Genomic DNA, 63,739 nt, shown 5'->3' with positions numbered 1-63,739 from the left:
CTTAATAACAAAAGTATATAAGAGTTCCTATTAGTTGACTACGGAACCATAAAAACAATCTAGCTGTAACTCGATAAAATGGAATGAAATGGCAATAAAATTCAACACACGAAAAGAAACAGATTGACATAAATTGTAATACTTACAGTGACAAGCCAGAATGCAGTTTCCTTTCTTGTCCCTGCAGTAGCCATTCTTACATTTGCACGCCGGTTTGCAATTTACTATAGTGCCGATACTGTATGGTGGACATTTCGTTTGGTTGATGTAGTCGCTACAATTCTCCCCTGTGCAGTTTGATGAGCAAGCTACGGACATTTGGTTTTTACCGCATTTAAACGGTTCTGACAAAATACAATTAAATATGTTTTTTTTTAAATACAATTAAATATGTTATATTTTTTTTTAAACAAATAAATATTAGCTTAGTAGCTTGAACTTTTAAATTATTGAACGTAAGGTTAAAGGAAGGGATCATGAATTTGGCAGAGATATATCCCATTTTCCGCTGTCCCAACGCTACTACAGTTACCATCCACAATCCACCTCAATAAAAAATAGTTACCATAACATTTCATTGTCAATGAAAGACTGAAGGTTTGCTATATTTCAGCACAGTTTGTCAATTGGTTCAACTGGTTCAAACCTTGATTACAATTTTGCTTGTTAGATAGATTCAGTTCAAAAATATTACTCGCATAGTTTTTCTTGTTAATACTTACGACAGTCAGGTATTAGTATACAAGAGCCGTTCTCGGCTCTTTTCCTGTTGTAGCCGCACACGCATCGTGATGGATCGCACACTAATCCGATCGGACAACTTTGCGGCGAGTCTGTATATAGTTTTGGCACAGTGGTCCCCTGTGCATGGGACGGTGGGGCACGGTTCCCAAACTTCCCCATAGGGCCAATCAGGCGGGGCTAAAATACAACATAAAGTAAATGGTAAAAAATGCAGAAAAATTGTATTGCTGGTTTGGGCGGTATTTAGATACCTATTTAGTTTTACTCGAGAATAAGTAGCCGAATATCGTCAGCTTAGCTAAGAGCTATCATGGTGCATTTTGCACACACTCGCTTTTTTTGTTTGCACACGGAAGGTCCCCGGTTCGATCCCCAGTGATTGTATGCAGGGACGTAACTTTTTGTATTTTTTTACACTATAATTTCGTATTGATTTTTTTGTTTTTTCTCAGCCTATTTGTGTGTCCCACTGCTGGGCAAAGGCCTCTCCCCTGGTTCTCCATGACTCCCGATTTAGCGCTTCCTCCGGCCTGGGCCTGACACGCCCACCAAACGAATTAAAAATTTCGTATTGTTGATTGATCAAACCGCTTTGTGGCCTGCCATCGTGCATGGTCCCAATAAGCTATGCTCGCGAGGTCTACATCTAGTTATCATATCTTGTGGCTCTATTATTCCTTCCGATTTCCTGGCTTTACGCCCCTTTTAATTCAGGATTTGAACTGCTTGGGTAATGTCAGTGTTATTTACAGTCTCGTTAAACAATACCAGTAGGTACTTACTTAATAGGTGTGTATTTCTCAATAATAAGGTACACTTAAATAAATATTTTTTTTTTATCACTGAAACAACATGTACGAGTCATTGTTATGTTTGCGACACTTACTGAATTTAATTTTCCAGTCATATAATTATGTACGTACGTACGATTTCTTTTGTTTGTTGAAACACGTGTGTAATTAATTATCATTGCTTCACTCGAAAAATCCGCGATGAGATAGTTTATTAGATATATCCACAGATCACAAATTCAAATTCAGAACTAGGATACCTATTCCTTATTTTGCTACAACATTAATTTGTCGAGATGTCAAAGATGAGAACACCCTCCGTTCTCATACGGTGTACAGTCTATATTATTATAGGTAAGTAGTTATATAAGAAAAATATTTCTCATTTCAAAAAATTGTTACAAATAAATACTAAAAATTTTGTGATACCGATAATTTCAAAGTTAATTATAAAATTAACAGATCAAGTCAAGTTTATCAAAAACAAAACATGCATTAATATAACTAGTAGGCCACAGAAATAAAGCCTCCGAAATATCCGCTCCTTGTCCAGATTTTGATGCGACTTCGACGATCACCCCGGTACGGTGATTGCACCAATCAGTGTAAGCAATCTTAGTCGTATCAAAATAAGATCACTGTAATATATTTTAAAATCAGAATCGTGCTCCTGCTGGTTAAACAAATTAGTAGAGAAAGTGTTCCCTGAGCAGTGCAGCAGTGGGACACTATAACATGCTATTTAATAGAACAAACGCAGTTGACCCTTTATAAGGAATAAGAGTATGCAAAATTGAACTCTATCAATTTGAAATAAAGTTCAAAATCAGGTGGCAAATATTTTTTCTCTGCCTTATAAAGGCTTATTACCCTTCTCCTATCTAAGGCTTATTACTCGCCTATTCGAACGAAAACTGATCGCGTTACCCACAATAATTATCATTAATAATTAGCAGAAAGGGCGCTTCGCTCTTTTATAACATTTATGCACTTGTTTCAATATGAAGTGATAACCTTTGTTTGCAGTTAATTCATTTAACCTTTTAACCGCCATAGAATTTTTCATCGACCGTGCTCGTGTCGCCGGCGGTACGAAGTTACACGAAGTCTTATTGATCAGACCGCGGCTAAATGAGCCCGATTTTGTATGTCTTATATATCAGACTACGGCGGTTAAAAGGTTAAATGAATTAACTGCAAACAAAGGTTATCACTTCATATTGAAACAAGTGCATAAATGTTATAAAAGAGCGAAGCGCCCTTTCTGCTACTGCAGTTGTTGTGACATCATGTGGAAAGCACTTATTCTGGCCTGCGTGGCTAGCTGCGTGCTAGCGATCGTTGGTAAGTACCTGACTAAGTTCTGGATTCGATATAAATTAAGAGGAAAGGGGACTGGCTCTCCAATTTGTCTCATTCTAGTTACTCGCATGGCGTAGAGTTTAGAATATTAGTCTTACATAGGAGTCGCATTAAGTTTAGAACTTCAAGGTCCTACCTTGAACGGTTTACAGCTGTGTGTTATCTGTCACTATCTGTATACCTACTTAACGGAACTATTATAGTTCCAGTAGTAAACAAAACAATCGTTAAACTGAGCTGAGTCGTTGTAAAACAGTCGTCTGAAAACACAAGTGAATGCTGAATTAAAATCTAGTGTGGACACTCGTTCAGAAACTGTTTTTTTTCCAAATGTGTAATTATGTATCTTCTTTGTACAGACTACCCCCCAAAATGCCCTAAAGACGAAGTATATTATAACTGCAGCAGTTGCGTTGTGACACGATGTTGTGAAGTGGGTTTTCCATTAAACTGTGATAATTGCAAGCCAGGATGCATTTGCAAGGACGGCCTGTTACGAGCTGATGATTGCACCTGTATCCCAACAAATGATTGTCCATGTAAGTACCCAGAAATATAAGGGTCAAAGATTCTTCTTCATTCTTTCAATATAAAAAATACGAAACGGGGTGGCTTAGAAGGTCCATGTCGTTAGCCGCGATAGCTGAAGATGCCGCTTCGAATCCGGCCTCCGCCTCTACAGAACTACTGGGAAATAAATTACTAGCAGTAAAAAAATCTGTCAAGTACCTACCTATCTATCAAAATCTTAGAGCATTATTTAATAACTGGAGTCGCCTTTAAGAGTTTACCCCTCTGCCGAAAAACTTGCACAATTGTGCAAACTTTTGTATGGACTGACATATGGCTATTACGTTACGTACAAATCATGTATATATTAGCAATACGTCCCCTCCCCCGCAAAAATCGGCAGACTCCTTCGTACAGAAAATGACAGCCATGACATCTCCAGTTACTAAATGCTCTAAGATCAAAATGGAGTATAAAATAATTACATTCGATAACGACACCAGTTGCAAAAATATACCAGAAATAAACTTAAAGTCAATAATATAAACATAAAATAAGGGTGTTATAAATGGAATCGCTGCCGCTGGGAAGTGTGCCCAGAAGGCTTGGCGGCATTGCCCCGTTGAAAGGCAATGCTTGTAGAGTCTGTGCGGAAAGAGAAGAGTCGTGGAATGTATTGGGCCCCATACATTCCACGACTCTTCTCTTTCCGCACAGACTCTATAAGTAATTTCAGCGAAATACTGGCCAGCCTCGCGGGTCACCTGTGGTTTCTATAAGGCGCGTCACTAAAATCTTGTAGAGCTATACAAGAGTTTATATACCTAGAGCACTTATGTATCGAATTTAACACTTATATGTATATAACATATTTTTTTATTTGTTTTATAATAATACACCATGAATGTTTTCATCTAAACATTAATTTACTGCAATGTATTAGATTTAAATAAATAAATAATCGGTTTAAAATTTAGGTAACATTCACCCAACGTGTCAACCATCATCGTCCATACTATTCGCCACATTAATACATTTTTCTTTCCAGCTAAATTTTCAGCCGAATTCTTTTTTTTTCCTTCTTGTTTACCCCTTATACGGAAGGCAGACAGTTAATACTGTGTTTTAAATAAGTTTAGTGTTTTTGGTAAAAAATTTAAAAAATTAAAATTTATACAGGTTGTGACCGCAAACTCTTTTTTTTTTTTTAAAGTTGATAAAAAGTTTTTAAATTATACGTGTTCTGCAAATTATATTGTTTTACTGCAAATTGGCAATTTTAATTTATTGTCTTTCCCATCACGGAACAATGGTGTTCCGGACCTTTGGGAGGCGTGCGCGGAGCCGAAGCCAACACGTAGAGGCCCTTTTGACACTTTAATGAAATGTAAGGGGTACGCCGAGCGGATCGATGCTGCCCTTACCCGTGTCATGGGACGCACGCAGAGGCAGCACCCGCCTGAGTGTAAGGGGCTATTGAGAGTTGATGGTATCTAAAATGAACTAGGTTATTGGGTGAAAGCGATGGACTAAGTACTGAGCGATGGGGTAAAAAACCGGACGCCTGCCTAATAAAACGGTATGCAATTTTATTTCCGGCAGACGGTGACTCGCCCTCACAAGATGGGCCCCCACAAAAAGCGACATCTAGGATGGCTCAAGGGCAACACCGGTGTGAGCGGCTCAGGGGTGTCGAGAGGTGTGCGCCGCTTTCTACCCAGTGGCTGTTAACAGCCACTGTGCCAACTCGCGTCTTATGCATATTTCACTTCCACCCCTGGAGCTTATAGCTCTAACGACTCCACTCTGGCCGGCCGGCTAAGGCAAGCCAGAGGCAGAGAATCCTGTCCCACCCACCCTCCTTGCGGGTAACAGAACTCCCCAGGAGCACTCGGGTACGTGAGGTCGCTAATCCCCAACAGCTCGCCACAAGCTGCCCTGCGTTGACTGATTGCACTGGTAAAACCAGCGGGCGATGGGGTCGTCACATCCCTACGCCTATTACTGTTATTATTATTCATTTTTTATTTTAGCTCCATGAATTATATTTTACCCAACAGCCTGTGGCGGCGATGATAACGCCCAACAAGGATGCAGCAACTATTGCGGTAGAACCTGCTCAGACATCGGTAAAGCACCACATCTCTGTCCACTGTTCTGCATGTTCAATGGCTGCGACTGCAGGCCTGGATATTACTATGACTCTAATACAAAGAAATGCGTTAAACCCAAAGACTGCAGTAAGTATATCATTTTCATAATTATTTTTTGTTAATCCTTTATTATTAGAATACTTGAATTAAAAGTATACCCAGTCAATAAAATAAAACTTGACAATTATTAAATTTACACAAAAAACTCCTAAATTCAGAGCTTTAACTAATATTGAGGTTTAACTCACGTATTTTTATTCACTGTTGCGACACGTTTTAAAAAGTCATGGTGATGTCCGGATGGCAACTGCAGCTGCATTACTGTTGCAACGTTGAAGTGGGCGCTGTCAGGTGTTTAAAAAAAACATACAACCGAATTGATAACCTCCTCCTTTTGAGATTTGGAAGTCGGTTAAAATACGTTTGTAACCGCATTACCTATTGCCGTGATTAGATCATTTTATCGAGGAGATTGACAGTGACAGTGTCCGCGTCTCTAGCAGTAAAGTCGTAACAGTAATGCAGCTGCAGTTTCCATCTGAATGTCATTTTCAAAGAGTGCGCGATAGTTGATTTTAGTATGACTCACGACAGTCTAAATTCTATTATGGGTGAAGGTTAAAAAAACAACTGTTACAAAAATATTTATCGAAATTTAATGCTCTTGTTATTTGTTTATTTTAGCACCCACATGCCCAGCCAACGAAGAATATAGCACTTGCACCAATGGCGGCTGCGATGCACGAAACTGCAGTCAACTTGGCAAGCCGGTGCCCTGCATAAAAATTGACCCTAAATATTGCATCAAGGGATGCGTTTGCGTAAAGGGCTACTTGAGGGCCAAAAACGGAACTTGTGTGCCAGAGGATCAATGCAATAGTAAGTTACATTTTCTCTTGTTTATAGATAAAATTAATGAGGTGTATGTTTTTAGGTAAGGTAAGGTGGGGTAAGACTAACATAGTTTATTTTGCTCGGGGCAAGACTAACAATATGAGGATTCCATACAAGTGATAGTCTTACCCCGGTGATAGTCTTATCCCACCTTACCTTAAGTAAATACGAATAGTACATGCAGATTGTTCTCAATTCTAGAGCTTTAATATAATGTTGGTTTACTGGGTGATTTTTGATGATATGATGATTTGATTCGCTTTTTAATACCAGCCCGGCCAACCAAAGACTATTTATATCTGGTTGAATCATTATATAAAACTCGCATTAGCTGATGTTTTACAAAATCAACATTCGTTTGGAATTGTTTACTTTTCATATTTGTATCACAAATAACTATTATCCACAGACAACCCCCCAAAATGTCCTAAAAACGAAGAATACTCGAACTGCAGCACTTGTATGGTGACACGGTGCTCTGAATTGGGTTTCCCATTGAACTGTGATAAGTGCAAGCCAGGATGCATCTGCAAAGGCGGTCTATTACGAGCTGATGATGGCACTTGCATCCTATCAGAAGAGTGTCCATGTAAGTGCCTAGAAATATAACCGAAGAAAAGTTCGCTGGCTCTTTCTTTGAGACCTTTAGCATACGTTGCTCATTTTTCTGACATTCTTCTTAAGATCTTATTATGTCCCCTAAACGAGGCAGAGTGTGTCCATAGTGTGCCGCCATCTAGATCGGCCTTAAGCTTTGTACTTGAGTTCGCTCCAAGCCTTCTCAATAGCCTTCGCCTCTGCAATAAATAATATTCAGTCGCCCGGTCTGCTTTAGGTTTTCGCTTTTCTTGGGGATTCCAGCATTGTCTGACATTGGGCATTTTTTTTGTTAGCCTAGTTTATTGTCCCACTGCTGGGCAAAGGTCTCCCCTCCTTTCCTTAACCCTATCGTTTGTACTTTCCCGCCAATCCAGATAAAATGCGACCAAGTCGTCCCGCCATCTCCTTTTCGGTCTGCCTGAACCGCGGCCTGCGCCCTCGATGGTGTTCCGTGGGTCCAACTAGGTAACCATTTTGGCCCACCTTTCAGGGTGCATGCGGCTTACATGTCCAGCCCAGACATGTCCAAACATTAGGCATGCCGATCTAAATTGAGTTTTATAATTATACTGTTTACTTTATATGTAATCCCATTGTCATAATTGTTGTTTAGTCTCATTGTTCTAAGATCCTGAAGAAATCGACAAAATCCTACAAATATTATAGGCACATACTTATATTTATTTTTAATTTTACAGCTTGTGGTGGTGATGGCAACGCCGTACAAGGCTGCGGCAGCTACTGCAACCAAAAGTGTTCTGACGTTGGTAAACCACCAATAACACCTTGCCCCATTGGCTGCATATACAATGGCTGCAAATGCAAGGATGGTTACTTTTATGATTCTAACATCAAAAGATGTGTCAAGCCAAAAGACTGCAGTAAGTATTGATTATGTTATTTTAAAAAATCCGAAAGTTCTTAGAGTAAATCTCCGCTACCCAAAGGTTGTCTGGAAGAGAACGCTTTTTAGCGATAAGACCGCCTGTTGTTTACCTCTGCTTGTATTTCTGTTTTCTTTTGTATTGTCTTCTTTTATTGAGGTGTGCAATAAAGAGTATTTATCTTTATCTTTTACTTTCGCATAATCGAGTCATAGGTACTGCAATATTTTTTAAGGGACGAAAATGAAAAGACTACTAGTTGTCAACTTCTTGCTTTTATTATTCTAAATATGACACAATTTTATGTGTAGGTATGTTGTTAGTAGTAAATTATTTATTGTAAAGAAACACATAATAGAAGTAGCTTACATTAGGGAAGAATATATACCTACAATACAAATACTGAATAACAATACATACAATACACATACTCTTACATGCAGAGAATACTTATAGGTACTCAAGTAGAGAAGTCGGTCTTATTCCTAAGAAGCGATCTCTTCCAGACAATGTTAAGCTTAACATATTCATTCGATGTATTTTTCCTCCACCTAACTTTCCTCCAGGTTTTGCAAATATTTAGGTTTTGGAGGTTTTGCATCTTTTTACTGAGGTGTGCCAATAAAGAGTATTATCTATATTTATCATCATCGCTGTTTTATACAGATATACATACATGTATAAAATTAATTTTGCATAAAGATTTTTTGCTATAATTATAATAATAAATATGATATGAGTGTGTTGTTTATTAGTTGTCGAACTGTTTGAACAGTTGTTACTTATGTGTATTAGCATTATTTATTCAGGCATTAGCGTCACGTTTTTGATGAAGGTATTTAACTAGTGATGCAATTAGTTTGTTTTAAATTGTGAAAAACAACATACAATAAGGATGATGCGCAATAATGTGTCAACCGACATTAATTTATCAATAAAATGTCGACTTTAAGCGTAATTTTTTGAGTGGACATCTTATTGCAAAATGAATGTAGGTTGACACATTATTGCGTATCAGCATCCTTATTCGGGGTCATCCATTAATTACGTCACACGAATTTCTAGGTTTTTTTACCCCTCCCCCCCTCCTTGTCACACTTGGTCACATTTGGCAAACCCCTCCCCCCTGGTCTGACGTCACATTTCTTCAACGAAATCGGCAAATATTTATTTAATATTTAATCAAAATATTTTTGACAAAAGAAATATTAGTAATTTTATAACCCAAAACTGATTAAGAAATAAACTTAAACGAATAAAAACGATTATCGTTTCAAAAACTTGTTATTTAACTGTATAGCGTATAAAAATAATTTAAATACATTTTCGGTTACTGTTGAAGTTAAAGTGACGTCACAGAGTTTATGACTCCCCCCTCCCCCTTTTGTCACAACATGACATTTTCTTGACCCCCTCCCTCCCCCTAAACGTGTGATGTAATTAATGGATGACCCCTTCTACCTGTTGCTAGGTAACAACATACCTGAGTATTATTTTTTATATAAAACATAAAAGCTATACAGTGCTATCACGGTTACTGGAACATTTGCACTTTTTTCAACATTACAAATTTTTTAGAGATCCAAAAAAAGAAAGGCACTCTAAATGTCAAGCTCATACTTTCAGATAGATTTCACGCATCTTAGGGATGAGCAATATGAGCATGTTTAATTTTTAAAGGGAAAAGTCTAATGGCCCTATTCAAACTATAAGATAGGTCAGTTAATAGATCTCGAAACGATATGGATTAGATTTTTCAGTGTCAAATGTGACGTTTCTTCAAACAAAAACGTCACTTTTGACACTGACACATCTAATCCATAGTCTAATAAAACATGGTCTTCCATTCCCAGAGTGACACGGGCCTACGTCACAACAACATGGCCGCTATATATAGCGCTATCGCATATTATCATATAGCGCTGTCGCATGATGACGTAGGCCCGTGTCAGTTAGGTGACCTAGAAAAGACGGGAATGGAGTACCAGGCGGAGTATATTATTATACCATGATCTAATCCATATCGTTTCTAAATCTATTAATTGACGTATCTTAAAGTTGAAATCCGGCAATAAGTACCGAATACGTGCCAATAGCCGTTGCACGCTGACAATTTTATTGTCACCTGACATTGACAATTCACCATACATTGCTGACTGGTCCAAAAAAGTGTAAATATTGACGCTATATACCATCGTTACTTACCTACCCAACAATATACAGGAAACAATCAGAGTCACTAAGTCAAAGTCAAAGTCAAATATACTTTATTCATTTAGGCCTTATGAACGTTTTACATACTTACATATTATCTTAAGCTAATTATCAGAGCAATTTATTGATGTTCATATTTATTCCAATAGCAGTATTGGATTATTATACAGATCAAATTCAATACTAAGAATTTCACAAAAAGATTGTCAAACATAAAAAAATGTATAAAAAATACTAGTCTAGAATGTTTCTAGAATAAAATCTAAATATCAATAACAAACCGCTGGCCCAATATTACAGGGTTCTATGTTTCACTTTTATCGAATTGAAATTGGAACATTGTCATAGTGACAATAAGTCGAATTTCAACTATCTTGAAAATGTAACATAGAACCCTGTAATATTGGACCAGCGAAATGTCAATAAACCATAACTATTTCTAGTTAGTGGCAAAAAGCGCCTCACGCGAAATAAATAAAACCTCATCACACTTTTTATCTTTTAGCGCCCACTTGTGGACTTAACGAAGTACTGAGCTCTTGCATCAACGGATACTGCGGCCATAGAAAATGCAGCCAACTCGGAGGACCAATATTATGTGTGGATCCATCTCCCAACGGCTGTATCAAGGGCTGCGTCTGCGCCGATGGATATCTGCGAGCGGATAACGGAACTTGTATCCCTGAAGACCAGTGTGGTTAGTGTTTCGTTACAAAAAAATCTTTAGTCTATTCTAGTATTAACCACATGGATCAGTCATTTGGCATAAATCCATAGATACAAAATTACCAATACATTGTTTTTTTGTTTACCTTTGAATATTATATGGCAATGAAATGATATAAATACCTACGCAAATTTTTTTCAAGGTTGATAGATGAAGGTATAATTTTAACGAATTCCCGACCAAGTCCACGCAAGCAAATGCGGGCAGAAATAATGAATTTCCTCTAATTTCCCCCGTATCCGTGTTAACCATTCGAGTTTTTATTTTTGTTTAATTCTCTAGGTATTGTCTTTCAGAAAATTTTATGATATCACGATGGGATCAGATAACAGTCAGTTGTAACTTTTTAAGTACATTTTTAGCAAAATGCGGACTAAACGAAGTATACGACGTATGTCCCGCCCCCTGCCCGCCCAAGAAATGCAACGTCAACGGAGCGGTCATCAGATGCAAGGCGCCGCCTAAGCCGGGCGACCCCGAGTGCAAACCCGGATGCCGGTGTGCTGACAACTATTACAGGAACGCTACAGGAACCTGTGTGCTGAAGAAGCATTGCGAGAAACGTAATTTTATTGTTTAATTATTTTTAATTGACAGAGTGAAGCAAAGGTCTCCTTTTTAGCTTGAGCAAAAATGCTTTTATGGGCAAAGATTATGTACATGTCGCATTTTTCAATTAATACTCGTGAAATTTTGTGAGCAGGTTCAATAATTAAATACAATTTGGGGAACTTGGACAGAAAATTCTTAAGCTTTGTCAGCACAGATTTGGAAATGACAAAGTGTGGTTAACCGTCATATTTGCAATGCTTTTTACGTTTACGGTGACTCTTGTGACACATTTTGTCACTTTTAGCTGACCACTTACTTTCTAGTTCATTAATTAAAGGAATTCCTCATGTCTGAGGATCGTGACTATGATGTTCTTGGGAGATCTTTGCAAACTTTGAGAAACTATATTAAAAGTGTCAATCACAAATTAAACGTTAGCTTCATTTCTGTCAAGTAATCACGTTTATTTTCTTTTGTGTTTCGACTTGTTATGGCCTTTATGTCATCATGACATCTCACCAGCAGATTGATGGCGCTTTATTGCCGTCCATTCCCCACCGCAAAGTCGAGTTCAGTTTTATGATGGGGCCGCGGCCGTGTCGTACAGCTGCGTTCGTGACCCACAAATGGTCTCGCCGGAAGATCAGCGCTGACTCTTGGGTTAGCATCATGCCGAGGCGGGACCATTTCGTGGTAAACTATTTATTTCATGTTAAAATTTCTTTGTTGTTTTATACTTTCGTATGTTATAGTTTATCACAAATATGCCATGATTCTGATCCTGATTTAGTAGAACATAACTACATTATTGTTATTTGTTTAATTTACAGCTTTGCCTTGCCCCGACAACGAGCAGTATGATCCTTGTCCTATGATCTGCCCTCCTCAAAAATGTGGCGTTGACGTAACTGTGATTCTATGCATGCGAAACCCAGAATATGGAGATCCAAGATGTAAACCAAGCTGTGTGTGCAAGGACGGAGAGCTACGGAACGATGCCGGGCAATGTGTCCCCAAAGATAAATGCCGTAAGCATACAAACCCTACTTACGTTACCCCTTTTTCCTGCAGGAACCTGTAAGTAAGACTTGCAAGTCTCGTTGGGGCTCCGGGTCATTTTGATGTCCTATGCCAAAAAGTTACAAAACTCTTCTTATACTAATCCGTTTTGGTATACTAAAATTTATTAATAAAATCGTACTTGGAACCTAAAATGCTCTAGTGCAGAAACGTATCATTTTCTGCACCCCTTTTAGAACAACAATGACCCTCTTTCAGAGCATGAGAAATGAAAAATATTTATTCTTTTCAAGTGGAGTAACAGGCTGTCAGGTGATAAAATATAAAAATAGTACGCAAATCGCCGGATGAGTACGCGAGTACGCAAGACCATAAAATAGTACGCAATGCATACTATTGCGTACCCATCTGGCAACTCTGGTCCAGAGTGGGGACGGAGTGAGGGAGTAATAGATAGAGAAAGAGTGAGAGAGGACGCATTGTTAAAGTTAAAAAAGACGCCAAGAAAATTATAGCTATCTCACGAGCGAACTCCCAGAAAAACCTATACGGACAGTTAGTTACCAAAGAACGTCAGTTAACTGACGTGAAAACAGCTCGATTAGTATATTTTAGTTACTTCCATAGCATTATGGCATATGGTATTTTACTGTGGGGCGGTGCTTCAGAGATAAATACCATTTTTGTTCTGCAAAAGCGGGCTATTCGAGCAATATACAAAATGAACCATAGAGACTCACTTAGAGATAAATTTAAGGAAATTGACATAATGACAGTGCACTGTCAATACATTTATGAGAATATTCTGTATGTACGTAAAAATATTGTAAATTTTAGGAAAAATTGTGAAATTCATAATATTAATACTAGAAATAAACATAAGCTCGCAGTGCCCTTCACTCGGCTCCATAAAATTAAAAAATCATTCATGGGTAATTGTGTAAGATTTTATAATAAACTTCCAAACCATATTACTGAATTATCTATTAATAAATTTAAGAATTATGTAAAGCGTAAACTTATTTCTAAAGCTTATTATACCACACAAGACTACATGAATGATATTACAACGTGGGATTAATTGTTATTCGAAATGATTATTTATTTATTAGGTATATTTGATTTTTGATGAGGAAATGGATATTCCGATAGTATTACACTATCTACTTCTTTTGTTACTTATGCTTTTTTTTTGACATTTAGATTTTATTCTAGAAATTCTAGACTAGTATTTTTTTATACAATCTTTTTAATGTTTGACGATCCTTTTGTGAAATTCTTAGTGTTAAATTTGATATGTATAATAATCCATTTTTATTATGGAATAATATTAACATCAATAAATTGCTCTGATAATTAGATTAAGATTAATTACGATTCATAAGAGCTTGTTGCTAGGCCTACATGAATAAAGTATATTTTTGATTGATTTGATTTTTGATTGAAGGTCAAAAGAATATTTACAAACTTGCGAAGCAGCGTTCTCAGAGCGCAAAGGATCCTACCAGGTGTATAACCATTAAGGGCTCAAATGGAGAATTGTTGTATCGTGATAGAGATGTTGTAATAGCCTGGCATCAATATTACGAACAACTGCTAAATCCAACATTAGCAGCTATATCGCTTCCAGAAATGGAAACCAATATAGGCCTTATACCTCCAATACTTCCTGGTGAGATTAAGAAAGCTTTAAATAAGATGTCCAACATTAAAGCCATTGGCCCTGACGGTATCCCGGTAGAAGCTTGGAAATGCCTTCGCGAACAAGGAGTCATGCTGCTTACCAATCTCTTCAACCGTGTTCTGCTCTCCTCCATAAATGCCAGAGGCATGGAGATTGAGTACCATTGTTCCGATCTATAAGGGAAAAGGAAGCAAGTATGACTGCAATAACTATCGCGGTATCAAGCTTCTAAGCCATACTATGAAGCTGTACGAACGAGTGATAGATAGTCGACTAAGAGCAGAATGTTCCCTGTCTAAGCATCACTATGGCTTTGTGCCTGGCTTATCTACTACCGACCCTATGTTCGCTCTGAGCACGATTGCTGAGGAGTACCGCGCCAAAAAACAGCCATTGTACATTGCATTCTTGGACATGGAAAAGGCATTTGATCGAGTCCCAAGGGACACGATCTGGTGGAGCCTTCGCAAGAAGAACGTCCCGGAACAGTATGTCCATATCATAACCGATGTTGGCTTAGGTTCATGGTAAGGACGGTAGTGGGTGAAACAAAATCTATAGCGGTTACGGCAGGCGTTCATCAAGGCTCAGTTCTGAGCCCCTTCCTGTTTTGCTTGGTTTTGGACTCACTCACCGAGGCAGCGCAAAACTCAGCGAAGTGGACTTTTGTTTACGCTGACGATGTGGCTATTTGTACCGAGAGCCGTGTTGAGTTACAGGAAGCACTCCTGTCATGGAAGCATCAGTTACAGGCCGGTGGCCTAGTGTTGAGTGTTGCAAAGACCCAATTTATGTCCCTGAACGAGCCAGATCTAAGCGACAATAGCCCAATTTCCATCGATGGGCAACTAGTCACCATGTGCGATCGGTACAAGTATCTGGGTAGTATGATGCACCATTCTGGGTATGTGGAATGCAACATTCAACACCGAATAGCCGCTGCTTGGCTAAAATGGCGAGAAGTGACTGGTGTTACGTGTGACAGGAGAATGCCGGTCAAACTCAAGGGTCTGGTATACAAAAGTATAATAAGGCCGGTTCTTATGTATGGCAGCGAAACGTGGGCAACGACTCAAAGACACGTGCATACCATCCAAGTTGCCGAGATGAAAATGCTGAGGTGGATGTGCGGCGTTACCAGGCTCGATAGAATCCGTAACGAGTACGTACGAGGAAGCCTGGGCGTGCGCGACATTGCCGATAAAATGCAGGAGAGCAGGCTGCGATGGTATGGTCACGTAAAAAGAAGGCCTTCTGACTACGTAGGAAATTTGGCGCTACAACTTTCCATCCCAGGTCGAAAATCTAGGGGCAGACCCAGAACAAGATGGAAGGATGTAGTGCTAAAGGACATGAGTGAGTGCAAGCTATCCGAGGACGATGTCGTGGACAGGGCGAAGTGGAGAAGGTTAAGCAGGAAAGCTGACCCCGCCACCATGTGGGATGGATAGCTAGGAAGAGAGAGTAACTGCACGCATTCAATTTTATCGATGAATTTTTGATACTTCGGCTTGTGGAAATCGTCAGATTATATATTGGATTATTATACAGATCAAATAAAATTTAATACTAAGAAGTTCGCAAAAAGATCGTCAAACATAAAAAATTGTATACAAAATACTAGTCTAGAATGTTTCTAGAATAAAATGTAAATATCAATAACAAAATTAATGTCAATAAAACATAACTATTTCTAGTTAGTGACAAAAGGCGCCTCACGCGAAATAAATAAAACCTCATCACACTTTTCATCTTTTAGCGCCCACTTGTGGACTTAACGAAGTACTGAGCTCTTGCATCAACGGATACTGCGGCCATAGAAATTGCAGCGAACTCGGAGGACCAATATTATGTGTGGATCCACCTCCCAACGGGTGTATCAAGGGCTGCGTCTGCGCCGATGGATATCTGCGAGCGGATAACGGAACTTGTGTCCCTGAAGACCAGTGTGGTTAGTGTTTAGTTAAAAAAAATCTTTCGTCTATTCTAGTATTAACCACATGGATCAGTCATTTAGCATAAATCCATAGATACAAAATTACCAACACATGCTTTTGTTTACTTTTGAATTAGAGATGCGTAAAACGCTTCACTGAGTTGAGAAGATTGATTCATATATTTCGCTCGCGGTGATATGTATCACTCATTTCGCTCATTTCGTTCATTTCGCTCAATGGATCTGTAAGCTCTATTGTTCACGAGTGAGTAGAGAGAGAAGTCAATCAATCAGATACACACAGCCATAAGTGCGACCAAGATGGAGAATCACGCGATACGATCCCGCCATGTTTGCCCGACACCCTCCGAATTCTTCCGAACCACTCCGAAACCTATTGGCATCGTCTCACTCGCTCACCCGCTCGTCACGCTCGGCCGGCTCATTCGAACCATTAGTGGGACAGAGCGAGCAAGGAACACTGAGATAGATGAGTTACTGAGCGAAATGAGTGAGTTGAATTTGCACTGAGTTGAAGAGTGATGAGTTCAGTCAAATGATACAGTTCATTTAAACGACACATGTCATGTCTATTTTGAATATTATAATATATGGCAATGAAATGGTATATGCATTTTTTTTTCAAGGTTGATAAATGAAGGTATAATTTTAACGAATGACTGACTTGGACGTGGACCACGCAAGCAAAGGCGGGCAGAAATAATTAATTTCTTACATATCGAGTACAAATAATGATGCTAATTTTGGATACAGGTTGTCGCGGCGATCCAAATGCAGAGAAAGGATGTGGTTACCACTGTGGCAATACTTGTACCACCTACAAGGGCAAACATCCGATCTGTCCCCGTATACCTTGTGAACCTGACGGCTGCGAGTGCAAAAAGGGATTCGTGTTTGACACTAATCTACAGCAATGCGTCTTACCAGAGGATTGTAGTGAGTAGAACTATAACATTTTTTCCTAATTTTAGAGATTTAAGAAACTAAGTTGAACAAACTAATTTTAGTTGAAGCATGATCAACGTCATTATATCCGTATTGTTTAAAGATAATATCTTATCATATTATGCTAGTTTAGCCTCTAATGTCCTAAACTTTTGAAAATCTTTATTAAATCAAATCTTGTTTGTCTATAATCTAATCTAATATTCCCACGAATTCCTTTTATGTCTTCTGCTCGGGACTTCGTCTGCGTGGAATGATGATGACAATGTTTGATAAATACTATCCTGTTTCTTTTGCCGAGCCTCAAACTATCGCCATACCAGTTTTTAAGGTTCCGTACAAAAATGGAACCCTTATAGGATCACTCGTGCGTCTGTCTGTCTGACCATTACCCCCCCTTATTTCCAAAACTACAAGGTCTAAAATTTTGAAAAAAATACACAAAATAGTTCATTACCTATAGATGACAGGGAAACCTATTAGACGGTCAAGCAAATCTTGTCAGTAAAAAAAAGGCGCGAAATTCAAATTTTCTATGGGACGATATCCCTTCGCGCCTACATTTTTCAAATTTGCCGCCTTTTTCTACTGACAAGATCTACTTGACCAAGTATATTAGAAATGTGCAGTCAAGCGTGAGTCGGACTTATGTACGGAACCCTTGGAACGCGAGTCCGACTCGCACTTGACCGATTTTTTTATCTAAATCACTTCACTTCTTCGTAAATAGGTAACACAGACAGATAGAGTTGGTACTATTGCATTTTTATATTATTGGGGATGATAATCGAGGGGTGTGTAATGTTTAATATAATTTTAAAAAACTATCATACATTTGTTATAACGCCATTTGATATATTATTGTATGTTATAATGTAATTTTTATTATACGTTTCCTTTATTATATAGTGATTTCATCTAAACTTTCATTGATATAATGCCTAATGTCATATAATTTTCAAATAGTATATAGACATGTTTTATAATGACATTTGTTATATTATATTTTTGTATAACGTAATACTTCATACAATTTTATCAAGTATAAATACATATATCGTACAACATTTTTTGTCATATTTCATTTACTGATAAGTGATAACGTAAAGTTTTACATACTTTTCATAACTAGTACGCAGGTCTACTGCTTTTGCTAGCTATTTTATTCTAGGGAGGTCGCAGTTCTAACCTAACAACCTAACCTAAACCACTTTTTTGATAGAATATTTTATTCTACGCAGGGTCAATAAACCACTTTTTTGATAGAATATTTTATTCTACGGAGGGTCAAAGTTCTAACCTAACCTAACCCTCCTTTTGTTAGGTAGTTATTCGTTTGTGCGGAGTCGCAGTTCCAACCTAACCTAACCCATTTATGTCATGCAACTATTATGCTACATAAATAATTATGTGATGTCACTTGTTATAACAAATAATATGCTTTAGAGTATGTAATAAATATGGCAATGTATATTAGACGAAGAGTAAATATACCTTATGACCATTATACCAATAATAACATTATGTATACCGTTAAGTAGGTATTACGGTAGTATGCCATTTATTACGTTATTCAAAATAACGATATATCAAACTATAATATATGAAAAGTAATTATAACAAATGTAATATATGCACCCTAATCGAGCGGTGGTAGCCGAGTGGATATGACGTCCGACTTTCAATCCGGAGGTCGCGGGTTCAAATCCTGGCTCGTACCAATGAGTTTTTCGGAACTTATGTACGAAATATCATTTGATATTTACCACTAGCTTTTCGGTGAAGGAAAACATCGTGAGGAAACCTGCATACATCTGCGAAGAAATTTAAAGGTGTATGTGAAGTCCCCAATCCGCATTGGGCTAGCGTGGGGACTATAGCCCAAGCCCTCTCGCGCATGATAGGAGGCCTGTGCCCAGCAGTGGGACGTATATAGGCTGAAATGATGATGATGAATGATGGGGATGATAATAATATTTCATTGATTCCATTGTCTTAATTTTAGCACTTATTTGCGGTCTTCACGAACAATTCAGCTCTTGCACCAACGGAGGATGTGGTCACAGGAACTGCAGTCAGATTGTACAGCCAGTACTGTGTATAGACCCGATCCCAAGCGCTTGCATTAAGGGGTGCATCTGTGTTGAAGGTTATCTGCGAGATGACAAAGGAAAATGCGTTCCTGAGAAAGAATGCCCTTGTGAGTCATTTAAATAGTTTATATAAATTTTACGGTTTCATTCATGAATTAAATTCACTGCTCGTGCTCGTGACGTGTTATCGATGTTTTTTTCGCTCAGATAATAGCAAAAATGACTCAGTACAGCTTTAAATACACTTACCTATTCAAATATTTTTAGATCCATTTGGCATTTGAGTATCCCTAACATATTAAGTCCTCTAATTTCCCCCGTATCCTTGTTAACCATTCGAGTTTTCATTTTTGTTTTTTTTTGAAAGTAGGTATTGCCTTTCAGAAAATTTAGTGATATCACGATGGGATCAAATAACAGACAGTTTGTAACTTTTTAAGTACATTTTTAGCAAAATGCGGACTAAACGAAATATACGACGTATGTCCCGCCCCCTGCCCGCCCAAGAAGTGCAACGTCAACGAAGCGGTCATCAGATGCAAGGCGCCGCCCAAGCCGGGTGACCCTGAGTGCAAACCCGGATGCCGGTGTGCTGACAACTATTACAGGAATGCTACAGGAACCTGTGTGCTGAAGAAGCATTGCGAAAAACGTAATTTTATTGTTTAATTAATTTTAATTGACAGAGTGAAGCGAAGGTCTCCTTTTTAGCTTGGGCAAAAATGCTTTTATGGGCAAAGATGATGTACATGTCGCATTTTTCAATTGATACTCATGAAATTTTGTGAGCACGTTCAATAATTAAATATAATTTGGGGAACTTGGACAGAAAATGATTAAGCTTTGTCAGCACCGACTTGGAAATGACAAAGTGTGGTTAAACGTGATATTTGCAAAGATTTTTACGTTTATGGTGACACTTGTGACACTTTTTGGCGCTTGACAAGTTTATGCTGACCACTTACTTTCTAGTCCGTTCCTCATGTCTGAGGATCGTGACTATGATGTTCTTTGGAGATCTTTGCAAACTTTGAGAAACTATATTAAAAGTGTCAATCACAAATTAAAGGTTAGCTTCATTTCTGTCAAGTAATCACGTTTATTTTCTTTTGTGTTTCGACTTGTTATTTATCAGCACGTGTTGTACGACATGGCCTTTATGTCATCATGACATCTCACCAGCAGATAGATGGCGCTTTATCGCCACAAAGTCGCGTTCAGTTTTATGATGGGGCCGCGCGCGGCCGTGTCGTACCTACAGCTGCGTTCGTGACCCACAAATGGTCTCGCCGGAAGATCAGCGCTGACTTTTGGGTTAGCATTATGCTGAGGCGGGCCCATTTCGTGGTAAACTATTATTTATTTCATTTTTAAATTTCTTTGTTGTTCTATACTTGGGCATATTATAGTTCATCACGAATAAATGCGATGATTCTGATTCTGATTTAGTAGAACATAACTACATTATTGTTATTTGTTTAATTTACAGCATTGCCTTGCCCAGACAACGAGCAGTATGATCCTTGTCCTATGATCTGCCCTCCTCAAGAATGTGGCGTTGACCCAGCCGTGATTCTATGCATGCGAAACCCAGAATATGGTGATCCTAGATGTAAACCAAGCTGTGTGTGCAAGGACGGAGAACTACGGAACGATGCCGGGCAATGCGTTCCCAAAGATAAATGCCGTAAGCCCTACTTATGTTACCCCCTTTTCCTGCAAGTCTCGTTGGAGCTCCGGGTCAGTTTGATGTCCTATGCCAAAAAGTTACAAAACTCCTTATACTGATCTGTTTTCGGATACTAAAATTTATCGGGTTAAGTGTTGTTGTTCAGTAACTAGACTTACAAGAACGGTCTGAACTTTGGGGGCTTGGTTGTTCAGCAGTAACTAGCTCGACCAAGGACGTTTTACCCGTTAGGCATCCTACACAACCCGATCCTCTCCCATTAGACAGATAAAATACTATTTAGTGAACTATTTGTGGATGTGCGTGTAATAAAAATTCCTTCTTTCATAACAGCAATATATTTCCTGATCACAATATTCCGTTACAGTTCAATCTCCAATCACCTCACTTCACAATCGTCCTCCCTTCACCTCTGCCCGTAACCGAATGCCCGTTAACCGCCATGCCAGTCGTCTTTTATTCTTTCTTCCAACTACCTTCTATTTACAAAGGTCAACTATCAATCACGTTACTTTTAAATTTATTAAATTATAGATTACCAATGATTATTCAACTCTTTATTTCCTTAAATCTGTTTCTAATAATTAGTAATTTTAATGAATCTTACACTCGCCCATCCTGACATTGTGCATGTCCTCATGCACAGTCATACTAATCGCGTCTGTCATCTAATCTTACACTCGGCATGTCAAATCATCGGGCATTCAGTAAGAAAATTATTAATCCTTCATTACCCATTGAATACAATTTCTTTGTCTGTCTATATACATTTTTCTTATTATTAATTGAATTAATCTATATCTTCACATAATTATTTCAAATCCAATAAATCCATCTAAATATATAAGTTTCTATTCAATAATTATACAACAATATACAATAATTTTTATGCATCAATACATATAAAGTACATATTCGATTGCTATGTTTTTTTTCTTACTCATTATTTCTCGTGTTTTTTTTTGTTTGATTCCGTTTGTTTTTTTTTTTTTTTTAATCACTCTCATGACACAAACGTGTCTCACAACATACCATTTTTTAATCAAATTTTACGTGTAGCACATTATTTCTCTTGTTTTTTGATTCTATTTTTATTTTTTTAATGTGCTACTTACTGAATCACTCTCATGACACAAACGGTGTCTCATCACAACATAATATTCTCTATTTCCGTCTTCGTTTCATCCAATAATCCAATAATCCAATAATCCAATAATCCACTAATCCAATAATCCAATAATCCAATAATCGAATAATCCAATAATCCAATAATCCAATAATCCAATAATCCACTAATCCAATAATCCAATAATCCAATAATCGAATAATCCAATAATCCAATAATCCAATAATCCAATAATCCAATAATCCAATAATCCAATAATCCAATAATCCAATAATCCAATAATCCAATAATCCAATAATCCAATAATCCAATAATCCAATAATCCAATAATCCAATAATCCAATAATCCAATAATCCAATAATCCAATAATCCAATAATCCAATAATCCAATAATCCAATAATCCAATAATCCAATAATCCAATAATCCAATAATCCAATAATCCAATAATCCAATAATCCAATAATCCAATAATCCAATAATCCAATAATCCAATAATCCAATAATCCAATAATCCAATAATCCAATAATCCAATAATCCAATAATCCAATAATCCAATAATCCAATAATCCAATAATCCAATAATCCAATAATCCAATAACTCAATAATCCAATAAGTCAATAATCCAAAACTCAATAATCCAATAACTCAACTCAATAATCCAATAACTCAACTCAATAATCCAATAACTCAACTCAATAATCCAATAACTCAACTCAATAATCCAATAACTCAACTCAATAATCCAATAACTCAACTCAATAATCCAATAACTCAACTCAATAATCCAATAACTCAACTCAATAATCCAATAACTCAACTCAATAATCCAGTAACTCAACTCAATAATCCAATAACCCAACTCAATAATCCAATAACTCAACTCAATAATCCAATAAACTCATCTCAATAATCCAGTAACTCAACTCAATAATCCAATAACTCATCTCAGTAATCCAATAACTCAACTCAATAATCCAATAACTCAACTCAATAATCCAATAACTCTACTCAATAATCCAATAACTCTACTCAATAATCCAATAACTCTACTCAATAATCCAATAACTCAACTCAATAATCTAATAAACTCAACTCAATAATCCAATAACTCTATAATCCAATAACTCGATAATCCAATAACTCGATAATCCAATAACTCGATAATCCAATAACTCGATAATCCAATAACTCGATAATCCAATAACTCGATAATCCAATAACTCCATAATCCGGTAACTCGATAATCCAATAACTCGATAATCCGATAACTCGATAATCCGATAACTCGATAATCCGATAACTCGATAATCCGATAACTCGATAATCCGATAACTCGATAATCCGATAACTCGATAATCCGATAATCCGATAACTCTATAATCCAATAACTCTATAATCCAATAACTCTATAATCCAATCACTCTATAATCCAATCACTCTATAATCCAATAACTCTATAATTCAATAACTCTATAATCCAATAACTCTTTAATCCAATAACTCTTTAATCCAATAACTCTTTAATCCAATAACTCTTTAATCCAATAACTCTTTAATCCAATAACTCTATAATCGAATAACTCTATAACTCTATAATCCAATAACTCTATAATCCAATAACTCTATAATCCAATAACTCTATAATCCAATAACTCTATAATCCAATAACTCTATAATCCAATAACTCTATAAACCAATAACTCTATAAACCAATAACTCTATAATCCAATAACTCAATAATTCATTAACTGTTTAATCCAGTAATCCAGTACCTGATCAATCCAGTAACTGATCAATCCAGTAACTGATCAATCCAGTAACTGATCAATCCAGTAACTGATCAATCCAGGAACTGATCAATCCAGTAACTGATCAATCCAGTAACTGATCAATCCAGTAACTCATTAATCCAGTAACTCACTAATCCAGTGACTCACTAATCCAGTAACTTATTAATCCGTAACTCATTAATCCGTAACTCATTAATCCGTAACTCATCAATCCGTAACTCATTAATTCGTAACTCATTAATACATAACTCATTAATACGTAACTCATTAATACGTAACTCATTAATACGTAACTCATTAATACGTAACTCATTAATACGTAACTCATTAATACGTAACTCATTCATCCGTAACTCATCAATGCGTAACTCATTAATCCGTAACTCATGAATCCGTAACTCATGAATCCGTAACTCATCAATGCGTAACTCATTAATCCGTAACTCATGAATCCGTAACTCATTAATTAAAATAATCCAGCAATTTTATAATTCGATAATATTATACTTATCATCATATGTAGTTGTTATCATCATATCGTTATATTACTTGCCACGTAAAGCGTCAGTTGCACCAACCACAATTGACGAATTGATCAACAGCAATCAGCAGACCTTTGCTTGCTACAATAATCAAGCTAAAATATTAAAAATGCAACGAACTTCTTAAAACCAAGGATACTGAAAGCGAATCAATACACGGTTATAACGAATACTTTACTAGTGTAGGCCCAACCTTGGTTATTCAATCAACACCAGCCAATTCAAAAAAAAATCCCGTCAGTTTCTCATATTATTCTAATAATAATTAGAAAATTGTAGATTTCCCGGATACGCGGAACTGTCCTGTCAGGCCGCACACACGTGTTAGGGTTAAAGAACAAGTCGGTAATTTTAAACAAACAACTTTACATATACTTGGATTAACTTTGTTTCTAATCTACATTAACGACTTGACTTTCTTGGATCTGACCAATGCAGACGTTGTGCTACGCATATGACACGGCAATACTATTTCACAGTGCTTCCTGGGATGCAGTAAGCGCCTTCACAGAAAGCGGTCTAGCTTTGGTGATGAACAGGCTTCAATACAATTTGTACTTTTTGTACAACTCTAAACGCAGACTAAACGAGATATGTATGCGTGTATAGAACAGCTGCTTCCGCCTCGTGGTCTCTAAATGTGTCAAAAGTTTATTCATATATGAGGTACCACTGGTACCTACCAGACGTCATGTAATTGTAAAACAATAGAAAAACTTCGTCTATAAAGTAATTAGGTGTTATTCTGGATAAGCAGACTGACAACCGACAGAGGAAGATGAGAAACTCAACTTTACAGCGTACATTCAAACCACAGTTAAATAGTGTCAGGAAATAACCTAACACTCATTTAAATATCTTCGAAATGTCATGGGTATACTACAGCGCAAATCAACCTATATTGCCCTAGCTCAACCCATTATTACGTAGGTAGGTACTAATATCGGTGTATAGCGTATAGCGCATCGATCGTTATTGTTTTTTTTTTTTTTTTTTTAATATACTAAATTATGAACAAATACTGAAGAAACGTAACTTAGTCTTTCCTTTACCAGCGTTAACGTCACATTTTGCCAAAAGAGGAAACAACCAAGATCAAAACTTATAAATTAGGCTAATGAGCCCCATCCAACTAACTTGAACGAACTACAGGACACCACAGCATTGCCTGGACAACGATTCCACCCCCATAATCTGTGAATCCGTACCTCGAGACAACTTTCGTCAATACAAATAACTTTAAGGTACTGTACCAAAATATTCGCAGTTTAAGCAATAAACGACATCTATTAAAATCTACAACTGAAGACGACAAAGATATACAAGCCATCCGTTCCTGTCCTGTGCGGCTTCCACGTGAAAGCGGTCCTGGCCGTGTTGTCCTTCCGTGTTGATCTTCGAAGCCACCTCTCATTGCCTCGGCCGTGTCTGCCGCTTCTGCGGCTTCGCCGGTTGCGACTCCGTCTGTTGTTCCTCGGGGACTGGCGGCGGTTGCGACTTCGGCTTCGACGTTCTTGTCCATCATCAGATTTCGATTTTCGGCCACGCTCAGGAGTTTTCAAGCGCCGCCTGGATGTTTTTTCCTCATGGTCCATAGTCTGGAACTCGAAAACAACACCAGCAATGGAAGAGTTCTAAATCCTTGGATTGTTAATAGTAGACAAATATAAATTGTTCTTATTAAGCTAAATTCAACTGTTTTATTTATTTATTTAATTTACGTTACTGCTTCCGGGATAGAATGCGGGACGTTTAAAACAGATCTTAAATCCAAAACAGATCCGTATCCCTGTACGGATCCGGAACACAGGCTTTTCGAAACGAGAAAATTCTGGAACTGGTACAGAAACGGAATCTACAACAAATTCGGGATCCGGCACTGATCCGATACCAATCCGGCACGGATCCGGCACCAGTCCGGGACGGATCCGGTACGAATCCGGCATGGATCCGGAACTCATCCGGCACAAATCAGGTATGCATCCGGCACGGTTCCAGTATCCGGCACGGACCGAAATCCAGTAACGCGAGATGGATCCGATATTCGAAACGTGATCCGGAATACGAAACGGGCCGCGTAGCCAAGATGCCAATCGCTTACGCTCCGTAGCGATCGGAACGCAACTGTCACTGTCGCGCTAATATGGAAGAGTGATATAGAGACATAATGCTTTTCGTTGTCGAAGCGACAGCGATTGTAACTCCGGCTAGGTCGGCGGGTCGGTAACTACCAGTAAAAGTATCATTCCTACTTATTTACAGTCTGAGTAGTTTATAATTTCGAAAACACTTAACCCCGCTATATAATACTGACGTATTGATAAGTAATATATTGAAAATATGGTAAAAGTTGTAACCAAATAAGCGGTACATACATAGACTAAAAGAATCCGATCTACACCTGTAAATAATCATAAAGGTATCCGAACTATTCAAAATAAAACGTTGTTCCAAAGGTTTCCCAAAGGTTTCACGCTACCCGCGATGTAATGAATGCTTTAATTATATTATGGATAGGCATTACAGCAAACACTAAAAAAACCTAACTGTTGGTCTTGAAGAGAAAACTTGCAGTGTAATGCTCTCGAGTGAACCACTAGGCCGAAATGGGTTTACCCAATTATTTTGTTCTTGATAAAATTAACGGTGTCTTTGTTTCTAAGCGCCCGTTAAACATAAACTTCCTAACATAGGAAATACGAAATGATAATTAATTTCAACTAAGCAACAACCAATATAAGTGTTACTAATATATGTATAGGTATATAGTTATAATAATTTTACACCACTGTTACTATTGTAACAACTTAATTGGGCAATTAAGATTTAACTCAATCAGTTCTAATATTAATACCTACATAATATAATACATTCAGGAATACCATACTGACTTGTAGGTACTTACCACTTCTGATCTGTAATAAAAATTCCTTCTTTCATAACAGCAATATATTTCCTGATCACAATATTCCGTTACAGTTCAATCTCCAATCACCTCACTTCACAATCGTCCTCCCTTCACCTCTGCCCGTAACCGAATGCCCGTTAACCGCCATGCCAGTCGTCTTTTATTCTTTCTTCCAACTACCTTCTATTTACAAAGGTCAACTATCAATCACGTTACTTTTAAATTTATTAAATTATAGATTACCAATGATTATTCAACTCTTTATTTCCTTAAATCTGTTTCTAATAATTAGTAATTTTAATGAATCTTACATGCGTATCAAACAGCATTATTATCTGGATCCGATAGAATTGATGGAGTTAGTACATATTTTTAAATCTGTTTTAAATATGGTTCAAAACTGTTATGTTAACCCGCAGCCCCAAAATGCGGTGAAAACGAACACTGGAAGCAATGCTACTACAGCTGTGGCGGCAACCAGACTTGCGACGATATCGGCAAAAAATGGAATTGCCCTGCGAAACTGAAGTGCTTGAGCGGTTGCAGGTGCGATGAGGGTTACTGGAGGGACAAGAACGGCAGGTGCATACCGGAAAAACAATGTCGTACGTACTTTACGTTTTCTCATTCTTGGAAGAAACGCATATTATCTTTGCAATGAAAACAATTACAAATACAAAATACAGTTTTATTTCTTAACTTTAAAAAACCCAACACATACATTGACCAAGAAAGACAATAAACTACGTTTTATATTTAAATATACCTATTATGAATACGGTCTCGTTTGACACGCCGTGGGAGACGGACGCATCTGTGCAAGCCTATTTATCCCTTAAAATTGTTAAACCCCGGGTCGAAACAATATTTATAGATCCCCTGATCGCGCAGATGTGCAACTGACCGATTCAACCGACGCGACGGTCTATGTTCCCTGACGCGACCTAGCCGCTTTATTTTCGCGATTTATATCAATCTTGACGAGTGTGCACTGTGCAGTGTGTTTACATATATATATATATGTATTTTTCCACGTGTGTGTGTGCAGTGTGGGTGCGTATCGATGGCTATAAACATTTTTATTATAATATCAGTTGCAATAACGCTTATTTAGTATAATTATTAAATGATATAACAACACTTAATATATTTTCATATGATATATATTATCATTTTATATAATGATTAATTGATCTAATAACATTTAGCATAACATTCTTGAAGTATAGGAAATAATTCGGTAAGTATAGGAAATATGCATTATATGCATATTTCCTATACTTACCGAATTTATGATATAAAGTTATTTCATCTAAAGTAGAATTGTTATAACCTGTGTTGATATAATGTATTAGATATATAATTCCACATTTACTATTACACACTACAAAAAACGATACTCTTTGTACGTATAACAAACTGCTATTTATAACTAGGTAGGTAAGGTTAAGAACTACGACCCCTACACAAAACCAACCGCTACCAGAATAGTAGGTTAGGTTAGGTTAAGAACTGCGACCCCTACACAAAACGAACCGCTACCAGAAAAGTAGGTTAGGTTAGGTTAGGATTGCGTCCATTACACAAACAAACCACTACCAGAATACTAGGTTAGGTTAGGTTAAGAACTGCGACCCCAACACAAAACGAACCGCTACCAGAAAAGTAGGTTAGGTTAGGTTAGGATTGCGTCCATTACACAAACAAACCACTACCAGAATACTAGGTTAGGTTAGGTTGGAATTGTGACCCCTATATAAAATGAAAGGAAAAAAGTTTAGATTAGGTAAAGAAAACCCAATTTGCAAAGAAAAATTTATATATATATTTTTAAATTAAACATTGGATGTTTTTTTTAGATTCAAATTTGAAGCCTCACGATAGTCACGATACTTGTTAGTATGTACGTGTTTGCTGTAAAAAAAAGTATCAGGCGTTAAACATTTACATATGTCGTCATAAAAATACCTATATTATACCGAATAATGCATATATAATAATACTTGTATAATAAATGAGCATTATATCACATGATCGTTATAATAAATGAGTGTTATATCAAAAGATAATTATATAAAATGATATTAAACATTTTAATAATATACCAAATGTACATTATACAAAATGAGTTATTATATTTTCTGAAATTATATTAAATGTTGTTATATCTACAGAAAATATATTAATTATTTTTATATCGATCATTACACACCCGTGCAGTGTGTACCTATCATCAGTGCGTGCGACATAGGCTGATATCAACAACATGTGCCGTAACTGGGCTGGTGGCCCCGGTGAGATTGTTCCGATTTGCATATACCTACTATAATCATGCATGAATATTGCTTAAGGGTTGAGGCAGCAGTGCTCTTTACTTGAGTTTTACAGTAAAGGTCGCAGCACTCGCGTTCTACATACTATTTCCCAACCGAATCACCCTCAGGGTCCGATGCGAGATGATTTGCGCATACACACCGTGTTCCGCAAAGATTACCTAATTGCGTCATTTGCGTCTAGTTACACGTACATACTAGGTATTACATATTTAAGGGCCAATAACTTGGAATTGGTGACGATACTGCCAGCAAATACCAGGTCATTACTCATTAGATTAGACAAATATTTCAAATTACTGAATATACACAACTGGCACCTATAATGTGAATAGATATAATGTATCGACATTACACGGGCAGCACCAAAAGTGACCACGGTCACGGATGCACCTAAATTTCTCCAGCGAAGTATCAAACAGGTATCTCGTATACGCATCAGTACGCACCGTACTAAGGTAAACCTAATTCTTAATTTACTATACATTATGAATGTTCAGAGTGTTTTATCGTAAGTTTCTTTTCATCTACGATCCTGAGAAAATCAAGTCAATAGAACCTGGAGAAAGGAGGCTATAGCTTCGGCCATCTGGTGCTCAGACGTCGCTCCGGGTGCTTTGAATTGCGGGAAACAATTTAAAACTATGGTGCAATACGTACAGTTTTAAAATAAAGGCCGAGTTTAGAAAAAACAAATACGCTTCCCTTAAACGCATCTGTTGACCAAATAACAATAAAAATGACAGGCCGCTAAATTGCACAGATGAGCCAAAAGGTTTTTTGTTAGCATTCCCGGACAAAAGCAACCAAGCCTATTAATGTTTGTTTAAATGTAATATCTGTACAGTCTTTGAGCCCATAATATCTCTTACATTTTTAAATTAGTGATTTGTTTATTAAAGTGACAGTGTCTTTGTGTTTTTATTTGTAAATTATTTAATATTTGGTGGTGATTCTATTTTATCAGCTTCAAACATAGAGTCAAGTGTTCGAGTGTTGCTTATTGTTTTGTCGCTTCCTTGCAGTGTTGATTGATAAGCGTGATTATTTCTTAGTGTTGTAGTATGTAGTTGTATTAATACGCACACACCGTATATTGGCACTGCGCCACTCCAAGAGATCATTAGCAACCCCAAGACGTCAAATAACAGCGGCAAGACACGGCTATCTGAAGAAAAGAACCTTAAGACAATTATTGCAGGACAAGAGAGACACTGAACGTCGTCCGTTAGGTACAACCTTAATATGCCCATAATACATGGAAGCGGAGTTAAACACAATGATCGCGCCTGAAATGGCAAAAATGGGTGGGTAAAGTTGAAAATTTCGTAATATCTAAGATTAACTCTCCAATGGGATTGCATTTACGGCGCGCTATTACGGCGTATATCCAGGATATTATGGAACAAGCATTCAACACACTGAGACAAATGTTACGGATTGAAACCAAACCGGACGATCACGAGCTCACGAAACGCTAAGGACAATCTCCGCGCAAACTCGAACATTTACAGAGCACGGCATCGCCATTGCCGCCATCATCCCGCTGTCATACAAAACCCCTACTGTAAAGTATTTTTCTGTAAATAAGAAATATTGTCATATTCTCTGGAGACGAGCAAGGCTCAAAGTTTTGGCTCTCGCAAGTGGCAACGGACAGTGGCGGGTAAGAAACTTAAGAAAATAAGAAAGCCATATTTTAGAAAAAGACCTTAAAGAAAGTCAATCACGAATTCATGAAAACTGTTAATACCGAAGTCCCAGCCTGATGAGAACGACAGACCAGTGATTGAACAACCCACGTGAAAATTACAATCGGCTTCACAACAAACCTAAGAACAACGAACGCAACTTAACGCATTCACTGCCAGGGGGCGTGGCCTAGGAACAAACTTTTGAAATTGAAATTGAAATTTGTAATCGTTTATTGCATATCACATAGCAGGTACAGGTGTTCTTAAATATAAGCAGTTCATGTGACGCCCTGTTAGGGCACAGCAACATGGTTCCACATAGGACAACATACTAATATAATCTAAAATTGTACATATTATTTACATATATTCCTAATAGTTATTTAATTATTTTACATTTTGATAATATCTTACACCTTACACATACTAATTATAGATTTAGAATTACAAGTATCACTAGTAGTGATACTTGTATTTTTTGAAGATACATAATATCTCTTTGGTGTAGTGATTCACTACACCAAAGAGATATTATGTATCTTCAAAAAAATTATTATAGTATAAATAACATTTATTTAGCATAGCAGGAATGATTTTAGTTTCTTGCTGAACAGGCTTAGTTTATTCTCATTTTTTATGTTATTTGGGAGGTGATTATATATTTTTATGGACATATAGTGTGGGCTAGCTGTGACCAATTTCAGTTTAGAAAAAGGAAGCTTTAATTTATTTAAATTGCGGTCATTTCTTCTGGGTAGTGTTTCAGGAGAGTATAGTTCACTATGTTTTCTTACAAATTTGCTGGTCTCCGGAATATATATAGAGGTAAGGGTGAGTATTTTATATTTAACAAAAAATGGTTTACAGGATTCCATTTCGTCAATGTTGGCTAGGATTCTGACACATCTTTTTTGGAGTATGAATATTTTGTCTATGTCGGTACTATTACCCCATAAAACGATCCCGTAGGATATTCTGGAGTGAGCGTATGCATAGTACGCTGCGAGAGCTGTCTTTAAGTCCGTTACGCGTTTGAGGTGATTTAGGGCATAAATGAATGATGATATCCTTTTCGTCAGGTTTTGTATATGCTGCTTCCAATTGGTACTAGTATCTATATCTATCCCTAATAAAGTTGTTGATTTTATGCATTCTAATTTAATGTTATTATAAGTAAGGCTAATTGGCAAGTCTTGTTTTTGATGGGGTTTGAATTGTATGTCTTTTGTTTTATTTAGGTTAAGTTCAAGATTGTTGGCTTTAGCCAGTCCTCTGTTTTATGTAGTGTTTGGGTTAATATTGTGTATTAATATTGTTTGGGTTAACTTGTATGAAGGTGGACGCACATGTGCGTCGAGGGCAGTGAATGTGTTAATCGCAGTCACCATCCCTTCTTACCTATATATTTACACTAGTATTTATCTATCTTCCTTACACTGGGCACGATGCTGGTATTCGGTCTGGTTCTTCTACTCCCGTCAACTCCTATCCTCGACTGCACCAGCCCCACACTCCCCACCTGTATTATTGGCTCGCCGGTGTCTCGGGCAGGAGGGTCAGTTGAGCATGGGCGGGCGGCAGATGATGGGAGGAATACACGAGTAGGCCCGAATACACGCCCTAGCTCGGAACAGGTTTGTCTGGACGGAGATTGTTAGCGTACCGTAGCATACGTCTCTGACCGACGGCGTGGATCGTGCCAGCGCGTGTATTTGAGCAAGTTCGACGAGCCTCTCCGTCCCTCCCTCTCCTGTGTGACCAACGCTTCTGCGTCCTTGCAGCAGAACTGCTGGCTGGCGCAGTCACTTAACGGTAACGGTTAAATATACCTATTATGAATACCGCCAAATTAGTCGATCGGTAAAATGCCTACTAATATAAATGCGAAAGTAACTCTGTCTGTTTTTCTGTCTGTCTGTTACTACTTGACGCTTGAACTGCTGAGCCAATTTATATGGAATTTAGTATGGAGATAGTCGGATACCCGAGGAAGGACGTTGGATAGTTTTCATTAATCATCATTATCATCATCCTAAAGCAAGTTAAATAAATGGCTAACACGCATGTCAGGCAGCCGTAGCAGTGTAGTTTGAACCAAGCATAACAAGGATCATGAGCAAGAATAGACATGATATTTTAAAAGGCGAGATGAATGCCACCACTTTGAAACTGATCTTCCGCTTTTTAAGACTTCGGTTTGAAAATGCTTCCAAAATGGTAGACAGAGGATATATTTAATAGAACAGGCAGAGGATGAGTGCTAAGATCGCAGGATGAATCGAATGAGCGCAACCTGCGCAACTCATGACTAGTCCTTGTGTATGCAGAAAGTTACCATAATTTATGTTAGTGGCGGTAGCGCTAGTGTTGACGTTGAGTAATTTGCAGTACTTAAGCCAAATAATTACCCATTTTATATTGCACACAGCAAAACAATGTGGTAAAAACGAGCACTGGGACACATGCTACCTCAACTGCGGCGTCGGGCAGAGTTGCGACGACGTCGGGAAGGACTGGACCTGCCCCGACAGGCCGCCATGCCATGTCGGCTGCAGGTGCGATGTAGGACACTGGAGGAATAAGAAAGGGATATGTGTTCCGGAAAAGGAATGCCGTAAGTACCTAATTCTTCTTTTTTCCATCCTGGTACCCTCTGTTGGAGTATTGAGCTCAAATTATAATCTTTCACTGACTCCAGTTCTGGGCAGTTTGGGTAACCTCCTCTAACTCCATATCCAGTGAAAAGTTTCACCCAAGACAGTGAATTTTTCCACTTTTAATTTGTTTCTAAGCTTAATAGCATCGCTCGCAGATATTTTTGCTTGATACAAAATTAATTTAGTACCTAGGGATAGCGCATAGTTATTGGTGAATTTCCAATATGACTTGGAACTCCGGTAGCTGTTTCAGAAATATTCAAGTATCAGAGCAGAGGCTCATACAGATATGGTGGAAATATTCGCTGTATTGGGTAAGGTCTTGGTAGCTCTGTTGGCAGGCACTGGGCTAGTGATCAAGTGGTCGTGGGTTCAAATTCCACCCAAGACAGTGAATTCTTCCAGTGTTCATTTGTTTCTAAGATTAATAGCATCGTTGCAGATGTTTCTGTTTGATACAAAATTAATTTCGATTATATTTTTTGGTTTTCGATGTAGTTCCGTTAAATCATAAGCCGATTTATGACAATACAAGACTAAGACAATAATTAATTAATTCATTTTAGTTTTTTTAGCAGGAGTAGTCTCAAAAAGACTACCTACTAGTAGTTAGGAGTAAACTTTTCGAGATGTTCTTAGAAATACCTTGTTCAACAGCTATACAACGCTGCGGCAAGAACGAATATTGGGAGCCTTGCATTCAGGACTGCCGGAACCAGTCATGCAACTTGTTGGGCAAACCGCCGGGGAGCTGCCCTGGTCGGATAGTAGGACAATGCAACAGTGGTTGCAGGTGCTTGCCCAACCACTACAGGGATTGGACCGGCACTTGTATTCCAGAGAGCGAATGTCGTAAGTAAAACTAACTTGGTACTTATTGTCTACTGATTAGGGATAAATACACACACTAATATCTAAGGGCCCTATCATGCGGGCGATTTGCGAGCAAGTTGAAAGCGAAACGAGCGCGCCGAGTGTTAAAAAAATCCAGTCGAAAATTAGAACGTGACTTTTCGCTTGCGTGTTAAATAAATATATTCACATTAGTGATGTACCGACTATTGATTTGGCCGACTAGCCGACTAGCCGACTAATCGGCGCTCGAGTGGCCGATTAGTCGGCCGACTAGTCGGCTAGTCGGCCAGATCATTAGTTTCGTATAAGTTTTGGTGAAAAACAATAGTTTTGCTTGACTAAAAGGTTTTCTCTACAGGTTCAAAGACCTATCACAAGAATCCTCGTTTCAATTTCTGTCTTTTTGCGATCCTGAGCAGACCGTCAGTACAGCTTGTAGGAGTATTTCCAAGGCTATATTTCCCGTAGGTACGTAGTCGCCAGTTAAGAACCTATCCCCTGTGGTCAGCGTCTTTACGAGCAATATGCCCTGTCTGTTTCTAAATTTTGCAATAACATTAATAGTTCCCCATGGCTCCACCATTTAAAAAAAACAAAAACGGAATAATAAAATTATTTTACTATCGAACTTGCCCATGAAATTACACGAGAATCAGGTGAGTTCGACCTGTAGAGGATAGATAACGATCAAACGGTCAATTATATGAACAAAAGTTTTCATTTGCAGCCTGAATAGGTATTTAAGTAAAATAGACATAAAACATAATATGGTAAATATTGACTGTTGATTTATTTATTTCTGTTTTTCTTTCACTAATAAAGTGCCGACTAATCGGCCATTTTTGCCGACTAGTCGCCGACTAATCGCCGACTACAGATGTGGCCGGATAGTCGGCTTTCCCGACTAGTCGGCGACTAGTCGGTACATCCCTAATATATGGTACAAAAACAAGTCAAAAAACAATAAATAAAAATAACTTAAAATTACAATTATACTAAATACAAACTATTCTAAAATAAAATAAAATAAATATTAAAAGTCTAATAGGAACTGTTTTGTCGATTGGTGGATTTTTCAGTTGATCTTTTTTAACAGCCAGATGTAAACAATGGAACGAAGACTGGGTGCACTGCATCCAAGATTGTTCGAAGCAAACTTGCGAAGAGCTGATCACGGGCAAAGTGAACCAGTGCCCTATAAAACCAGGAGGCATATGCCCCGGCGGTTCTGGGTGCCGATGCGTGCAGGGTACTTACAGGAATGCAACTAACATTTGTGTGCCTAAGGAAGAGTGCCGTATGTAAACCATTTTAATTTCCATTTCCATTTTGTATTTATTTTTATGTCGTACGCCGAAAGGCACGCCATGGACCATGGACTTATTACCTAAACTGACACCTTATGTGACCCATGATGACGAAATAAATGAATTTTTGAATCTTTAATGCTAGCTTTTACATGTGATAGCTCTGCGTATTCGTTGAAGCCTCATTACTCAAGCGACGTTGTATTAATTTTATGGCGAGTACACAGACATTGAATCAAAGTAGGCCAATCAAAAACGCAGTTATGCTTATAAAGAGCAATAGGAGCTATCTCGCTCCATCGCATGGTGGGATTGGTCTACGTTGACCCAATATTGAGTAGGTACACAGTTAAGTACTCGCCATAAGTTAAATTTATAAATCTTTAAAAAACAGTTGGCAATTTGTTGTTTACTATATCTTCCATCAGTAATAAATCATTAGTGAAAAATAAGAAATTAATCATTTATAATGTAAATAATGTCGACATTATGCGACATTAACAAAAGTAAGGACACTTGATACAACACAGGTGATTTTTAGAATTTGTAACCATGCATTGCAACATTATATCGGTCATTTTGATATTTCCTTTTGTTAGAAAGAGACATTATATAACAGAGGTTGCTAAGTTTTATGAATATGGGGCTAAAAGTTTTATAATAACCCCCAGCAAAAAAATGCGGTAGAAACGAGCACTATGAGCAATGCTACTATAACTGCGGCGGCAACCAGACTTGCGACGACATCGGTAAAAAATGGAATTGCCCCGCGAAACAGAAGTGTCTGAGCGGTTGCAGGTGCGATAAGGGATACTGGAGGGATAAGTACGGCAGGTGCATACCGGAGAAACAATGTCGTAAGTACCTATCGTTTTTGGTTTTTGGAGAAAACACATGTCGCGCAGCAAGGATGTACCGTCGCCATCAGATATACTGGAGCGGTCGAGGTGCTCATAAATATCTGAACACGCTCTCTAGCGCGTTGACATTAGAGGCGTATGCAGAAGTTTGTGAGCATCTTGGCGTCTCCGATATATTTGATGGCGACTGAACCTCGAAATTAATTTAATAATAACTTGCCTATTGATTTAGCCAGTTCCTTTGCTACCTAAAACAGGCCCCACACCACACTAGAGTCTCCCGAGCGGCGGCGTCTAGACAACTCTACTATGGCTGCTGAATGACGCCACGTTGGCGCAACTGCGCAGCGACGCCATTTTCCATAGCGCTGACTAGGCGCTGACGCTCAAACGACGCTAGTGTGGGAGGGTCTCTAAGAATATGTAAAAATCAAGCAAAATAATAGGGCTCATGAGCAAGGATGGTTTATGAGATGTTTATATTTATGGGTCAAACAGATCACTGTGTTATGTCTTTCCTGTAGACATACACAAGAGTTAAGGGCTATAAAGGTTAATTTTCTTATTTAACCCTTATCCAGGTGAAAAGGTCCTCCTTTTATTTAAAGAACTATGATAAAATCATTACTTACATGCCCACAAGCTGTTAACTATTGCCCACAGGAGAGAAAACTAGTGTGTTATCGCGAACTGTACATTTTTCTCTCCTGTGGGCAATAGTTAACTAGTGTCCGACCGAAACATGTTTTTTTGCCGAAACCGAAACCGAAACCGAATGTTCGGCTTTGGCTCTAGTTTCGGCCGAAACCGAAACCGAAACCGAAACTTTTGTAGACTTGCTAAAATCGTTGAAAAAAATGTCATAAAACCGTTTTTACACAAATATTATGGGGCTGTCAACACCCAATGTCCTTGACATTGATGTTAATTAAGCAGTTTTTTAAGAAAATTACTGGAGTTAGACCAAGATAATTCTGCAATGATTTTGATAACACACGCAGTGCTAGTGTTATTTTAAACGTCAAAACTTCTATGAAATTATGACGTATTAATAACATTTGCACTAGTAGCACTACGTATGCTATCAAAATCATTGCAGAATTTTCTTGGTCTAACTCATCAGTCAAGCTAACATGTAGATTAGATATAGGGTCAACCAAAAACCAACCAAAAACGCGAGCGCAGCGAGCTCGAATTTTTTTGTTAGCAATATCGCAAGGGAAGTAACAAGAGTGGAAAACCGAGAAAAAGGTGGATGGACTGTGTGAGAGATGAAATGAAACGAACGCAAGTGAATGATGAGATGACGGGCGAGAGAGAGGTATGGACGAAAAAAACATACTGTGCCGACCCCAAATGAATGGGCAAGTGAATGATGATGATCGCAAGGCCGCGTACCGATCTTCACCTGGGCCTAAAAGTCCGAAGTGCCCCAGTGAGGCGAACTTTCATGCGAAGTCAAAGCCGTGCTTCAGGCTTCAGGATAAGTAGTTGAGCACAGACTCCAACCAATGTCCATTGTATTAAAAAGCGAGACCGCAGGCCGAGCATGGCGCAGGGAGGCCCAAGGCTAAGCTGAAGTAGAGGACATGTGGAATACAAACCAATGGTAAATTGAGGTAAAGACTAAAAAATTAGGCTAAGGTCGAGCATTCGTATGAAAAATTGTACTGGGGACACTTTTAAGGGTTTTTTTTTTTCATTTTAAACAATAGTCAGCTTTTCAGCCTCTCAAAATATTAACTGTACAGAAAATCAACTTTGCGGCACTACTTGAGCGTAGCCTTTAGCCTCGCTTAAAATTTGCCATTAGAGGTAGATAGGAAATGACTGAATGAGTGACTGAATAAGAGCGAAAAAGACATCGTTCGACTCGGGCCGAGCTGATACTCGGCCAACGGCTACGTCCGACAGTGCTATCTCATTCACTCCGATAAAATTAGACAGTGTGCGCGTTATAGGTATTGACAGCCTCTTAAGACTGCGTCGACCGTCCAGTGGCGCCCTCATAATGGAATTGTGTTTTATAATAATAAATCAATAAATTTTTGTACCTATACATGAATCAGTATATGTAGGTTATTACTATTGTTGTCCTACTTATTCCCCAACTTTTGGTCTTAGTCCGAAGTACCATTTAGTAAGTTTCGGCCCGGCCGAAAGGTTCGGCCGTTTTTTGGCCGAAACCGAAACTACAGCCGAAACATGTTTTTTTGGCCGAAACTGGCCGAAACCGAAACCGAAACCGAACCTTCGGTCGGACACTATAGTTAACAGCTTGTGGGCATGTAAGCAATGATTTTATCATAGTTCTCTAAATAAAAGGAGGACCTTTTCACGTGGTTAAGGGTTAAATAAGAAAATTAACCTTTATAGCCCTTAACTCTTATGTATGTCTACAGGAAAGACATAACACAGTGATCTGTTTGACCCTTATACCCATAGGTTCGATGGTTTACTCCAAGTACTGGTAGCTTAACCTTTCAAGAATTGGCCATTTATATAGCAATCATGACAACTTCATTTTTAAGTTGTATATATATAGAGCAGATCTGCTCCTAAGCATACCAAAGGTTAAATGGGGCTTAAACACGGCTTAAATAACCGCTATACGAAACACTCGGCGCATCGATGCTACGAAAACGGTTAACAGGGCATAGATTTAAAGGAAGAAGTGTAAAAGGATAGAGGATGGGGAAAAATGAAGGGGAGGAAATAGCGCAACGCATGAATAGTCATTGAGAACGCTGAAAGTAACCATTAACAAACTAACTGACTGTTAAGATACCGTTTGAATTGAGACTATATACCAGCATTACTGCTGCAGTAATGCGGTGCGACATTGCTGCCGACTGCACTGCTGACGCAAATGTCAAAAATCCGAGCTGCAACAGCGATTTCGAATGCTGGTGTAGTCCGAATGCGAATGGTACATTTAGTGATGGTAGCGCTAGTGATGTCGTTGAGTAATATGCAGTAAAATAAATCGTATTATATTATTATTGCTCTTTCGAGAGCTTGGCAAGCGCCTCAGGGAGAAGGGGAATGACCCCCGTTCTGAGTCATGGCTTGTCCAACAGGTCTCCATCGCCATACAGCGGGGTAACGCTGCTATTGTGATGGGGACCTTTGGACCCGGCATGGCTCAGAACGGGTTTTAGTTTCTTAAGTTTTGTACATTATATTGTTAATTGTATCCTTTGTGAAATAAAGAAATATTAAATAGGTACGTCACAATAATATTTTATAATGCACACAGCAAAAGAATGTGGTAAAAACGAGCACTGGGATACATGTTACCTCAACTGCGGCGTCGGGCAGAGTTGCGACGATGTCGGGAAGAACTGGACCTGCCCCGACAGGCCGCCATGCCAGATCGGCTGCAGGTGCGATGTAGGATACTGGAGGAATAAGAAAGGGATATGTGTTCAGGAAAAAGAATGCCGTAAGTTCCTAAATCTTCTTTTTTCCATCCTGGTACCCTCTGTTGGGGTCATCATCATCATCATCTCAGCCATAAGACGTCCACTGCTGAACATAGGCCTCCCCATTTGGGGGGGGGGGGGGGGGGTAAATGCCATAATTGCCACGCTTGGCAGGCGGGTTGGCGATCGCAGTCGAGTACACCGAATTTGAGGGACGCTGCTGCCCGTCTACCGGTGGTCTTGGACGTAGTTTAAGGACATACCCGGGTCCGGGTCTGTTGGGGTGTTGAGTTCAAATTATAATCTTTCACTGATTCCAGTCCTGGACAGTTTGGGTAACCTCCTCCCACCCCATATCCAATACAGTGAAAAGTTCCACCCAAGACAGTGATTGTTTCCACTTTTAATTTGTTTCTAAGCTTAATAGCATCGTTCGCAGACGTTTCTATTTGATACAAAATTAATTTAGTACCTACCTATGGGATAGCGCATAGTTACTGGTGAATGTCCAATATGACTTGAAACTCCGGTAGCCGTTTCAGAAGTATAACACTGTTACGGTAGATGTCGCTAGGGCCTCCCGAAGGCTCATATATGGTGGAAATATTCGCTGTATTGGGTAAGGTCTTGGTAGCTCTGTTGGAAGTGCACTGGGCTAGTGATCAAGTGGTCGTGGGTTCAAATTCTAACCAAGGCAGTGAATTCTTCCAGTTTTAATTTGTTTCTAAGCTTAATAGTATCGTTCCGGACGTTTCTGTTTGATACAAAATTAAACCCGATTATATTTTTTGGTTTTCAGTTAAGTCATATCATAGATTTATGACAATACAATACTAAGACAATAATTCATGAATTCATTATAGTTTTTTTTAGCAGGAGTAGTCTCAAAAAGACTACCTACTAGTAGTTAGGAGTAAACTTTTTGAGATATATTAATAAATATCTTGTTTAACAGCTATACAACGCTGCGGCAAGAACGAATATTGGGAGCCATGTATTAATGACTGCCGGAACCAGTCATGTAACTTGTTGGGCAAACCGGCGGGGAGCTGCCCTGGTCGCATAGTAGGACAATGCAACAGTGGTTGCAGGTGCTTGCCCAAACACTACAGAGATTGGACCGGCACTTGTATTCCAGAGAGCGAATGTCGTAAGTAAAACTAACTTTGTCTTTAGTGATTACGAACGAATACTGATAACGGACCAGACCGGAACACGCAATCTGTACTCTGGACTTGAGGACCTGTTGAGTCATGTTATATACAATGTATAAACATTGTAAAAAAGTAATTGACACTTATTTTTGCAAGCTGCTAGTTACCTTTTCTAGTTCTTTCAGGCCTGTGGCCTGTAGAAGACCATGTCGGTCTCGCATCGGTCTATTCATCCACCAAAAACGGTATCTCTCCGGTGTTATATGTACCTACCATAAATCGTCTGCAATAGCCCAAAGGCCAGTGGTGATAGTTATCATTTCTATGCTAAGTACAATATACCGACATGGGACACTATTTAAGCAATAAGGTAGCCACAAAACTAAGTATATGCACTGTCTAAAATATGGTGCAAGAAAAATGTATCTGCTTGCCTGGAACCTGACATTTATGAATTGGCGCCGAAAATCTAACATATTTTCAACCTTTATATTAAAAGAATTTTACAAAAGAAAATTATTACATATCTCGGGCCAGCATTTTTGATTTTTACCAAAGAGTAGACTAATCAGAGACATAATTGGAACGCGACTATTTATTTTATTCGCTGGCGTTTTGCATACATTTTAAAAGTCTAATAGGAACCCTGTTATGTTGTTGTTAAAATTGTTGATGTATTGGTATTATTTTTGCTATTTGCTGAATAAATATTGAAGTTTGAAGTTGATTGGTGGATTTTTCAATTGATCTTATTTAACAGCCAGATGTAAACAACAGAACGAAGACTGGGTGCACTGCATCCAAGATTGTTCGAAGCAAACTTGCGAAGAGCTGATCACGGGCAAAGTGAACCAGTGCCCCAAGAAACCAGGAGGCATATGCCCCGGCGGTTCTGGGTGCCGATGCGTGTGGGGTACATACAGGAACGCATCTAATATTTGCATGCCGAAAGAATTATGTCGTATGTACACATTTTTTTTACTAGCTTTTATTTATGATAACTTTGGTAATGTTTTGACGTTCTACATGTACTACATGGTGGCATTGCCCCACATTGACCAAATAATATGTAAGTACTCGCCGTTAGATGAAAGAATCTTTAAAAAATGATTGGAAAAAATGTTTAAAAACAAGCCAAATACATTCCAGTCTGCGATGTTGTTTACTACATTTACCATTGTGTAATAAATAATTAGTAAATATAAGAAATTAATTCATTTCAATGTAAATAATGCTGACATTATGCGACTTAACGACCGGTTTGACGACCGGTCTGGCCTAGTGGATAGTGACCCTGCCTGCGAAGCCGACGGTCCTGGGTTCGAATCCCAGTAAGGGCATTTATTTGTGTGATGAACACTAATATTTGTTCCTGAGTCATGGGTGTTTTCTATGTATATAAGTATGTATTTATCTATATAAATATGTATATCGTCGCCTAGCACCCATGGTACAAGCTTCGCTTAGTTTGGGGCTAGGTTGATCTGTGTAAGATGTCCCCTAATATTTATTTTATTTTATTTATTTATTTAAACAAAAGTAAGGACACTTGATACAACACAGTTGTTTTTTTTTTATTATCACATGTTTTCATTTCACTTGTTAATTATTATTTTTAGAATTTCTCATGCATCTAGCTACATAAACCTACCTACAGAACAACCACGTTCTTTAGATCAAAAGTAAATTTGAATAAGAATCTCGTTTACAATCAAAAGTTAAAATATTAAATTAATTCAAAATCACAATTTAAACATAAATGGGAATTAATCACGTGCACTAAGTTTTGTTATTTGACCTAACGTTTCGAACGCGGTTCGACGTAATTAAATCCCGTTTCTGTTTTAATTATAAGAGAAATTTATCGATAATCTCCTTAATTTCAATTATTTAATCGCTATTATAGCAAAGAAAATCTAAACCCTCTCCTAGTTAACATAATTTTCGAGTTCATACCTACTCGTATTCAAAATATTTTTGACGCAAGCATATCTTTTCATTACTCTTCGATGTCTCTACATAACGTTGGTGTCGATCTATTTGGAAATTTTTCTATCCTTATCTATCCTCGCATTTCATCCTCTTTCTTCTTTTTTGTAGCTTTATTCTTGCCGTGATCATCATTTTAGCGATCGGTGACGCGAGCTTCTCAACACGCCGCCATTCTTCTCTATTGGCTGCATGAACTTCTGTGGCACATTCTGTGCCAACTCATCCACAGCAGCTTTGACCTATTCCGTTCATTTCATTGGTGGTTTTCTTTCCTCTTTAAACTTCTCTAATTTTTCATGAAAGCCCCTGGAAAGTGTCCGCATGGCGAGGTTTGGAACTGGTGTCCGGCCGTCAAATGTGATGCGGACTACTGCGCAAAAAATAAAGACTCACCGATAAGATGCCCGATCGGAATAGTCTGTGATCCGCCAAGATGCGTGTGCGAAAGAAATAAAAAGAGAGACAGGAAGACAGGCAAATGTATACCAATAGCTGATTGTCGTAAGTATTTTTTTGTGAGAAAGAAAGACAGATAAGTTACAGATTTTTTTTTAATGCACATTCTGTGTCGTAGGTCCTAAAAAGTATAACTTAAAAATTATGATTACTGATAAGCATATTTGTAACCCATACCGCATGTGTACCTGTACAATATAAATTAATTTAATTATTTATTATGGTTTTGATAAGGTGTAGTTTATATGCGTAATTATTGTTTGCGCACTGCACCCACCTTGAAATTTTTCTGTTTGGATTTGATTGGTAGAAAATGCCATGAGACCAAACCAAAATTTAAAATAAATAATATAACAATATTTTTAGGAGAACATCAGAAAAACCTCTTAATTCATTAAATTATTTGCATAACAAAACTGAGTTTCAAAATGTTTCAAAGAGCTTCAAATATTTTCAGCACCATTCTCATGTCCTCACAATGAAGAGTACAATGTTTGTCCTCTGCCGTGCCCTGGAGATACGTGTTCTCAGTACATCAAAGGAGGACGCTGCCCGCCGAACAGGCCTGGGCCGTCTGGGAACATAATACTCATATGCACGCCACAGTGCAGATGTTGTAAAGGATATTATAGAAACGACAAAGGAACTTGCATACCGAGTAAAGACTGTAAGTATCAACTGATTTAAATATAATTTACAAATTAGATCGGCCTCAAACTTAAAGGATATAACCAAACGGAGACGCCATGTCTATAATTTGCGGTACAAAATAGTATGCCGTTTTTTGCGGGGGAGGTGCACATCAAATGTATACGTAACGTAAACATAGCCATGTCAGATAAACGTCAGTCCATACATGTGGTTGACATGAGGTTGACCATTGGCCGCCTATTTTCGATAGAGGGGAACGCCTGTTAATGACCACTCCGTTTGGTTTATATTCTCTAAGGCCTCAAACGAAGTAACATATAAATATCATTAGAAGTATTAGCAGAAATCAAATTATTTTCATTTTTTTTTGTTTTTAATTCCTGTAGCAACATTACTATTTGAGTATGTATAAATTATACATTGAAATAAATGACATATTACTAAAAAACTGGATATTTTTTCTTAGTATATGACATTTATATGATTTATTTCAATTTATAAGTTATAGTTTGTCAAAGGACTTTCTCATTTCAATCATAGACAGAGAGAAACATACTATATTTGTCTTACACTAGTACTAGCACCCAAAATAAAAGGATGAGTATAGTTTTCCTGGTCCTTACTGACTGACAAATTGGTTTGACCAACTATACATATCATTTGCTAAAACCCGCACCACCGCCAATTCGCCAGGATTATCGAATAGGAGAGAGAGTTTGAGAGGGCTCAAACATAAAAAACAGAGCAGGTAACTATGTATATATCTTATTAGGCACAAAGGTGCCGATGCCTACCAAAATATGTCCATCGTTTTTTATTTATTTTTTATCTTTCTTATATTTAATATAATCTTGCAGTTTTGTCTATGGTACTAGCGAACAAGGACGCGAAATTTGAATCGATTGATACATAAAAGTATGAAATTTAGAAAATAGGCGAGCATAAGATCCGTGCCGGCTTCCTTTGGTTCAGGTATCTTAGGTATTACACGCCGATCGACAGGTATGAGACAGACATTAACATGATTTTGTTACAGGCCCCAATGCTTCTGTAACAACTACGGCTCCTCCTACGAATACTTCTGGAACCAGCTCTGGTGACAGAGGCTCTGGACTGTCAGGCGTGCTCGATGGCATCACAGCGTTTACTGGAAAATGCCTTTATGTAAGTCAAAACAAGATTAAATTGAGTATTTCAGCTCTTGTATCCCAATGTTTAGAAATAGAAGAAAAGTGGAAAAACTCACTATTTCGGCGCGCTCATTCTTTCTTCCGTGATTTCGGGCGAGACCCGAAATCGCGACTTTACAAAAATTAATTTAGGACCTAAATTAGCATTAGGTACTCCTATATCCGGTTGTACAGTCACCTGCAATAATATGTTACTCTTCGGAGGCCTCAAAAATATGTGACACGCTCTTATGGCTCTACAAATAAGATTGTGTCAGATATTTTTGCGGCCTTCGTTGTGTAACATATTATTGCAGGTGACTGTACTCTTGTATCAGTCAAAAATCACAGTATATAAAAACTTGATTTGGTTTGAGATAAAACTAATTTTTAATTGTTATTTTGTGGCTTTAACCCATTAGCGCCCACGCCCACTTTTTGGAACCCAGCATTTTTCTAATGCTGTTAGATAGAGTTACAATAGAAAATCGAATCTAACACCGTATCCCAAGTGTACCCACTACCCAAGTGGCCACCACACCACCACACCACTTAAATTACGTATTCTGATTTCAGGATCGCATGCAATCCTCACCTAACGAGAACATCATAATGTCAGCCATGTCGGTGTTCACTCCGATGGCCGAACTTTGTATGTACACGAACGGTCCCGCCTTTGATCAGTGCATCAAAATACTTAACTTGCAGGACAAACAAGATGTAAATATTTATTTCATTTTATTGTTTATCAATTATTTATAAATTCATAAAAACAAAGAAAGAAATACACAAACATGATAAAACTTAACCTACAGATAAAACATTTGGCCCAGATCGCCGTCAACGGGCAAGGTGCCCAGAAGGCTGGCCGTATTTCCCCGCTGTATGGCGATACTAATACGCTGGGCGAAATAGTAGCAAGGCCTCTGAGGGGCTACCGCGAAAACCGAAATTCGCAAATTGCGGGGATCTTTCTCTTTTACTCCAATGAAGGCGTAATAAGAGTGACAGAGAAAATTGCCCGCTATTTGCGAACTTCGATTTTCGCGGTTATAGCCCTGGTCACCAGAAGCGTCTATTAGGCTTAGCCTAGATGACAAATTTTCATTTATGGTATCAATCGATCGGGTTTGTTTTTAGGATCAAATGTCTATATTGGACCCATTGCATTAAAGCAATACAAAAGTCAGAAATTATAGTCAAACTCCCGACAGTCGTACTTCACTCGCAAAACGCTCCTAACAAAACGATAAGTGACCGTGACGTCAAGGTCACTGAGAGTCCATCTTGAAGTATGGACAAAATAAGAAAATTGCGTTTTTGTCTTTTTGTCGGTGAAATATTGCGTTTATGTATATAGGTAGTTGCATTACAATCTTTTTTTGGATAAAATGTAAGGAATCGAATGGTATCCTTACTTATTTCCTTTTTGGAAGTTAAATAAAAACCCCCGTGGCCCCGAAGTTTCGACACCAACAACGCAATATCATGATTTCTATGCTCTTATCTTATCTAGAATTTGGCACAATTTTTTTTTTCTTCCACATCTGAATCTATTCATCACGTCGAATGATAGACGGTGACAGTTCATTTTCATATAGAGTAGTTGCGTAAAATTATTGTAGACATTTTTCTGGAAATTTAGCACGTTTATTTATATAGCAATGTACTTACATACAGAAGTAATAATAATACAGTAAGAAGATATTTCAACATTTTTTTTTTAAATTAAGTCCAACCAAAAAAGTGATTGAAGGAACTATCATAGGAACCATCATTCGACGCGACAGGTATAGCTTCTTCAATTTGTTGTTTTTTTATGATATGTACAGTCAGCAAAGTTATTAGCTTAGCATCTCTGCATACAAACATGTATGCAGGGGTGCTAAGCAAGTGGTTTTGCTGACTTTACATTATACGTAAAATCTACCTTATTTTTTGCCCTAATAATTTAATAAAACAACTTCAAATTTCAGATCCGAGATACGTTTACCAATTTCTCCTCCTTATACGAAGGTGTGACCAGTGTTAACTTTACCACTGCTGCTAAAGTATATGCCAATGAGAAGTACCCGCTGAGCGATAGTTTCATAAAAGATGTCATTGCCGTCTTCCGTGCCACAGCACAAAACCTTGATTTTAGCAAAAACGCTGAAGCAGCAGCTATAATGAATGCCTGGGTAATGGAACACAATCAATAAAGCAAAAATCATACAAACGACATCACACATGTACATCAGCTATTTGTTTGGACTAAACTAAAAGTGTTGACAAATATTCAGCTCATTTGTTTCTATTTACATTTTCTGTTAAAGTTTGATCCAATTTAGAGTCAGTCGTTAGTCATTCACTCAAAATTTTGTAAATATTAAAAGTTTAAAGCTGTTATTTTTTTTTTACAAATCAACACAACCAAAATAAATTTCTACTTAATATTTTTCTCTGAGTGATTCGTAAAGTAATGATGATATTCGTAAAGTAGTGATGTTTCAATATTTAATCGTATTTTTCAGGTTGAGAGTCAAACTAACAATCGTATTAAGGACTTAGTTACACCAGATATGATAAATGCATTAACGAGACTTGTACTGGTCAATGCTATTTACTTCAAGGTAACAGTAGTTCAATACTTTGTAATAAATACAATACAAACTCTTTCAATATGCGACTATATCATGTGCTTGTTCCTTTTTAGGGTAATTGGCTTTACAAATTTAATGAAAATAATACAAAAGAAGAAGATTTCTATTTAAGTGATGGTTCAACTGCGAAAGTAAAGTTGATGTATCAAGAGTTTAAGGATCTTGAGTACGGAGAAGTTCCTTCCTTAGACTGCAAGGTAATACAATATACGAACGTACGAATGCGTGTAGTTGAACTTAAAAGTAAACTAGATAATAACATGTGTAGTAATCTTTGAATTTATTTTCATACCGCTTGTTGCTTTTTGCATGGTATATACACCGTGTTTTGTTTGAACTCCGTTAATTTTAAGGGTCATGAGCTCGAATTAAGTTAATTCTTCAAAGACACCGATAGTCAAATTTACTCCATTTTGAAGACAATCAATCATTTATTTTTATCTGATAAGGCCCTTACGAGTTTGTACACTTGCCTTAGCGCTTGTTTACATATTGATTAGTGTTTAGTACGAGTTTATACATTTGCTGCTAAACGCGAGTACTTTTAGGACGATCGATGTTCGAAGTGACATTGATATGTTATAGTTTTCTAATGTTTGCTTGAGTTAAATATAATGACTATTTTACAACCACGCTATATGCAGCATTGAATTGTTTTTTTTTATATATAAAAAAATACAAATTTATGAAAATTCGCCATGCCATTTAGTTTCCTTAAATTTATTTATTTAGCTATATCTCGAAGTTTACGGAATTCAATAAAAACACCGTGTTCAATATGGAATTCAATAAATATTATATATATTTAAAATGACCAAATTACAAAATAAAGATTATTAATGCATGTTTATGATGTTCCTTATATACTCTTATATTAATACACCCAGCTGTTGGTCTTATAAAATAAACATAGGTAAGTAGTCCATTGCTTCAAAATGTACTTTACCAAACGAATTACAACTTAGATTTTGCCGTCGTTATTATTTTAATAAGGTCTATTCCTTTCAGGTGGTTCGAATACTTTACACCGGCAAAGAGAGCTCCGCGATCATTATTTTACCAAACAGCATTAATGGCACAATGCAGTTGGCGAAAGACCTGCAAAACACAGCGAATTGGAAGAAAGTCATAGATAGCCTCTCTCCTCAAAAAGTGAAACTGTATTTACCAAAGTTCGTCATCAGTACAAGTACGGACTTAAAGGTTTTGTTACAGAAGGTAATAACAATTAATTTGTTCAGAAGTGTGAAAGCAAACTTGAAAGCAAACTTAAGAGTCACATGGACCTTATAAACACATACATACATATAATCTCACCTATTTCCCGGAGGGGTAGCAGAGACCACGGATTTCCACTTGCTACGATCCTGACATGCCTCTTTCGCTTCCTTCACTTTCATAACATTCCTCATACACGCTCGCCGATTTAGGGACCTTATAAAAACCCATTTAAAGCAGACGCTCTCATTTTAAAATAACAAGTTAAGTTAAGTTAAGTTTTTAAGTTAAGTTTTATTTATATTGGCAATAACTCTGATTATTGGTTTGTCGCTCTATCGCATGAGGTAAAACCTGTAATGATAGATTTAAGTTTTAATTACTAAAAAAAAAAACATTCTGTAATAACGTGAAATTTGACTTAAACATTCAAGTAATATAATATATTATATCTATGTCTGGTACTAGTTTTCGCTGCTAGAAATTGTAATATGAAAACATTATAGAGCGAGTTAAAGCTTTGCATGCAAAACTTCTACTCTTATAATTTTTTTGTAGTAGGTAATAACGAATTTTTGACGGCGAGTTCATGTGACTCTAGCCAATACACAGATAACACAAAAAAGGGAGTACCGTAAAATGGGGTGAGTAGGGATTACGAGGGCAGTTCGGTTATGAATGGGGTGAGAAGGGATGGTAGGGGGGTGAGGTGGCATTTTTAGACCAGAGTAGTCACATTGTTACGTAAATACTTTATTCTCATGAGAAGTCAAGCTATTGTACTATTTAGTCAATTCTAGCAATTGTCCCATTTCACTCAATTCCTATCCCCCCTAACCCCGACTACGGAGTGAAGTGGGATTTCCTACTATTTTATGTTTATCGTTGAATCTATGACATGAAACGACAGATCATTGAAAAACTAAAGGTAAATTTCATACTACCGGAACACTTTTCAAGTATATATAAATCATGATGCCAAATATAAAAATAAACTTTTATAGAGGTTTGAATTTCGGATTTATCCCAACTCACCCATTTTACGGTAATGCTAGTTAACATTCCCGGGGTTAAATGCGGGTAGTGACAAATAATATGGATTCTGTAAAACTATGAATTTTATTTTTCAGCTTGGAATCACCAATTGGTTTGATTGCAACAACTCTGGTCTATCGGGAATTCTGGCCAAACCGGAAGATATCTGCATTTCTGCAGCCAAGCAAAAAGCGTGGTGCGAATTTAGTGAAATAGGAACAGAGGCTGCAGCTGCTAACGGTAATCATATGATACTGTATAATTATTATCCATACAGATAATCTTAAATACAGGACATGAAAATAATAAAAAAACGGCGTTTTAAATGGCGCATTCATCATCATGGTACAGCATTTAGAGTATGTATCTAATTTCGAAAATCTTGATAAGGTAAACTTAACATCTTTAAGTAAACAATCTCAAATTATATTTAATGTTGTTACGCCTCAGTAAAATTATAGTTTCGGTAGTGTTCTTGTCAAATTAGTCAGAACCTTTACAGCTAACCGTAAGTTCAACTTCTATATTTTGTACTAAAGAGTGCCTTTTTAGGGTTCCGTACCCAAAGGGTACAAACGGGACCCCTATTACTAAGACTCCGCTATCCGTCTGTCTGTCTGTCCGTCCGTCTGTCTATCACCAGGCTATAACTCAAGAACCATGATAAACAGTTGACATTTTCACAGATGATGTATTACATGTCCCTCCCATACAACAAACGTAATTTTTTTTGCCGTTTTCTGCGTAATGGTACGGAACCCTTCGTGCGCGAGTCCGACTCACACTTGGCTGATTTTTTCTGTTCTTTAACTGGAGTTAAATATTTGACTTTAGTTTTCTATCTATTTTAAGTTTACCTGAATATCCAAACTCCAAACAAACATATTTGTGACCGCAAGTTGTCGACCGGAACAATTTTTTAAGGCGTGGAACCAATTAAATCCTTTTTAATCTTATCCGTCAAGCGAACTTAGTATTTGAAGATATCGTCACATCTTTTTTAATAAATTTAATACATATCGATGGCACAAAAAAAAGTAAATAATAAAAAAACTAAACTAAAACAACTTTCATATAAATAAGTTCTCAATGTAATTTGCTGAATATGATTGAAAGCTAAAACCTTTCGTTGAGTGAGGAAGCTGCCATTTCTTCAGTCTATAACAATAGTTTCTTAGACAAATTTCCCTTGGTTTGGATATTTTTCCGTACTATTAAGTCCAAATACATATCAAAAAAATCTAAAAATATGTCAAAAAATAAGCAAGGAAGGCGACCTAGTAGCTATTGTGGTAAATGAATATTTTCAGGTGGCGTTGGAAGGCCACCCCCAGCTCCGCCAGTCCCACCAAAGGAGTTTAGAGCAGATCACTCTTTCCTTTACTACATCTATATTCATTCTGTGCCTGTGTTCAGCGGGGCACTTCGTAATTAAGGTCGATTATAAAAGTTTTATACGTGTCGTGAGCTTCTTAACTGCTGCTGTAGACATCCATATTAGCGTATTTTGTTACTGTATGTCGGATCACCTATTTGTTTTATTTATTTGAGCCAAGAATATACATACAGTCCGTTACCGGCAAGTGGGGCTTTTTTTAATAGGGTAAAGTAACATCGTTCTTAAACTTAACCGTGACCATTTAATTACTAAACAAGAACTCAGACTTTATTAACTTTCTAACAAAATTTTAACTGCCAGCAATGTACAGCACAGTAAATTGACAAGTAAGTGCTAATCACAGCTCTTCATACTTTGTTTATTACGACGTTTATTTCAAGAGTTAGCGATACCAACTGCACTTAAGATAACTACGGAAAATTAAAGGCACATGTCTCATTGATAAACACTATGTCATAATTTCATAGAAGTTTGACGTTTAATATAACAATGGCACTGCGTGGGCTATCAAAATCACTGCAGACTTTTCTTGGTCTAACTCTACCAATGTGTGATAGTTGCCTTAGTTTTTTACCCCCGTACCAAGACATGCCTTGTACCACGTGTGTTAGCGATATGAGTAACGACAATTACGCAGTACATCCACTACATTGAATGTGCGGATTTCGGAAAATAAATTGAGCAGTTAATTCCCATAGTTATGATTTGTTAATACACACAAAAAACTGCTTATGGATCATATTATTATCAGTTTTAATTAATGCCTGCATGCCTATAAACACTGTACATCAATTACCTAATTATTTTCCTTGGTGACAATGTGGTTGCATTTTGCCATTCCCTAAGGCAATAATTGTGACATTTTTTTGAAATAGTTAAAATCCATTTATAATATTAGAAAACAAAATTTACTTAATAATTATAGTAGAAAGAAATATAAACTAATAAAACATCAAATTAGCAATGAAAAGCATCGACATTAAATTTCTCCGCTAAACTGCTACTTTGACCTTAAGTCTCATTTGAAATACTGAAAGTATTAACACATGACTAATGCTTCCTAAAACATTTAAGTCTAAAACCAACATAGAGCACAGAGAAATATTATGAAGTTTGATCTTTTAATAAATTGTATTGGGTTTTCGTAGTGTACTTATTGAATTAGTACTTAGAGTTAGACCAAGAAAAATCTGCAGACATTTTGACAGCACACGCAGTGCCCGTGCCTATATTACCTGCACTGCGTGTGCTGTAAAGATCTCTGCAGACTTTTCCTGGTTTAACTCTAAAAAGTTTAGTAATTAACGTTTATTCAGGAATAGGAGTCATAATCGTCTTAGCAATCCCACCTCTTCAACAGTTATATTGATCAGTTATTATGTCATGGGAAATCAATTTAAACTTTTTACAGTGATTGGCGTAGCCACAACTACCGCGGTCGGACCACCTCCTCCGCCACCAAAGATATTTAGAGCGGATCACGATTTTCTCTACTATGTTTTAGTAAAGGATATAGTTACGTTTGAAGGCCGTCTTGTCAAACCATCAACTGAATAGGAGGGTCGTTCAAATTATATCTAAGAAATGGTAATTTGGACTAGTATTAAATGTGGTGTTTGAGAATGCTTTACTTGTGCCTATATAACGTATGTGTTTCAATGCTATTTCATGTATTGGAATTATTTCCATTTTAAGCTGACATAAGTACCACATAGCACAACTACTCAATGAACTATGATTAGTTAGAATATAACATCAATATAACATTCGCGAGACAAAAATATTAGTGATAATAATATGCATTAATATAATATTAATGTAGTGTAAAGTTAGTAGTTAGGGTTAAACCTGGATACGTGACAGAGTTGGATAGATGCCTCACTTCAAAATACGAGCTTCGTAAAATCGGATCGAAAAAATAATAGTTAAATAGAAAACTCAAGCCCCATATACAGGTATTACAGGTATTCACAATTTTTCCTTGTTTTTTGCGATTACCTCCGCGACGAGTGCATAAAACGCTTCATTCTCTCGAACAATAGGATTTAAATATTATTAGGTTTAGAGGCTTCTAAGTGGACCAAGGTTCAAGTTAGAAGAGAGGCTAGTCACAGTATAATTAACACATTGACTTCTTTCAGTTTTCACGGGCCGAGCTACAGCATCAATACACCCAATAGAACCCAAAACATATATATTTAGATGTGATCATAGCTTCTTATACTATATTCAGATGAAAAACACCGTAGTTTTTGCGGGAAGAGTTGTTAAACCTTAAAGGTGATTTTATATAATAAAGCCTATTATAATCGATATATGGAAAATAAACAACCTTGACTGTGAGAACGTGGTAAAGGCAAAACGAAATAGATAGACATTAAAAATTAAATTAAGATTCATTTATTTCGAGTAACGAGGACTCATAATCACAATAATATACAATTACATTAAACAAAATAAATAACATTAACATACACTATATATTCTAAATACTACTCACAGCACAACAAAAATTATTTTAAAACATGCCGGTCGCAACAATGCCGCATGTAGGGGCAGTCGACTCTGTCGGCAATCATGGCCAGGACGGCATTGGGGCTAGCTCGCACCCTACGGACCAAGGCGGCACCGCGCGCGCGCATGCTCGCGTAGAAACACGCCGTGCGCGCCTCCGCGAACATGCCCGACGCGCTGCAGTAGCGAGGCAGCCCCATCAGCGCCCTAAACGCATTGTTAAACTGCACACGGAGGGTGTTGTAGGCTTTCTGAGTGTAGTTCGCCCACAGGCTGCACGTGTACAGAGACGTGCAGTACGCTCTAAAAAGCGTTACTTTCACGTCCCAGGAACACCTTGCAAACCTCCGGGCGATCATGTTAGCTCTAACACATAAAGCCCTCCGCTCACGCTCGATGTCAGCATTGTCCTTGAGGTCGGTCGTAACGATATGGCCAAGATATTTAAATTGTTGTACTCTTTCCAGAGGTACGCCATTCAGATATATAGGGGGCTCGTTTAGACCCAACCTCAAAGACCATATACTGGCTTTTAACGGCATTGTACATTAAACCGTGGTCACTAACGTACTCCTCACAGGTTTTAAGTAAGGTGCGAAGGCCACACATTGACGCGCTCAGCAGGACCACATCGTCTGCATAACTCAAGTTATTTACGAATTTATTTAAAAATTTGAAAAAATTATGTAATAATTATTTGGTGTAAAATTATTGTCACTATTGAATAATAAATATGCGATGAGTACCTACTCTACGAGTATATCATAACATAACATTCATAACTGCTATTGTACAGCGCGTATTGAATGGCATCATTTGTTCCAAATGGATATAATTACATAATATACACATAAAACAATACGAGTATAGACATAATATTATTAGTAAAAAATTCTAAAAAACGCTTTCCATTTGCTCGTTTTAAATAGAAAGCAAGAAGACATTATTTATAAATTTAATCTCTTTGTTGTTGTTGTTGTTGCTGCTGCTGTGGTTGTTATTATTGTTGTCTTGTTGTTGTTGTTTTTTTGTTATCTGTGTTATTATCCATTAAATTATTATCTTTACAAAACCACTATAAAGACTGACATCATTTTGCAATACATTCTTTATTCATGACATTTGTTATAATTTTTTTAAATATTTCCTACCTGTGTTTCAGACATAATTAATGAAATAATAACAAATTATTGTTAAAATAATAACTTGTAAAATATTTTACCAATAAAGAACAGAAACTCGAAATAAAAATAAATAAACAGTAACAAAACACACATGAATGACATAATTCTATTTTATATTTTCAGTTATCGTAATAAAAACTAGATCAGCAAAGCCAGAAAATATATTTAGATGTAACCATGGCTTCTTATACTACATTCAAATAAGAAATACCACAGTATTTGCTGGAAGAGTAGTTCAGCCATAAAGGTGATTTAATTTATTAAATTATAGTATGGAAATACTAAATTTTGATTGTGACAGCGTGGTGTTAGCAAAATGAACACAATTCAAACTAAATGCATGGCATAAAAATATAAGTTAGATTTTTTGTAACTATTTTATTATCACCCTCTGCGAACAATGTTTTTGAGAATTTGGTTGAAAATTATTCACCGTAATTAGTACGAGAGTGAACAAAGGCATCGAAATAGTCTGCATAGGTACCTCCTGTTCCTATTTTTTTTTTTCGCATTTTTAAACATGCCAACGTAGCATATCGTAAAACGTACCTATGGGTAACTTGATTGTATTTACTGTAGTGTAGGTATAGGTGCAATAGGTACATTCAGCAATTTGGTGACAAAAATGCTTACTGCGGTATTTCATTGTTTTATTTTTGTGTTGCGAATCGAATATTGTGATTGATCATTAGGTATCTGAAGCCACCTTTGACTCTACGTAGGTTATCTGTAAAAAATATAGAAGTTTCAGATGTTTTAATTTAATTAAACTGACAAAAAACAAATGACTATCCTACTCGGAATTATCGTTATTACCTAGGTACTATTATTTTTTATGAACGCAACGCAACCACATTGTCACAGTCAAAGTGTAACCTTTTGTATGTATTTGTTTAGCATAAATGGAGCAGCCTGTACCGAGTACCTATGCGCCGACCGGTTCTTATCTTGCTCGGCCGGCCGGTGTGATAACGATGCGCTCAATTTTTTTGCAATCGTTATATTCATTATGCTGTTTACGAATTAGATGTGTTTTAAGTGTCTATTGTATATTTAAGTATTTAAGTACTGCGGAATGGAGTATCGAGACAAACCATTCTGGTTTAACGATGCTTTTGGATCAAAATATTATGTAATTGTGATTTATCTCTAATAAATAAATAATAAATAAAATAAAGTCACCTTTTTGTATAAACCTCATAAAAAGTCTATATGCGCCGATCGAGGTCCTTAATTACGATTTTAGTTCTAACTCACACACACATACGAAAGGTTAATTTTTTCGTTTTTTTTTGTCCGCATTCAATTTTCGCTATTCTTTATAAGTATGTATTATGTAACTTGCAAGCTTCGTGTGTTCATTGACCATCTAATAAATTGTACTAATTTTCAGGCTTTGTAAAACTAACTGATTACGTCTGACATTAAATTATCAAACAAATGTTTTACTTTATACCTATTTGACTAATATTTATTTGTCACTTTACAGGTCGCCGGATGGTGAAAAAATACTTCAGGTTGAAAATGTTTCGGTTTCACAATTTGTCGATAAAGTTTTGTCATTTATATTGCGTTTTCTTTTCCATCCGCTTACATATTTTACCTAAAAATAGCTCATGAGTTCATGACCAACTTAATAACAACTTAATAGCAAATTGCTTAATCCAACTATACCGGGTGTGGCCTGTAACACGAGCAAATAATTTAAACAATATTTTACTTCTCAAACGATAAAACTTCTGTTTAAGAACTTTAAAAAATATATGAATCCTTTAGCAAGCAAGTAAAAAAAATATATTGAAAATCTGTTGAAATTTTCTAATTTCACTATTTTAAGCACCTGAGTACATTTAGCAAGCCGGGTACGAGTCGGCTGTTGTTTTCACCTACGACAGTCATATATCACGGTCTCTAACCACAGCATTGAGTGACTTTTACATTGATGATTTAATTAAGATCAACTGTGTTAGAAGTAGTGACGTCATTCTTGGGAACATTCCCGAATTCTCCTGAATATTAAGAGTCACACAAACCCTCCACCAAAAAGCCGCTCCCATACAATGGAAGTTACTCTCTAATTTTTAAACGACATGAAAATTGTTATACAAAGTTTTGTATGTAAAACTTCTATTCGCTCTTATTTATTTGTATTACAATTTATAGCAGTGAAAACTAGTTCACATAATTATGTTACTTGACTATTCATGTTAAATTTTATGGTATTAAATATTTTATAATCGCAACATCGAGTGCTATTTAAATAATAAAGAATATGATACCAATCGATGAAAAGCAAAAAATATATTTAAACGCTCCTAGTGCAAAGACTGTCCATAGTAATGTAGCAAGGTACCTAATGTTACTAGCATCATGGGCACCTTCCGTATCATGAACGGCAGGGAGCGGTTTGTTTTTATATAATAGATTTAATGTTTAGTTGTAATTTAATTTGTAATTGGTATCCTTTATCGTGCAGCTATAAATAAGAATATTTTTAATATTCCTCATTTTAATTTTAATATTCCCATGCCGTAGAAATATTCCCTAAAATCATCCCATCGCTAATCCAGAGCGCTTAGATTTCGCGGTCGCGGGTCGTATCCGTCCGGAATTTGTAATTAAGAAACAACGTCTAACGAAATCTGTTTACGAGCTGAAGTATTCGTCTTGTTTGGTTTCAAGCTTGAGAAGATATGGGGCTGGGAAGATATGGAGATAGTTGGAATTCCGTAGATGTTTACAGATTTCAATTAATGAACAGATTAATGAACATTTTTATTCTGTTGTGGTTTTTGTTTCGTCAGAATTTGATAAAATGTTGTGGATGCATAGAGTTCCTTATGCTGTACAATATAAACACAATTTTACTGTATGCCCTACAAAATCTTCCTCTGAATTACGAAAATTACATACATTTTTCAATTCTGAATTGAGATTTCGTATTTACTCCGCCCAGAACGAGGGGCCCTTCGAACTTACCAAATTTTATCAAATTTATGTATGAATTGTATTATTTTTATTTAAAAAGTAAAACTGGACTTAATATATAAACTAATTTTAGTCCCAAACCTTAGTTACCTTGCCAACTGTCTGAGATAAGTGGTTGATCTATATAAAATAAGAATCTATAGAATATAGTATAGCTGCATAAATCGAGGTCCAACTCCGTGAGTTGCAGACTCGAGCAAATTGCCCTTATCGGCCCAATGTTCATAGTTAGTGGTCTATAGTCCGTAGTAAATTTACCAAGTAGCGGTATGTATTCCTAGCAATAGAGAGCGGTGGACTAAGGCAACCCAGAGTATCTTTGACCTATAGATATTTATAATACAGACTGAATTATCGGTAGTCACCCAATCCGGGAAAGTGAATATGCCATTACAAAAATAAGAATAGTTGAAAGAAAATCAAATTAAATAATACTCGTAATGGTAACATTCCATTTCTAACCGCAGCTGCACTACCGGTACTGAACGCGTCGCTGTCATTGTCAATTTCATAGTAAAATTGACAGTATCGCAGCTGCAGTTGGAAATGGAATGTCACCTCAAGGTAGTCAGGATAATAAGCTGAAGTGTCAAACGCGACAAAAATGTGTAAAGGTACTACACCAGCGCAGTATTACTTGATCGCAAATGTCGAAATCGATGTTGCTGTCCGGATGTTTGACATTTGTGGCAGGTAATGCTGGATGTAGTCTCAACCCGAACAGTATGTTAATGCTCTCTCTCTCTACCTAGCTTTGAAGAAATACAGCGTAGGAAGTTTTCAAATTGGCCAAGACCACAAAAGATATTAAAAAAGCAAACTAGAATAGGTATATTTGTTTAATATCTTCCGAAATACGTCCACGAATTAGTAAGTCAAAAAATATCTAAGCATGTTGTTGATAATGGTCAGACGGAGGTAACGTTTGGATTCAGTCTGCATCAGCGTTACTGCTGCAGTGTTGCGGCACAACATCGCTGCCGCAAATGTCACAAATCCGGGCGGTAACATCGATGTCCCTATTTTGCTGCACAGGAATGAAGTTGGCATTAATGTCAAACCGTATTAGTAAAGCAGTAATGCTGGTGTAGGTCACCATGCGTTGGTCAGACCTAGTCAAAAATACCCTCAAATGGACCACTCCATGAATGTACAAGAAGGGTACGGGACGAATGGCGACAGATTGTGAAGCTTGCCACCAGCCCTGATATGACGACCACGACCACTCTGACAAGAGTGTGACGGCAAAGAAGAAGTATGCTGGTGTGGTTTGAATCGTTCACCTTAAGACGATGATGAAGATGATGATTTGCCAAAGGCGATCATTCGCCTAAAGTCGTCGGGCGATGGAAACAGTTCGCAAGTCGGACGGTCAACTAATTTACCGAGCGACCAATCTTTACCTTAAAACCTAGGTACGGCAACTTACTCTGCAAACTTTGCGAAAATTTCAGCCCGTTCATTATTTCACCCGACCTTTTTAAACTTTCAGGTTTCTATTGTGAAGTGAATATAATGGATGGAACGGGACCGTAGCTAATTAACAGATATTTAGACACAGTTGAATAAAGATTGAAATAGATAGACTGCATTTTTGGCTTGCCCTTGACAAATTGTTGGACAGATTGAAAATTATTATAGCGACATACCTCATAGGTACACTGTACAGCGACATCAACAGTAAAAGTGACATTTGGATGTCAACTGGCGAACGTTACTAAAGGGTCTAGCAGGCTAAGCGAACAAGAAGTGCCCCCAACGACGCATTTGGTCATTCTTTCAGGTGGTGTACTGGCCGGTCCTAAGAACTCTCTATGCTTAATATCAGTCCTCGATCTTCTTTTGTTTTCGAGTTATTCAGGATAATGTAAAATCATCAGTGTGTGAAAGTGTCATATTTTGTAAACCGTTCAAATTATATTAACCAAACAAAATTATATTTGACAACAATAAAATAGACTACAAAATGAATATGTTTAACCTGCATCATGTCCTTATACTTCATTATAAAAAAAAAACATTTTATTTTTCTTCTCATTATTTTTTATACTATTCGCGGAGGTACACCTACAAAAAAAAAATGTATGAGTAGCCACTAATACCCACTATTTACACATATAAAAATATTTGCATAAATCTTCGTGCGTCATGTCAAAAAAAAAACATTATCAAACAAGGATCTCGGAAACGGCTCTAAACATAAAAAAACTCAAAAATTCGCGTTTTCCCAGAGATAAAACCTAGCTAAATCAATTTATCGCCCCCGAAAACAACCATATAGCAAATTTCATCGAAATCGTTAGAGCCGTTTCCGAGATCCTTGTTCGATAATGTTTTGTTTTTGACATGACGCACGAAGATTTATGCAAATATTTTTATATGTGTATATAGTGGGTATTAGTGGCTACTCATGCATATTTTTTTTGTAGGTGTACCTCCGCGAATAGTATAAAAAATAATGAGAAGAAAAATAAAATGTTTTTTTTTTTATAATGAAGTATAAGGACATGATGTAGGTTAAACATATTCATTTTATAGTCTATTTTATTGTTGTCAAATATAATTTTGTTTGGTTAATATAACTTGAACGGTTTACAAAATATGACACTTTCAATGATACACTGATGATTTTACATTATCCTGAATAATTCGCAAACAAAAGAAGATCGAGGACTGATATTAAGCATAGAGAGTTCTTAGGACCTGCCAGTACACCACCTGAAAGAATGACCAAATCCGTCGTTGGGGGCACTTCTTGTTCGCTTAGCTTGCTAGACCCTTTTATCAAAGAAATTGGCAGATACAACAGCGGCGTTGATATCGCAACCGCAATGTCGCAACAGTAATGCAGCTGCAGTTGATATTCAAATCCTTTATGTTGCTGCAGTTCATATTCGACTGTTATAATTATTTACTAAATACAAGCGATTTAATGCAGATAGCTTATTAGTTTACCATGAAATAAGCTAAATATCTAGTAGGTACCCCCCTACGCTAGGTATACCCCTCCTCGCGTCGTATTCCTCATTGCTGAGGGTCGTGAAATCCCCGTGGAATCAGCTTCTCTTCGACGGTGTCCCGCCATCTGTGCCTGTTTTAGGCATCTAGGTAACTACCCGGTAATACTAGGTGTCCCACTGCTGGGCAAATGCCTCCCTCCTCCCTTTCTACGTATACCGGTCTTGACCCGTCTCCTACTAGTTCTTGTCAAAGGCGTCGAGGTCATCTCGCCAACGCCGTTGTGGTTTGCCGCGACTTTGCAGTTCGATTTTGTGGGGATAATTTGTTACTGTGAAATAACTTTACGATATTGTCTCGTCTAGCCTGGGTGATTATCCGAACTTGAAGAACATTTTTCAATCGCGATAATAACTTCTTGAAAATTCACTGATAAAGTACCTCCGCTTTATATTGATTAAGTTTACAATCCAATTATCAGTTTAACTTTGGCAACTGTTCTAATTATTTATTATGAAACATTGGAATAAGAAACAGCTCAATAAACGAGACAAATCTTAAATTTGTTTAGGTATTTATTTACCGATAGCTGGAAAGCGAATTTCTCTTACAGATTCGTTTATTTTATACACTCGCGTCTGCCTGCGATTTCGTCTGGGTAGAATGATGATTGCCGTGATAAAAATTATCCCATATTCCTCTCTGGTACTCAAGTTATTTCCATACCCAATTTTATCTCAATCCGTTCTGCTGTTTAAGCGTGAAGAGGTAATGCGTGAAGAGGTAAAGGACTAGCAGACAGACCGAGTCAAAAATATTATAGTAGAGATCGTAAAGATTAGCAAGAGTTAGACTTTTATATATTACAGTATTTCAAATAACTTCCGAGTACAACAATTTTCCTCTAAACTCACCCGCAGCCATGGCGGCGTGATAAATTGAAACCGAGCACGGACGAACTATTTCAAAGTTTAGGGTTCTAAACGTGTAGGTACATATTTCAACTTAGGAAGTTCTTACAGAATAGGGATGCTTAACACATATTAATTTTTAATATCTGGGAGACAGAGCTTTGCTCGGAAAACATATAAAAACTCAAAAATGCGCGTTTTCCCAGAGATAAGACCTAGCTAGATCGATTTATCGCCCCTGAAAACATAGCATACTCTATATAGCAAATTTCATCGAAATCGTTAGAGCCGTTTCCGAGATCCCCGATATATATATATAAATAAATAAACAAGAATTACTCGTTTAAAGGTATAAGATAGATAGATAACAAAATCTAGTTAAATAGATAGAAAATGGGCAATTTATCACAATAAATTGGACACTAAAAATTTATAATTAAAATGATGGAAAAATACAAAACCTCAATAATAGCTTTTTTTTTTACCTACATGCATTATTTAATATTCTATTGCTGATTTTTATCCCAGGCGATCTTAATTTTAATAAAGTGATGCCAGTGAACATTGAATGTTATGAATCATAACTTATGATGAACGCATCATATTTTTTATAGCTAGTCATTTACCCTATCCGTAGGTATAAAAATACATTTTGTGTAAAGTACAAGTAAACACTGTAAAATGGTTCCGAAATCAATTTCCAACTGCCACAGTACAACTTACAGGCCTATTCGGATTTCGAGATAATCACAAGATCTTGAGACGATTTAGAGATCAACCAGATCTAGTTTAGATATCGACTAGATGTGACCTGGATATCTAAGTCATAACTTGTCGAAATCGTTCAAGAGGACCTCCAGAATCGCGGAAACGTCAAATTTGACATCTCTATGTTACAAATATCTTTAAATTATCTGTATCGTAACTTGTTGAAGTCTAGTAGAAATCTAATTCATTTTCCGAATCGAGCCGTTAAATTTGTAAACAAGAGATGCTTCTCATGTAATCCTTCACATAGGTACCTACATGAACACGAAACCACACGGGCGACAATCTTCGGGAATCGTCACCAAAGTCACGTACAGACGTGCTGCTGTAATGTACTGCCGTGCAACGGAACTTTTATTATTTTTTTATTTTTTCGCC

General features: G+C 37.2%; 4 protein-coding genes across 4 annotated transcripts; 3 read left to right on the top strand and 1 right to left on the bottom strand.

Annotated features, from left to right (window-relative positions):
- Positions 1-5,469: 5,469 nt before the first annotated feature.
- LOC134793935 (zonadhesin-like) lies at positions 5,470-7,063 on the top strand (the record flags this gene model as incomplete). Its single annotated transcript, XM_063765652.1, has 3 exons — positions 5,470-5,647; positions 6,245-6,439; positions 6,864-7,063. Coding segments are annotated over 3 exons (573 nt in total), but the record flags the coding sequence as incomplete, so codon positions are not given.
- An 8,827-nt stretch (positions 7,064-15,890) lies between these two features.
- LOC134793934 (zonadhesin-like) lies at positions 15,891-42,586 on the top strand (the record flags this gene model as incomplete). The annotated part of the gene is made up of 14 exons (XM_063765651.1): positions 15,891-16,086; positions 16,846-17,028; positions 19,043-19,237; positions 19,582-19,782; positions 20,620-20,817; positions 26,130-26,258; positions 27,611-27,796; positions 33,647-33,832; positions 34,533-34,727; positions 35,827-36,027; positions 36,700-36,894; positions 40,157-40,342; positions 41,278-41,472; positions 42,237-42,586. Coding segments are annotated over 14 exons (2,796 nt in total), but the record flags the coding sequence as incomplete, so codon positions are not given.
- Positions 42,587-43,764: 1,178 nt separating this feature from the next.
- On the top strand, positions 43,765-53,675 carry LOC134793933 (antichymotrypsin-2-like). Its single transcript, XM_063765650.1, has 10 exons — positions 43,765-43,969; positions 44,382-44,591; positions 45,612-45,739; positions 46,321-46,464; positions 47,721-47,924; positions 48,258-48,356; positions 48,440-48,583; positions 49,395-49,604; positions 50,735-50,879; positions 53,450-53,675. The coding sequence occupies exons 1-10, from the start codon at positions 43,765-43,767 to the stop codon at positions 53,593-53,595; spliced, it is 1,635 nt and encodes a 544-aa protein (XP_063621720.1). The 3' UTR covers positions 53,596-53,675.
- An 876-nt stretch (positions 53,676-54,551) lies between these two features.
- On the bottom strand, positions 54,552-55,094 carry LOC134793932 (uncharacterized). Its single transcript, XM_063765649.1, has one exon. It carries the CDS (start codon positions 55,092-55,094, stop codon positions 54,552-54,554), a length of 543 nt encoding a protein of 180 aa, XP_063621719.1.
- Positions 55,095-63,739: the final 8,645 nt, after the last annotated feature.

This window comes from Cydia splendana, chromosome 9 (assembly GCF_910591565.1).
Source record: "Cydia splendana chromosome 9, ilCydSple1.2, whole genome shotgun sequence".
Classification (NCBI taxonomy): Eukaryota; Metazoa; Arthropoda; class Insecta; order Lepidoptera; family Tortricidae; genus Cydia; species Cydia splendana.
The sequence above is the reverse complement of the archived record's forward strand: the minus strand, read 5'-3'. Positions and strand labels throughout refer to the sequence as shown.

Bases quoted from the DNA above. Each gene is read 5' to 3' on its own strand.
- LOC134793933 (XM_063765650.1), top strand. From the start codon at position 43,765: ATGAAAGCCCCTGGAAAGTGTCCGCATGGCGAGGTTTGGAACTGGTGT. The intron at 47,925-48,257 runs GTAATGGAACAC...CGTATTTTTCAG, and splicing joins CAGCTATAATGAATGCCTGG to GTTGAGAGTCAAACTAACAA. The intron at 50,880-53,449 runs GTAATCATATGA...AACTTTTTACAG, and splicing joins AGAGGCTGCAGCTGCTAACG to TGATTGGCGTAGCCACAACT.
- LOC134793932 (XM_063765649.1), bottom strand. From the start codon at position 55,094: ATGCCGTTAAAAGCCAGTATATGGTCTTTGAGGTTGGGTCTAAACGAG.